Below are 72,089 nucleotides of genomic sequence, written 5' to 3'. Positions count from 1 at the left end.
ACCATCTCAGTATAGAAACACCGTGACTACTCTGAACGATCAGTCACAGCCCTAATCACCATCTGAGTACAGAAACACTGTGACCACTTGGAACCAACAGACACAAGCCTAATCACCATCTCAGTACAGAAACACCGTGACCACTCTGAACCAACCGTCACATCCCTAATCACCATCTCAGTATAGAAACACTGTGACCACTCTGAACGATCAGTCACAGCCCTAATCACCATCTGAGTACAGAAACACTGTGACCACTTGGAACCAACAGACACAACCCTAATCACCGTCTCAGTACAGAAACACTGTGACCACTCTGAACCAACAGACACAAGCCTAATCACCATCTCAGTATAGAAACACCGTGACCACTCTGAACGATCAGTCACAGCCCTAATCACCATCTGAGTACAGAAACACTGTGACCACTTGGAACCAACAGACACAACCCTAATCACCGTCTCAGTACAGAAACACTGTGACCACTCTGAACCAACCGTCACAACACTAATCAACAATTCAGCACAGAAACACCATGACAACTCTGAACCAACCGTCACAACCCTAATCACCAATTCAGCACAGAAACACCATGACCACTCTGAACCAACCGTTACAACCCTGATCACCATCTCAGTACAGAAACACTGTGACCACTCTGAACCAACAGACACAACCCTAATCACCATCTCAGTACAGAAACACCATGACCACTCTAAACCAACCGTCACAACCTTAATCACCATCTCAGTAGAAAAACACCGTGACCACTCAGAACCTACCGTCACAACCCTAATCACCATCTCAGTACAGAAACACCATGACCACTCTGAACCAACCGTCACAACCGTAATCACCAACTCAGTACAGAAACACTGTGACCACTCTGAACGATCAGACACAACCCTAATCACCATCTCAGTACAGAAACACTGTGACCACTCTGAACGATTAGACACAACCCTAATCACCAACTCAGTACAGAAACACTGTGACCACTCTGAACGATCAGACACAACCCTAATCACCATCTCAGTATAGAAACACTGTGACCACTCTGAAGCAACAGTCACAACCGTAATCACCATCTCAGTACAGAAACACCGTGACCAATCTGAACCAACCGTCACAACCCTAATCACCATGTCAGTACAGAAACACTGTGACCACTCTGAATCAACTGTCACAACACTAATCACCATCTCAGTACAGAAACACCGTGACCACTCTGAACCAACCGTCACAACCCTGATCACCATCTCAGTACAGAAACACCGTGACCACACTGAACCAACCGTCACAACCCTGATCACCATCTCAGTACAGAAACACTGTGACCACTCTGAACCAACCATCACAACCCTAATCAACATCTCAGGTACAGAAACACCATGACCACTCTGAACCAACCGTCACAACCCTAATCACAATCTCAGTAGAAAAACACCGTGACCACTCTGAACGATCAGTCACAGCCCTAATCACCATCTGAGTACAGAAACACTGTGACCACTTGGAACCAACAGACACAAGCCTAATCACCATCTCAGTACAGAAACACCGTGACCACTCTGAACGATCAGTCACAACCCTAATCACCATCTCAGTACAGAAACACTGTGACCACTCTGAAGCAACCATCACAACCCTAATCACCATCTCAGTACAGGAACACCATGACCACTCTGAACCAACAGTCACAACCCTAATCACCGTCTCAGTACAGAACCACTCTGAACCAACCGTCACAACCCTAATCACCATCTCAGTACAGAAACACCGTGACCACTCTAAACCAACCATCACAACCCTAATCAAAGTCTCAGTACAAAAACACCATGACCACTCTGAAACAACAGTCACAACACTAATCACCATCTCAGTACAGAAACACCGTGACCACTCTGAAGCAACAGTCACAACCGTAATCACCATCTCAGTACAGAAACACCGTGACCAATCTGAACCAACCGTCACAACCCTAATCACCATGTCAGTACAGAAACACTGTGACCACTCTGAATCAACTGTCACAACACTAATCACCATCTCAGTACAGAAACACCGTGACCACTCTGAACCAACCGTCACAACCCTGATCACCATCTCAGTACAGAAACACCGTGACCACACTGAACCAACCGTCACAACCCTGATCACCATCTCAGTACAGAAACACTGTGACCACTCTGAACCAACCATCACAACCCTAATCAACATCTCAGGTACAGAAACACCATGACCACTCTGAACCAACCGTCACAACCCTAATCACAATCTCAGTAGAAAAACACCGTGACCACTCTGAACGATCAGTCACAGCCCTAATCACCATCTGAGTACAGAAACACTGTGACCACTTGGAACCAACAGACACAAGCCTAATCACCATCTCAGTACAGAAACACCGTGACCACTCTGAACGATCAGTCACAACCCTAATCACCATCTCAGTACAGAAACACTGTGACCACTCTGAAGCAACCATCACAACCCTAATCACCATCTCAGTACAGGAACACCATGACCACTCTGAACCAACAGTCACAACCCTAATCACCGTCTCAGTACAGAACCACTCTGAACCAACCGTCACAACCCTAATCACCATCTCAGTACAGAAACACCGTGACCACTCTAAACCAACCATCACAACCCTAATCAAAGTCTCAGTACAAAAACACCATGACCACTCTGAAACAACAGTCACAACACTAATCACCATCTCAGTACAGAAACACCGTGACCACTCTGAACCAACCGTCACAGCCCTAATCACCATCTCAGTAGAAAAACACCGTGACCACTCTGAACCTACCGTCACAACCCTAATCACCAATTCAGCACAGAAACACCGTGACCACTCTGAACCTACTGTCACAACCCTGATCACCATCTCAGTACAGAAACACCATGACCACTCTGAACCAACCGTCACAACCCTAATCACAATCTCAGTACAGGAACACCGTGACCACTCTAAACATACCGTCACAAGCCTAATCACCATCTCAGTACAGGAACACCGTGACCACTCTGAACCCACCGTCACAACCCTAATCACCATCTCAGTACAGGAACACCATGACCACTCTAAACCAACCGTCACAACCTTAATCACCATCTCAGTAGAAAAACACCGTGACCACTCTGAACCTACCGTCACAACCCTAATCACCAATTCAGCACAGAAACACCGTGACCACTCTGAACCTACTGTCACAACCCTGATCACCATCTCAGTACAGAAACACCATGACCACTCTGAACCAACCGTCACAACCCTAATCACCATCTCAGTACAGGAACACCGTGACCACTCTAAACATACCGTCACAAGCCTAATCACCATCTCAGTACAGGAACACCGTGACCACTCTGAACCTACCGTCACAACCCTAATCACCATCTCAGTACAGAAACACCGTGACCACTCTGAACCAACCGTCACAACCCTGATCACCATCTCAGTACAGAAACACCGTGACCACACTTAACCAACCGTCACAACCCTGATCACCATCTCAGTACAGAAACACTGTGACCACTCTGAACCAACCATCACAACCCTAATCAACATCTCAGGTACAGAAACACCATGACCACTCTGAACCAACAGTCACAACCCTAATCACAATCTCAGTAGAAAAACACCGTGACCACTCTGAACGATCAGTCACAGCCCTAATCACCATCTGAGTACAGAAACACTGTGACCACTTGGAACCAACAGACACAAGCCTAATCACCATCTCAGTACAGAAACACCGTGACCACTCTGAACGATCAGTCACAACCCTAATCACCATCTCAGTACAGAAACACTGTGACCACTCTGAAGCAACCATCACAACCCTAATCACCATCTCAGTACAGGAACACCATGACCACTCTGAACCAACAGTCACAACCCTAATCACCGTCTCAGTACAGAACCACTCTGAACCAACCGTCACAACCCTAATCACCATCTCAGTACAGAAACACCGTGACCACTCTAAACCAACCATCACAACCCTAATCAAAGTCTCAGTACAAAAACACCATGACCACTCTGAAACAACAGTCACAACACTAATCACCATCTCAGTACAGAAACACCGTGACCACTCTGAACCAACCGTCACAGCCCTAATCACCATCTCAGTAGAAAAACACCGTGACCACTCTGAACCTACCGTCACAACCCTAATCACCAATTCAGCACAGAAACACCGTGACCACTCTGAACCTACTGTCACAACCCTGATCACCATCTCAGTACAGAAACACCATGACCACTCTGAACCAACCGTCACAACCCTAATCACCATCTCAGTACAGGAACACCGTGACCACTCTAAACATACCGTCACAAGCCTAATCACCATCTCAGTACAGGAACACCGTGACCACTCTGAACCCACCGTCACAACCCTAATCACCATCTCAGTACAGGAACACCATGACCACTCTGAACCAACAGTCACAACCCTAATCACCGTCTCAGTACAGAACCACTCTGAACCAACCGTCACAACCCTAATCACCATCTCAGTACAGAAACACCGTGACCACTCTAAACCAACCATCACAACCCTAATCAACGTCTCAGTACAAAAACACCATGACCACTCTGAAACAACAGTCACAACACTAATCACCATCTCAGTACAGAAACACCGTGACCACTCTGAACCAACCGTCACAGCCCTAATCAACATCTCAGTACAGAAACACCGTGACCACTCTGAACCAACCGTCACAACCCTAATCACCATCTCAGTACAGGAACACCGTGACCACTCTGAACCAACCATCACAACCCTAAGCACCATCTCAGTACAGAAACACCATGACCACTCTGAACCAACAGACACAACCCTAATCACCATCTCAGTACAGAAACACCATGACCACTCTGAACCAACAGTCACAACGCTAATCATCATCTCAGTACAGAAACACCATGACCACTCTGAACCAACACTCACAACTCTAATCACCATCTCAGTACAGAAACACTGTGACCACTCTGAACCAACCGTCACAACCCTAATCACCATCTCAGTACAGAAACACAAGTGACGACACTGAACCAACCATCACAACCCTAATCACCATCTCAGTACAGAAACACCATGACCACTCTGAACCAACTGTCAGAACCCTAATCAACATCTCAGTACAGAAACACGGTGACCACTCTGAACACACCGTCTCAACCCTGATCACCATCTCAGTACAGAAACACCATGACCACTCTGAACCAACCGTCACAACCCTGATCACCATCTCAGTACAGAAACACCGTGACCACACTGAACCAACCATCACAACCCTAATCACCATCTCAGTACAGAAACACTGTGACCACTCTGAACCAACAGACACAACCCTAATCACCATCTCAGTACAGAAACACCATGACCACTCTGAACCAACCGTCACAACCCTAATCACCATCTCAGTAGAAAAACACCGTGACCACTCTGAACCTACCGTCACAACCCTAATCACCATCTCAGTATAGAAACACCGTGATCACTCTGAACGATCAGTCACAGCCCTAATCACCATCTGAGTACAGAAACACTGTGACCACTTGGAACCAAATGTCACAACCCTAATCACCATCTCAGTACAGAAACACCATGACCACTCTGAACCAATGGTCACAACCCTAATCACCATCTCAGTACAGAAACACTGTGACCACTCTGAACCAACAGACACAACCCTAAACACCATCTCAGTACAGAAGCACTGTGACCACTCTGAACCAACCATCACAACCCTAATCACCATCTCAGTATAGAAACACCGTGACCACTCTGAACGATCAGTCACAGCCCTAATCACCATCTGAGTACAGAAACACTGTGACCACTTGGAACCAACAGACACAAGCCTAATCACCATCTCAGTACAGAAACACCGTGACCACTCTGAACCAACCGTCACAACCCTAATCACCATCTCAGTATAGAAACACTGTGACCACTCTGAACGATCAGTCACAGCCCTAATCACCATCTGAGTACAGAAACACTGTGACCACTTGGAACCAACAGACACAACCCTAATCACCGTCTCAGTACAGAAACACTGTGACCACTCTGAACCAACAGACACAAGCCTAATCACCATCTCAGTATAGAAACACCGTGACCACTCTGAACGATCAGTCACAACCCTAATCACCATCTGAGTACAGAAACACTGTGACCACTTGGAACCAACAGACACAACCCTAATCACCGTCTCAGTACAGAAACACTGTGACCACTCTGAACCAACCGTCACTATCCTAATCACCATCTCAGTAGAAAAGCACCGTGACCACTCTGAACCAACCATCACAACCCTAAGCACCATCTCAGTACAGAAACACCATGACCACTCTGAACCAACAGACACAACCCTAATCACCATCTCAGTACAGAAACACCATGACCACTCTGAACCAACAGTCACAACGCTAATCATCATCTCAGTACAGAAACACAAGTGACGACACTGAACCAACCATCACAACCCTAATCACCATCTCAGTACAGAAACACCGTGACCACTCTGAACCAACTGTCACAACCCTAATCAACCTCTCAGTACAGAAACACGGTGACCACTCTGAACACACCGTCTCAACCCTGATCACCATCTCAGTACAGAAACACCATGACCACTCTGAACCAACCGTCACAACCCTGATCACCATCTCAGTACAGAAACACCGTGACCACACTGAACCAACCATCACAACCCTAATCACCATCTCACTACAGAAACACTGTGACCACTCTGAACCAACAGACACAACCCTAATCAACATCTCAGTACAGAAACACCATGACCACTCTGAACCAACCGTCACAACCCTAATCACCATCTCAGTAGAAAAACACCGTGACCACTCTGAACCTACCGTCACAACCCTAATCACCATCTCAGTATAGAAACACCGTGATCACTCTGAACATCAGTCACAGCCCTAATCACCATCTCAGTACAGAAACACCGTGACCACACTGAACCAACCATCACAACCCTAATCACCATCTCAGTACAGAAACACCGTGACCACTCTGAACATCAGTCACAGCCCTAATCACCATCTCAGTACAGAAACACCGTGACCACACTGAACCAACCATCACAACCCTAATCACCATCTCAGTACAGAAACACCGTGACCACTCTGAACCAACAGACACAACCCTAATCACCATCTCAGTACAGAAACACCATGACCACTCTGAACCAACCGTCACAACCCTAATCACCATCTCAGTATAGAAACACCGTGATCACTCTGAACGATCAGTCACAGCCCTAATCACCATCTGAGTACAGAAACACTGTGACCACTTGGAACCAAATGTCACAACCCTAATCACCATCTCAGTACAGAAACACTGTGGCCACTCTGAACCAACAGACACAACCCTAAACACCATCTCAGTACAGAAGCACTGTGACCACTCTGAACCAACCATCACAACCCTAATCACCATCTCAGTATAGAAACACCGTGACCACTCTGAACGATCAGTCACAGCCCTAATCACCATCTGAGTACAGAAACACTGTGACCACTTGGAACCAACAGACACAAGCCTAATCACCATCTCAGTACAGAAACACCGTGACCACTCTGAACCAACCGTCACAACCCTAATCACCATCTCAGTATAGAAACACTGTGACCACTCTGAACGATCAGTCACAGCCCTAATCACCATCTGAGTACAGAAACACTGTGACCACTTGGAACCAACAGACACAACCCTAATCACCGTCTCAGTACAGAAACACTGTGACCACTCTGAACCAACAGACACAAGCCTAATCACCATCTCAGTATAGAAACACCGTGACCACTCTGAACGATCAGTCACAGCCCTAATCACCATCTGAGTACAGAAACACTGTGACCACTTGGAACCAACAGACACAACCCTAATCACCGTCTCAGTACAGAAACACTGTGACCACTCTGAACCAACCGTCACAACACTAATCAACAATTCAGCACAGAAACACCATGACAACTCTGAACCAACCGTCACAACCCTAATCACCAATTCAGCACAGAAACACCATGACCACTCTGAACCAACCGTTACAACCCTGATCACCATCTCAGTACAGAAACACTGTGACCACTCTGAACCAACAGACACAACCCTAATCACCATCTCAGTACAGAAACACCATGACCACTCTAAACCAACCATCACAACCTTAATCACAATCTCAGTAGAAAAACACCGTGACCACTCTGAACCTACCGTCACAACCCTAATCACCATCTCAGTACAGAAACACCATGACCACTCTGAACCAACCGTCACAACCGTAATCACCAACTCAGTACAGAAACACTGTGACCACTCTGAACGATCAGACACAACCCTAATCACCATCTCAGTACAGAAACACTGTGACCACTCTGAACGATTAGACACAACCCTAATCACCAACTCAGTACAGAAACACTGTGACCACTCTGAACGATCAGACACAACCCTAATCACCATCTCAGTATAGAAACACTGTGACCACTCTGAAGCAACAGTCACAACCGTAATCACCATCTCAGTACAGAAACACCGTGACCAATCTGAACCAACCGTCACAACCCTAATCACCATGTCAGTACAGAAACACTGTGACCACTCTGAATCAACTGTCACAACACTAATCACCATCTCAGTACAGAAACACAGTGACCACTCTGAACCAACCGTCACAACCCTGATCACCATCTCAGTACAGAAACACCGTGACCACACTGAACCAACCGTCACAACCCTGATCACCATCTCAGTACAGAAACACTGTGACCACTCTGAACCAACCATCACAACCCTAATCAACATCTCAGGTACAGAAACACCATGACCACTCTGAACCAACCGTCACAACCCTAATCACAATCTCAGTAGAAAAACACCGTGACCACTCTGAACGATCAGTCACAGCCCTAATCACCATCTGAGTACAGAAACACTGTGACCACTTGGAACCAACAGACACAAGCCTAATCACCATCTCAGTACAGAAACACCGTGACCACTCTGAACGATCAGTCACAACCCTAATCACCATCTCAGTACAGAAACACTGTGACCACTCTGAAGCAACCATCACAACCCTAATCACCATCTCAGTACAGGAACACCATGACCACTCTGAACCAACAGTCACAACCCTAATCACCGTCTCAGTACAGAACCACTCTGAACCAACCGTCACAACCCTAATCACCATCTCAGTACAGAAACACCGTGACCACTCTAAACCAACCATCACAACCCTAATCAAAGTCTCAGTACAAAAACACCATGACCACTCTGAAACAACAGTCACAACACTAATCACCATCTCAGTACAGAAACACCGTGACCACTCTGAACCAACCGTCACAGCCCTAATCACCATCTCAGTAGAAAAACACCGTGACCACTCTGAACCTACCGTCACAACCCTAATCACCAATTCAGCACAGAAACACCGTGACCACTCTGAACCTACTGTCACAACCCTGATCACCATCTCAGTACAGAAACACCATGACCACTCTGAACCAACCGTCACAACCCTAATCACAATCTCAGTACAGGAACACCGTGACCACTCTAAACATACCGTCACAAGCCTAATCACCATCTCAGTACAGGAACACCGTGACCACTCTGAACCCACCGTCACAACCCTAATCACCATCTCAGTACAGGAACACCATGACCACTCTAAACCAACCGTCACAACCTTAATCACCATCTCAGTAGAAAAACACCGTGACCACTCTGAACCTACCGGCACAACCCTAATCACCATCTCAGTTCAGAAACACTGTGACCACTCTGAACCAACCGTCACAACCCTAATCACCAATTCAGCACAGAAACACCGTGACCACTCTGAACCAACCGTCACAACCCTAATCACCAATTCAGCACAGAAACACCATGACCACTCTGAACCAACCGTTACAACCCTGATCACCATCTCAGTACAGAAACACTGTGACCACTCTGAACCAACAGACACAACCCTAATCACCATCTCAGTACAGAAACACCATGACCACTCTAAACCAACCGTCACAACCTTAATCACCATCTCAGTAGAAAAACACCGTGACCACTCTGAACCTACCGTCACAACCCTAATCACCATCTCAGTACAGAAACACCATGACCACTCTGAACCAACCGTCACAACCGTAATCACCAACTCAGTACCGAAACACTGTGACCACTCTGAACGATCAGACACAACCCTAATCACCATCTCAGTACAGAAACACTGTGACCACTCTGAACGATTAGACACAACCCTAATCACCAACTCAGTACAGAAACACTGTGACCACTCTGAACGATCAGACACAACCCTAATCACCATCTCAGTATAGAAACACTGTGACCACTCTGAAGCAACAGTCACAACCGTAATCACCATCTCAGTACAGAAACACCGTGACCAATCTGAACCAACCGTCACAACCCTAATCACCATGTCAGTACAGAAACACTGTGACCACTCTGAATCAACTGTCACAACACTAATCACCATCTCAGTACAGAAACACCGTGACCACTCTGAACCAACCGTCACAACCCTGATCACCATCTCAGTACAGAAACACCGTGACCACACTGAACCAACCGTCACAACCCTGATCACCATCTCAGTACAGAAACACTGTGACCACTCTGAACCAACCATCACAACCCTAATCAACATCTCAGGTACAGAAACACCATGACCACTCTGAACCAACCGTCACAACCCTAATCACAATCTCAGTAGAAAAACACCGTGACCACTCTGAACGATCAGTCACAGCCCTAATCACCATCTGAGTACAGAAACACTGTGACCACTTGGAACCAACAGACACAAGCCTAATCACCATCTCAGTACAGAAACACCGTGACCACTCTGAACGATCAGTCACAACCCTAATCACCATCTCAGTACAGAAACACTGTGACCACTCTGAAGCAACCATCACAACCCTAATCACCATCTCAGTACAGGAACACCATGACCACTCTGAACCAACAGTCACAACCCTAATCACCGTCTCAGTACAGAACCACTCTGAACCAACCGTCACAACCCTAATCACCATCTCAGTACAGAAACACCGTGACCACTCTAAACCAACCATCACAACCCTAATCAAAGTCTCAGTACAAAAACACCATGACCACTCTGAAACAACAGTCACAACACTAATCACCATCTCAGTACAGAAACACCGTGACCACTCTGAACCAACCGTCACAGCCCTAATCACCATCTCAGTAGAAAAACACCGTGACCACTCTGAACCTACCGTCACAACCCTAATCACCAATTCAGCACAGAAACACCGTGACCACTCTGAACCTACTGTCACAACCCTGATCACCATCTCAGTACAGAAACACCATGACCACTCTGAACCAACCGTCACAACCCTAATCACAATCTCAGTACAGGAACACCGTGACCACTCTAAACATACCGTCACAAGCCTAATCACCATCTCAGTACAGGAACACCGTGACCACTCTGAACCCACCGTCACAACCCTAATCACCATCTCAGTACAGGAACACCATGACCACTCTAAACCAACCGTCACAACCTTAATCACCATCTCAGTAGAAAAACACCGTGACCACTCTGAACCTACCGTCACAACCCTAATCACCAATTCAGCACAGAAACACCATGACCTCTCTGAACCTACTGTCACAACCCTGATCACCATCTCAGTACAGAAACACCATGACCACTCTGAACCAACCGTCACAACCCTAATCACCATCTCAGTACAGGAACACCGTGACCACTCTAAACATACCGTCACAAGCCTAATCACCATCTCAGTACAGGAACACCGTGACCACTCTGAACCTACCGTCACAACCCTAATCACCATCTCAGTACAGAAACACCGTGACCACTCTGAACCAACCGTCACAACCCTGATCACCATCTCAGTACAGAAACACCGTGACCACACTGAACCAACCGTCACAACCCTGATCACCATCTCAGTACAGAAACACTGTGACCACTCTGAACCAACCATCACAACCCTAATCAACATCTCAGGTACAGAAACACCATGACCACTCTGAACCAACAGTCACAACCCTAATCACAATCTCAGTAGAAAAACACCGTGACCACTCTGAACGATCAGTCACAGCCCTAATCACCATCTGAGTACAGAAACACTGTGACCACTTGGAACCAACAGACACAAGCCTAATCACCATCTCAGTACAGAAACACCGTGACCACTCTGAACGATCAGTCACAACCCTAATCACCATCTCAGTACAGAAACACTGTGACCACTCTGAAGCAACCATCACAACCCTAATCACCATCTCAGTACAGGAACACCATGACCACTCTGAACCAACAGTCACAACCCTAATCACCGTCTCAGTACAGAACCACTCTGAACCAACCGTCACAACCCTAATCACCATCTCAGTACAGAAACACCGTGACCACTCTAAACCAACCATCACAACCCTAATCAAAGTCTCAGTACAAAAACACCATGACCACTCTGAAACAACAGTCACAACACTAATCACCATCTCAGTACAGAAACACCGTGACCACTCTGAACCAACCGTCACAGCCCTAATCACCATCTCAGTAGAAAAACACCGTGACCACTCTGAACCTACCGTCACAACCCTAATCACCAATTCAGCACAGAAACACCGTGACCACTCTGAACCTACTGTCACAACCCTGATCACCATCTCAGTACAGAAACACCATGACCACTCTGAACCAACCGTCACAACCCTAATCACCATCTCAGTACAGGAACACCGTGACCACTCTAAACATACCGTCACAAGCCTAATCACCATCTCAGTACAGGAACACCGTGACCACTCTGAACCCACCGTCACAACCCTAATCACCATCTCAGTACAGGAACACCATGACCACTCTGAACCAACAGTCACAACCCTAATCACCGTCTCAGTACAGAACCACTCTGAACCAACCGTCACAACCCTAATCAACGTCTCAGTACAAAAACACCATGACCACTCTGAAACAACAGTCACAACACTAATCACCATCTCAGTACAGAAACACCGTGACCACTCTGAACCAACCGTCACAGCCCTAATCAACATCTCAGTACAGAAACACCGTGACCACTCTGAACCAACCGTCACAACCCTAATCACCATCTCAGTACAGGAACACCGTGACCACTCTGAACCAACCATCACAACCCTAAGCACCATCTCAGTACAGAAACACCATGACCACTCTGAACCAACAGACACAACCCTAATCACCATCTCAGTACAGAAACACCATGACCACTCTGAACCAACAGTCACAACGCTAATCATCATCTCAGTACAGAAACACCATGACCACTCTGAACCAACACTCACAACTCTAATCACCATCTCAGTACAGAAACACTGTGACCACTCTGAACCAACCGTCACAACCCTAATCACCATCTCAGTACAGAAACACAAGTGACGACACTGAACCAACCATCACAACCCTAATCACCATCTCAGTACAGAAACACCGTGACCACTCTGAACCAACTGTCAGAACCCTAATCAACATCTCAGTACAGAAACACGGTGACCACTCTGAACACACCGTCTCAACCCTGATCACCATCTCAGTACAGAAACACCATGACCACTCTGAACCAACCGTCACAACCCTGATCACCATCTCAGTACAGAAACACCGTGACCACACTGAACCAACCATCACAACCCTAATCACCATCTCAGTACAGAAACACTGTGACCACTCTGAACCAACAGACACAACCCTAATCACCATCTCAGTACAGAAACACCATGACCACTCTGAACCAACCGTCACAACACTAATCACCATCTCAGTAGAAAAACACCGTGACCACTCTGAACCTACCGTCACAACCCTAATCACCATCTCAGTATAGAAACACCGTGATCACTCTGAACGATCAGTCACAGCCCTAATCACCATCTGAGTACAGAAACACTGTGACCACTTGGAACCAAATGTCACAACCCTAATCACCATCTCAGTACAGAAACACCATGACCACTCTGAACCAATGGTCACAACCCTAATCACCATCTCAGTACAGAAACACTGTGACCACTCTGAACCAACAGACACAACCCTAAACACCATCTCAGTACAGAAGCACTGTGACCACTCTGAACCAACCATCACAACCCTAATCACCATCTCAGTATAGAAACACCGTGACCACTCTGAACGATCAGTCACAGCCCTAATCACCATCTGAGTACAGAAACACTGTGACCACTTGGAACCAACAGACACAAGCCTAATCACCATCTCAGTACAGAAACACCGTGACCACTCTGAACCAACCGTCACAACCCTAATCACCATCTCAGTATAGAAACACTGTGACCACTCTGAACGATCAGTCACAGCCCTAATCTCCATCTGAGTACAGAAACACTGTGACCACTTGGAACCAACAGACACAACCCTAATCACCGTCTCAGTACAGAAACACTGTGACCACTCTGAACCAACCGTCACTACCCTAATCACCATCTCAGTAGAAAAGCACCGTGACCACTCTGAACCAAACGTCACAACACTAATCAACAATTCAGCACAGAAACACCATGACAACTCTGAACCAACCGTCACAACCCTAATCACCAATTCAGCACAGAAACACCATGACCACTCTGAACCAACCGTCACAACCCTGATCACCATCTCAGTACAGAAACACTGTGACCACTCTGAACCAACAGACACAACCCTAATCACCATCTCAGTACAGAAACACCATGACCACTCTAAACCAACCGTCACAACCCTAATCACCATCTCAGTAGAAAAACACCGTGACCACTCTGAACCTACCGTCACAACCCTAATCAACATCTCAGTACAGAAACACCATGACCACTCTGAACCAACCGTCACAACCCTCATCACCATCTCAGTACAGAAACACCGTGACCACACTGAACCAACCGTCACAGCCCTAATCAACATCTCAGTACAGAAACACCGTGATCACTCTGAACCAACCGTCACAACCCTAATCACCATCTCAGTACAGGAACACCGTGACCACTCTGAACCAACCATCACAACCCTAAGCACCATCTCAGTACAGAAACACCATGACCACTCTGAACCAACAGACACAACCCTAATCACCATCTCAGTACAGAAACACCATGACCACTCTGAACCAACAGTCACAACGCTAATCATCATCTCAGTACAGAAACACCATGACCACTCTGAACCAACACTCACAACTCTAATCACCATCTCAGTACAGAAACACTGTGACCACTCTGAACCAACCGTCACAACCCTAATCACCATCTCAGTACAGAAACACAAGTGACGACACTGAACCAACCATCACAACCCTAATCACCATCTCAGTACAGAAACACTGTGACCACTCTGAACCAACCGTCACTACCCTAATCACCATCTCAGTAGAAAAGCACCGTGACCACTCTGAACCAACCATCACAACCCTAATCACCAATTCAGCACAGAAACACCATGACCACTCTGAACCAACCGTCACAACCCTGATCACCATCTCAGTACAGAAACACTGTGACCACTCTGAACCAACAGACACAACCCTAATCACCATCTCAGTACAGAAACACCATGACCACTCTAAACCAACCGTCACAACCCTAATCACCATCTCAGTAGAAAAACACCGTGACCACTCTGAACCTACCGTCACAACCCTAATCACCAATTCAGCACAGAAACACCGTGACCACTCTGAACCTACTGTCACAACCCTAATCACCATCTCAGTACAGAAACACTGTGACCACTCTGAACCAACCGTCACAACCCTGATCACCATCTCAGTACAGAAGCACCGTGAACACACTGAACCAACCATCACAACCCTAATCACCATCTCAGTACAGAAACACCGTGACCACTCTGAACCTACCGTCACAACCCTAATCACCATCTCAGTACAGAAACACGGTGACCACTCTGAACCCACCGTCACAACCCTAATCACCATCTCAGTACAGAAACACCATGACCACTCTGAACCAACCGTCACAACCCTCATCACCATCTCAGTACAGAAACACCGTGACCACACTGAACCAACCGTCACAGCCCTAATCAACATCTCAGTACAGAAACACCGTGATCACTCTGAACCAACCGTCACAACCCTAATCACCATCTCAGTACAGGAACACCGTGACCACTCTGAACCAACCATCACAACCCTAAGCACCATCTCAGTACAGAAACACCATGACCACTCTGAACCAACAGACACAACCCTAATCACCATCTCAGTACAGAAACACCATGACCACTCTGAACCAACCGTCACAACGCTAATCATCATCTCAGTACAGAAACACCATGACCACTCTGAACCAACACTCACAACTCTAATCACCATCTCAGTACAGAAACACTGTGACCACTCTGAACCAACCGTCACAACCCTAATCACCATCTCAGTACAGAAACACAAGTGACGACACTGAACCAACCATCACAACCCTAATCACCATCTCAGTACAGAAACACCGTGACCACTCTGAACCAACTGTCACAACCCTAATCAACCTCTCAGTACAGAAACACGGTGACCACTCTGAACACACCGTCTCAACCCTGATCACCATCTCAGTACAGAAACACCATGACCACTCTGAACCAACCGTCACAACCCTGATCACCATCTCAGTACAGAAACACAGTGACCACACTGAACCAACCATCACAACCCTAATCACCATCTCACTACAGAAACACTGTGACCACTCTGAACCAACAGACACAACCCTAATCAACATCTCAGTACAGAAACACCATGACCACTCTGAACCAACCGTCACAACCCTAATCACCATCTCAGTAGAAAAACACCGTGACCACTCTGAACCTACCGTCACAACCCTAATCACCATCTCAGTATAGAAACAGCGTGATCACTCTGAACATCAGTCACAGCCCTAATCACCATCTGAGTACAGAAACACTGTGACCACTTGGAACCAACTTTCACAACCCTAATCACCATCTCAGTACAGAAACACCATGACCACTCTGAACCAATGGTCACAACCCTAATCACCATCTCAGTACAGAAACACTGTGACCACTCTGAACCAACCATCACAACCCTAATCACCATCTCAGTATAGAAACACCGTGACCACTCTGAACGATCAGTCACAGCCCTAATCACCATCTGAGTACAGAAACACTGTGACCACTTGGAACCAACAGACACAAGCCTAATCACCATCTCAGTACAGAAACACCGTGACCACTCTGAACCAACCGTCACAACCCTAATCACCATCTCAGTATAGAAACACTGTGACCACTCTGAACGATCAGTCACAGCCCTAATCACCATCTGAGTACAGAAACACTGTGACCACTTGGAACCAACAGACACAACCCTAATCACCGTCTCAGTACAGAAACACTGTGACCACTCTGAACCAACAGACACAAGCCTAATCACCATCTCAGTATAGAAACACCGTGACCACTCTGAACGATCAGTCACAGCCCTAATCACCATCTGAGTACAGAAACACTGTGACCACTTGGAACCAACAGACACAACCCTAATCACCGTCTCAGTACAGAAACACTGTGACCACTCTGAACCAACCGTCACAACACTAATCAACAATTCAGCACAGAAACACCATGACAACTCTGAACCAACCGTCACAACCCTAATCACCAATTCAGCACAGAAACACCATGACCACTCTGAACCAACCGTTACAACCCTGATCACCATCTCAGTACAGAAACACTGTGACCACTCTGAACCAACAGACACAACCCTAATCACCATCTCAGTACAGAAACACCATGACCACTCTGAACCAACCGTCACAACCCTAATCACCATCTCAGTAGAAAAACACCGTGACCACTCTGAACCTACCGTCACAACCCTAATCACCAATTCAGCACAGAAACACCGTGACCACTCTGAACCTACTGTCACAACCCTGATCACCATCTCAGTACAGAAACACCATGACCACTCTGAACCAACCGTCACAAGCCTAATCACCATCTCAGTACAGGAACACCGTGACCACTCTGAACCTACCGTCACAACCCTAATCACCAGTTCAGCACAGAAACACCGTGACCACTCTGAACATACTGTCACAACCCTGATCACCATCTCAGTACAGAAACACCATGACCACTCTGAACCAACCGTCACAAACCTGATCACCATCTCAGTACAGAAACACCGTGACCACACTGAACCAACCGTCACAACCCTAATCACCATCTGTACAGAAACACTGTGACCACTCTGAACCAACCATCACAACCCTAATCAACATCTCAGGTACAGAAACACCATGACCACTCTGAACCAACCGTCACAACCCTAATCACAATCTCAGTAGAAAAACACCGTGACCTCTCTGAACCAACAGACACAACCCTAATCACTCATCTCAGTACAGAAACACCGTGACTACTCTGAACCAACATTCATAGCCCTAATCACCGTCTCTGTACAGAAACACTATGACCGCTCTGAACCAACAGACACAACCCTAATCACTATCTCAGTACAGAAACACCGTGACCACTCTGAACCAACTGTCACAACCCTAATCACCATCTCAGTAGAAAAACACCATGACCACTCTGAACCTACCGTCACAACCCTAATCACCAATTCAGCACAGAAACACCGTGACCACTCTGAACCTACTGTCACAACCCTGATCACCATCTCAGTACAGAAACACCGTGACTACTCTGAACCAACCGACACAACCCTAATCACCATCTCAGAACAGGAACACCGTGACCACTCTGAACCAACAGTCACAGCCCTAATCAGCATCTCAGTACAGTAACACCGTGACCACTCTGAACCAACCGTCACAACCCTAATCACCATCTCAGTAGAAAAACACCGTGAGCACTCTGAACCAACCATCACAAACCTAATCACCATCTCAGTACGGAAACACCGAGTCGACTCAGAACCAACCGTCACAACCCTAATCACCATCTCAGTACAGTAACACCGTGACCACCCTGAACCAAACGTCACAAGCCTAATCACCATCTCAGTACAGTAACACCGTGACCACTCTGAACCAACCGTCACAACACTGATCAACAATTCAGCACAGAAACACCATGACAACTCTGAACCAACCGTCACAACCCTAATCACCAATTCAGCACAGAAACACCATGACCACTCTGAACCAACCGTCACAACCCTGATCACCATCTCAGTACAGAAACACCGTGACCACACTGAACCAACCATCACAACCCTAATCACCATCTCAGTACAGAAACACTGTGACCACTCTGAACCAACAGACACAACCCTAATCACCATCTCAGTACAGAAACACCATGACCACTCTGAACCAACCGTCACAACCCTAATCACCATCTCAGTAGAAAAACACCGTGACCACTCTGAACCTACCGTCACAACCCTAATCACCATCTCAGTATAGAAACACCGTGATCACTCTGAACGATCAGTCACAGCCCTAATCACCATCTCAGTAGAAAAACACCATGACCACTCTGAACCTACCGTCACAAGCCTAATCACCAATTCAGCACAGAAACACCGTGACCACTCTGAACCTACTGTCACAACCCTGATCACCATCTCAGTACAGAAACACCGTGACCACACTGAACCAACCATCACAACCCTAATCACCATCTCAGTACAGGAACACCGTGACCACTCTAAACATACCGTCACAACCCTAATCACCATCTCAGTACAGGAACACCGTGACCACTCTGAACCTACCGTCACAACCGTAATCAACATCTCAGTACAGAAACACGGTGACCACTCTGAACCAACCGTCACAACCCTAATCACCATCTCAGTACAGAAAAACCGTGACCACTCTGAACCCACCGTCACAACCCTAATCACCATCTCAGTACAGAAACACCATGACCACTCTGAACCAATCGTCACAACCCTGATCACCATCTCAGTACAGAAACACTGTGACCATACTGAACCAACCGTCACAACCCTAATCACCATCTCAGTACAGAAACACCGTGACCACTCTGAACCAACAGACACAACCCTAATCACCATCTCAGTACAGAAACACCATGACCACTCTGAACCAACCGTCACAACCCTAATCACCATCTCAGTAGAAAAACACCGTGACCACTCTGAACCTACCGTCACAACCCTAATCACCATCTCAGTACAGAAACACCGTGACCACTCTGAACATACTGTCACAACCCTAATCACCATCTCAGTGCAGAAACACCATGACCACTCTGAACCAACCGTCACAACACTAATCACCATCTCAGTACAGGAACACCGTGACCACTCTGAACCAACAGTCACAGCCCTAATCACCATCTCAGTGCAGTAACACCATGCCCACTCTGAACCAACAGACACAACCATAATCACTCATATCAGTACAGAAACACCGTGACCACTCTGAACCAACATTCATAACCCTAATCACCATCTCAGTACAGAAACACCATGACCACTCTGAACCAACCGTCACAACCCTAATCACCATCTCAGTACAGAAACACCATGACCACTCTGAACCAACCGTCACAACCCTAATCACCATCTCAGTACAGACACACCGTTACCACTCTGAACCAACCGTCACAACCCTAATCACCATCTCAGTACAGAAACACCGTGACCACTCTGAACGATCAGTCACAGCCCTAATCACCATCTGAGTACAAAAACACTGTGACCACTCTGAACCAACCGCCACAGCCCTAATCACCATCTCAGTACAGAAACACCGTGACCACTCTGAACCAACCGTCACAACCCTAATCACCATCTCACTAGAAAAGCACCGTGACCACTCTGAACCAACCGTCACAACACTGATCAACAATTCAGCACAGAAACACCATGACAACTCTGAACCAACCGTCACAACCCTAATCACCAATTCAGCACAGAAACACCATGACCACTCTGAACCAACCGTCACAACCCTGATCACCATCTCAGTACAGAAACACCGTGACCACACTGAACCAACCATCACAACCCTAATCACCATCTCAGTACAGAAACACTGTGACCACTCTGAACCAACAGACACAACCCTAATCACCATCTCAGTACAGAAACACCATGACCACTCTGAACCAACCGTCACAACCCTAATCACCATCTCAGTAGAAAAACACCGTGACCACTCTGAACCTACCGTCACAACCCTAATCACCAATTCAGCACAGAAACACCGTGACCACTCTGAACCTACTGTCACAACCCTGATCACCATCTCAGTACAGGAACACCGTGACCACTCTAAACATACCGTCACAACCCTAATCACCATCTCAGTACAGGAACACCGTGACCACTCTGAACCTACCGTCACAACCGTAATCAACATCTCAGTACAGAAACACGGTGACCACTCTGAACCCACCGTCACAAGCCTAATCCCCATCTCAGTACAGAAACACCATGACCACTCTGAACCCACCGTCACAACCCTGATCACCATCTCAGTACAGAAACACTGTGACCATACTGAACCAACCGTCACAACCCTAATCACCATCTCAGTACAGAAACACCGTGACCACTCTGAACCAACAGACACAACCCTAATCACCATCTCAGTACAGAAACACCATGACCACTCTGAACCAACCGTCACAACCCTAATCACCATCTCAGTAGAAAAACACCGTGACCACTCTGAACCTACCGTCACAACCCTAATCACCAATTCAGCACAGAAACACCGTGACCACTCTGAACCTACTGTCACAACACTGATCACCATCTCAGTACAGAAACACCATGACCACTCTGAACCAACCGTCACAACACTAATCACCATCTCAGTACAGGAACACCGTGACCACTCTGAACCAACAGTCACAGCCCTAATCACCATCTCAGTGCAGTAACACCATGCCCACTCTGAACCAACAGACACAACCATAATCACTCATATCAGTACAGAAACACCGTGACCACTCTGAACCAACATTCATAACCCTAATCACCGTCTCTGTACAGAAACACTGTGACCGCTCTGAACCAGCAGACACAACCCTAATCACTACCTCAGTACAGAAACACCGTGACCACTCTGAACCAACCGTCACAACCCTAATCACCATCTCAGTAGAAAAACACCGTGACCACTCTGAACCTACCGTCACAACCCTAATCACCAATTCAGCACAGAAACACCGTGACCACTCTGAACCAACCGTCACAACCCTAATCACCATCTCAGTACAGAAACACCACGACCACTCTGAACCAACCGTCACAACCCTAATCACCATCTCAGTACAGACACACCGTTACCACTCTGAACCAACCGTCACAACACTGATCAACAATTCAGCACAGAAACACCATGACAACTCTGAACCAACCGTCACAACCCTAATCACCAATTCAGCACAGAAACACCATGACCACTCTGAACCAACCGTCACAACCCTGATCACCATCTCAGTACAGAAACACCGTGACCACACTGAACCAACCATCACAACCCTAATCACCATCTCAGTACAGAAACACTGTGACCACTCTGAACCAACAGACACAACCCTAATCACCATCTCAGTACAGAAACACCATGACCACTCTGAAACAACCGTCACAACCCTAATCACCATCTCAGTAGAAAAACACCATGACCACTCTGAACCTACTGTCACAACCCTAATCACCAATTCAGCACAGAAACACCGTGACCACTCTGAACCTACTGTCACAACCCTGATCACCATCTCAGTACAGAAACACCGTGACCACACTGAACCAACCATCACAACCCTAATCACCATCTCAGTACAGGAACACCGTGACCACTCTAAACATACCGTCACAACCCTAATCACCATCTCAGTACAGGAACACCGTGACCACTCTGAACCTACCGTCACAACCCTAATCAACATCTCAGTACAGAAACACGGTGACCACTCTGAACCCACCGTCACAAGCCTAATCACCATCTCAGTACAGAAAAACCGCGACCACTCTGAACCGACCGTCACAACCCTAATCACCATCTCAGTACAGAAACACCGTGACCACACTGAACCAACCATCACAACCCTAATCACCATCTCAGTACAGAAACACTGTGACCACTCTGAACCAACGGACACAACCCTAATCACCATCTCAGTACAGAAACACCATGACCACTCTGAACCAACCGTCACAACCCTAATCACCATCTCAGTAGAAAAACACCGTGACCACTCTGAACCAACCGTCACAACCCTGATCACCATCTCAGTACAGAAGCACCGTGAACACACTGAACCAACCATCACAACCCTAATCACCATCTCAGTACAGGAACACCGTGACCACACTAAACCTCCAGTCACAACCCTAATCAACATCTCAGTACAGAAACACCGTGACTACTCTGAACCAACCGTCACAACCCTAATCACCATATCAGTAGAAAAACACCGTGACCACTCTGAACCTACCGTCACAACCCTAATCACCAATTCAGCACAGAAACACCGTGACCACTCTGAACCTACTGTCGCAACCCTGATCACCATCTCAATACAGAAACACCGTGACCACACTGAACCAACCATCACAATCCTAATCACCATCTCAGTACAGGAACACCGTGACCACTCTAAACATACCGTCACAACCCTAATCACCATCTCAGTACAGGAACACCGTGACCACTCTGAACCTACCGTCACAACCCTAATCAACATCTCAGTACAGAAACACGGTGACCACTCTGAACCCACCGTCACAAGCCTAATCACCATCTCAGTACAGAAAAACCGCAACCACTCTGAACCGACCGTCACAACCCTAATCACCATCTCAGTACAGAAACACCGTGACCACACTGAACCAACCATCACAACCCTAATCACCATCTCAGTACAGAAACACTGTGACCACTCTGAACCAACAGACACAACCCTAATCACCATCTCAGTACAGAAACACCATGACCACTCTGAACCAACCGTCACAACCCTAATCACCATCTCAGTAGAAAAACACCGTGACCACTCTGAACCAACCGTCACAACCCTGATCACCATCTCAGTACAGAAGCACCGTGAACACACTGAACCAACCATCACAACCCTAATCACCATCTCAGTACAGAAACACCATGACCACTCTGAACCAATCGTCACAACCCTAATCAACATCTCAGTACAGAAACACCGTGACCACTCTGAACCCACCGTCACAACCCTAATCACCATCTCAGTACAGAAACAGCGTGACCACTCTGAACCAACCGTCACAACCCTAATCACCATCTCAGTACAGAAACACCGTGACCACTCTGAATCAACAGTCACAACCCTAATCACCATCTCAGTACAGAAACTCCATGACCAGTCTGAATCAACCATCACAACCCTAATCACCATCTCAGTACAGAAACACCGTGACCACTCTGAACCAACAGTCACAACCCTAATTACGATCTCAGTACAGAAACACCGTGACCACTCTGAACCAACTGTCACAACCCTAATCACCAGCTCAGTACAGAGGCACCGTGACCACTCAGAACGATCAGTCACAGCCCTAATCACCATCTCAGTGTAGAAAAACCGTGACCACTCTGAACCAACCGTCACAACCCTAATCACCATCCTAGTACAGAAACACCGTGACCACAGTGAACCAACCGTCACAACCCTAATCACCATCTCAGTTCAGAAACACTGTGACCACTCTGAACCAACCGTCACAACCCTAATCACCAATTCAGCACAGAAACACCGTGACCACTCTGAACCAACCGTCACAACCCTAATCACCATCTCAGTACAGAAACACCATGACCACTCTGAACCAACCGTCACAACCCTAATCACCATCTCAGTACAGAAACACCATGACCACTCTGAACCAACCGTCACAACCCTAATCACCATCTCAGTACAGAAACACCATGACCACTCTGAACCAACCGTCACAACCCTAATCACCATCTCAGTACAGAAACACCGTGACCACTCTGAACCAACCGTCACAACCCTAATCACCATCTCAGTATAGCAACACCGTGACAACTCTGAACGATCAGTCACAGCCCTAATCACCATCTGAGTACAGAAACACTGTGACCACTCTGAACCAACCGCCACAACCCTAATCACCATCTCAGTACAGAAACACCGTGACCACTCTGAACCAACCGTCACAACCCTAATCACCATCTCAGTACAGGAACACTGTGACCACTCTGAACCAACTGTCACAACCCTAATCACCATCTCACTAGAAAAGCACCGTGACCACTCTGAACCAACCGTCACTACACTGATCAACAAATCAGCACAGAAACACCATGACAACTCTGAACCAAACGTCACAACCCTAATCACCATCTCACTAGAAAAGCACCGTGACCACTCTGAACCAACCGTCACTACACTGATCAACAAATCAGCACAGAAACACCATGACAACTCTGAACCAACCGTCACAACCCTAATCACCATCTCAGTACAGAAACACCGTGACCACACTGAACCAACCATCACAACCCTAATCACCATCTCAGTACAGAAACACCATGACCACTCTGAACCAACCGTCACAACCCTAATCACCATCTCAGTAGAAAAACACCGTGACCACACTGAACCAACCGTCACAGCCCTAATCACCATCTCAGTACAGAAACACCATGACCACTCTGAACCTACCGTCACAAACCTAATCACCAATTCAGCACAGAAACACCGTGACCACTCTGAACCTACTGTCACAACCCTGATCACCATCTCAGTACAGAAACACCGTGACCACACTGAACCAACCATCACAACCCTAATCACCATCTCAGTACAGGAACACCGTGACCACTCTAAACATACCGTCACAACCCTAATCACCATCTCAGTACAGGAACACCGTGACCACTCTGAACCTACCGTCACAACCCTAATCAACATCTCAGTACAGAAACACGGTGACCTCTCTGAACCCACCGTCACAAGCCTAATCACCATCTCAGTACAGAAAAACCGCGACCACTCTGAACCGACCGTCACAACCCTAATCACCATCTCAGTACAGAAACACCGTGACCACACTGAACCAACCATCACAACCCTAATCACCATCTCAGTACAGAAACACTGTGACCACTCTGAACCAACAGACACAACCCTAATCACCATCTCAGTACAGAAACACCATGACCACTCTGAACCAACCGTCACAACCCTAATCACCATCTCAGTAGAAAAACACCGTGACCACTCTGAACCAACCGTCACAACCCTGATCACCATCTCAGTACAGAAGCACCATGAGCACACTGAACCAACCATCACAACCCTAATCACCATCTCAGTACAGGAACACCGTGACCACACTGAACCTACCGTCACAACCCTAATCAACATCTCAGTACAGAAATACCGTGACCACTCTGAACCCACCGTCACAACCCTAATCACCATCTCAGTACAGAAACAGCGTGACCACTCTGAACCGACCATCAAAACCATAATTACCATCTCAGTACAGAAACAGCGTGACCACTCTGAACCAACCGTCACAACCCTAATCACCATCTCAGTACAGAAACACCGTCACCACTCTGAATCAACAGTCTCAACCCTAATCACCATCTCAGTACAGAAACTCCATGACCAGTCTGAATCAACCGTCACAACCCTAATCACCATCTCAGTACAGAAACACTGTGACCACTCTGAACCAACAGTCACAACCCTAATCCCCATCTCAGTACAGAAACACCATGACCACTCTGAACCAACAGTCACAACCCTAATCCCCATCTCAGTACAGAAACACCATGACCACTCTGAACCAACAGTCACAACCCTAATCACCATCTCAGTACAGAAGCACTATGACCACTCTAAACCAACAGTCACAACCCTAAACACCATCTCAGTACAGAAGCACTGTTACCACTCTGAACGATCAATCAGAACCCTAATCACCATCTCAGTACAGAAACACCGTGAGCACTCTGAACCAACCGCCACAACCCTAATCACCATCTCAGTACAGGAACTCCATGACCAGTCTGAATCAACCGTCACAACCCTAATCACCATCTCAGTACAGAAACACCGTGACCACTCTGAACCAACAGTCACAACCCTAAACACCATCTCAGTACAGAAGCACTGTGACCACTCTGAACGATCAATCAGAACCCTAATCACCATCTCAGTACAGAAACACCGTGAGCACTCTGAACCAACCGCCACAACCCTAATCACCATCTCAGTACAGGAACACCGTGACCACTCTGAACCAACCATCACAACCCTAATCACCATCTCAGTATAGAAACACCGTGACCACTCTGAACGATCAGTCACAGCCCTAATCACCATCTGAGTACAGAAACACTGTGACCACTTGGAACCAACCGTCACAACACTAATCAACAATTCAGCACAGAAACACCATGACAACTCTGAACCAACCGTCACAACCCTAATCACCAATTCAGCACAGAAACACCATGACCACTCTGAACCAACCGTCACAACCCTGATCACCATCTCAGTACAGAAACACCATGACCACTCTGAACCAACCGTCACAACCCTAATCACCATCTCAGTAGAAAAACACCGTGACCACTCTGAACCAACCGTCACAACCCTGATCACCATCTCAGTACAGAAGCACCGTGAACACACTGAACCAACCATCACAACCCTAATCACCATCTCAGTACAGAAACACCATGACCACTCTGAACCAATCGTCACAACCCTAATCAACATCTCAGTACAGAAACACCGTGACCACTCTGAACCCACCGTCACAACCCTAATCACCATCTCAGTACAGAAACAGCGTGACCACTCTGAACCGACCATCAAAACCCTAATTACCATCTCAGTACAGAAACAGCGTGACCACTCTGAACCAACCGTCACAACCCTAATCACCATCTCAGTACAGAAACACCGTGACCACTCTGAATCAACAGTCACAACCCTAATCACCATCTCAGTACAGAAACTCCATGACCAGTCTGAATCAACCATCACAACCCTAATCACCATCTCAGTACAGAAACACCGTGACCACTCTGAACCAACAGTCACAACCCTAATCACGATCTCAGTACAGAAACACCGTGACCACTCTGAACCAACTGTCACAACCCTAATCACCAGCTCAGTACAGAGGCACCGTGACCACTCAGAACGATCAGTCACAGCCCTAATCACCATCTCAGTGTAGAAAAACCGTGACCACTCTGAACCAACCGTCACAACACTAATCACCATCCTAGTACAGAAACACCGTGACCACAGTGAACCAACCGTCACAACCCTAATCACCATCTCAGTTCAGAAACACTGTGACCACACTGAACCAACCGTCACAACCCTAATCACCAATTCAGCACAGAAACACCGTGACCACTCTGAACCAACCGTCACAACCCTAATCACCATCTCAGTACAGAAACACCATGACCACTCTGAACCAACCGTCACAACCCTAATCACCATCTCAGTACAGAAACACCATGACCACTCTGAACCAACCGTCACAACCCTAATCACCATCTCAGTACAGAAACACCATGACCACTCTGAACCAACCGTCACAACCCTAATCACCATCTCAGTACAGAAACACCGTGACCACTCTGAACCAACCGTCACAACCCTAATCACCATCTCAGTATAGCAACACCGTGACAACTCTGAACGATCAGTCACAGCCCTAATCAGCATCTGAGTACAGAAACACTGTGACCACTCTGAACCAACCGCCACAACCCTAATCACCATCTCAGTACAGAAACACCGTGACCACTCTGAACCAACCGTCACAACCCTAATCACCATCTCACTAGAAAAGCACCGTGACCACTCTGAACCAACCGTCACAACCCTAATCAACATCTCAGTACAGAAACACGGTGACCACTCTGAACCAACCGTCACAACCCTAATCACCATCTCAGTACAGGAACACCGTGACCACACTGAACCTACCGTCACAACCCTAATCAACATCTCAGTACAGAAACACCGTGACCACTCTGAACCCACCGTCACAACCCTAATCACCATCTCAGTACAGAAACAGCGTGACCACTCTGAACCGACCATCAAAACCATAATTACCATCTCAGTACAGAAACAGCGTGACCACTCTGAACCAACCGTCACAACCCTAATCACCATCTCAGTACAGAAACACCGTCACCACTCTGAATCAACAGTCTCAACACTAATCACCATCTCAGTACAGAAACTCCATGACCAGTCTGAATCAACCGTCACAACCCTAATCACCATCTCAGTACAGAAACACCGTGACCACTCTGAACCAACAGTCACAACCCTAATCCCCATCTCAGTACAGAAACACCATGACCACTCTGAACCAACAGTCACAACCCTAATCCCCATCTCAGTACAGAAACACCATGACCACTCTGAACCAACAGTCACAACCCTAATCACCATCTCAGTACAGAAGCACTATGACCACTCTAAACCAACAGTCACAACCCTAAACACCATCTCAGTACAGAAGCACTGTTACCACTCTGAACGATCAATCAGAACCCTAATCACCATCTCAGTACAGAAACACCGTGAGCACTCTGAACCAACCGCCACAACCCTAATCACCATCTCAGTACAGGAACTCCATGACCAGTCTGAATCAACCGTCACAACCCTAATCACCATCTCAGTACAGAAACACCGTGACCACTCTGAACCAACAGTCACAACCCTAAACACCATCTCAGTACAGAAGCACTGTGACCACTCTGAACGATCAATCAGAACCCTAATCACCATCTCAGTACAGAAACACCGTGAGCACTCTGAACCAACCGCCACAACCCTAATCACCATCTCAGTACAGGAACACCGTGACCACTCTGAACCAACCATCACAACCCTAATCACCATCTCAGTATAGAAACACCGTGACCACTCTGAACGATCAGTCACAGCCCTAATCACCATCTGAGTACAGAAACACTGTGACCACTTGGAACCAACTGTCACAACCCTAATCACCGTCTCAGTACAGAAACACTGTGACCACTCTGAACCAACAGACACAAGCCTAATCACCATCTCAGTACAGAAACACCGTGACCTCTCTGAACCAACCGTCACAACCCTAATCACCATCTCCGTAGAAAAGCACCGTGACCACTCTGAACCAACCGTCACAACACTAATCAACAATTCAGCACAGAAACACCATGACAACTCTGAACCAACCGTCACAACCCTAATCACCAATTCAGCACAGAAACACCATGACCACTCTGAACCAACCGTCACAACCCTGATCACCATCTCAGTACAGAAACACCATGACCACTCTGAACCAACCGTCACAACCCTAATCACCATCTCAGTAGAAAAACACTGTGACCACTCTGAACCAACCGTCACAACCCTGATCACCATCTCAGTACAGAAGCACCGTGAACACACTGAACCAACCATCACAACCCTAATCACCATCTCAGTACAGAAACACCATGACCACTCTGAACCAATCGTCACAACCCTAATCAACATCTCAGTACAGAAACACCGTGACCACTCTGAACCCACCGTCACAACCCTAATCACCATCTCAGTACAGAAACAGCGTGACCACTCTGAACCGACCATCAAAACCCTAATTACCATCTCAGTACAGAAACAGCGTGACCACTCTGAACCAACCGTCACAACCCTAATCACCATCTCAGTACAGAAACACCGTGACCACTCTGAATCAACAGTCACAACCCTAATCACCATCTCAGTACAGAAACTCCATGACCAGTCTGAATCAACCATCACAACCCTAATCACCATCTCAGTACAGAAACACCGTGACCACTCTGAACCAACAGTCACAACCCTAATCACGATCTCAGTACAGAAACACCGTGACCACTCTGAACCAACTGTCACAACCCTAATCACCAGCTCAGTACAGAGGCACCGTGACCACTCAGAACGATCAGTCACAGCCCTAATCACCATCTCAGTGTAGAAAAACCGTGACCACTCTGAACCAACCGTCACAACCCTAATCACCATCCTAGTACAGAAACACCGTGACCACAGTGAACCAACCGTCACAACCCTAATCACCATCTCAGTTCAGAAACACTGTGACCACACTGAACCAACCGTCACAACCCTAATCACCAATTCAGCACAGAAACACCGTGACCACTCTGAACCAACCGTCACAACCCTAATCACCATCTCAGTACAGAAACACCATGACCACTCTGAACCAACCGTCACAACCCTAATCACCATCTCAGTACAGAAACACCATGACCACTCTGAACCAACCGTCACAACCCTAATCACCATCTCAGTACAGAAACACCATGACCACTCTGAACCAACCGTCACAACCCTAATCACCATCTCAGTACAGAAACACCGTGACCACTCTGAACCAACCGTCACAACCCTAATCACCATCTCAGTATAGCAACACCGTGACAACTCTGAATGATCAGTCACAGCCCTAATCAGCATCTGAGTACAGAAACACTGTGACCACTCTGAACCAACCGCCACAACCCTAATCACCATCTCAGTACAGAAACACCGTGACCACTCTGAACCAACCGTCACAACCCTAATCACCATCTCACTAGAAAAGCACCGTGACCACTCTGAACCAACCGTCACAACCCTAATCAACATCTCAGTACAGAAACACGGTGACCACTCTGAACCAACCGTCACAACCCTAATCACCATCTCAGTACAGGAACACCGTGACCACACTGAACCTACCGTCACAACCCTAATCAACATCTCAGTACAGAAACACCGTGACCACTCTGAACCCACCGTCACAACCCTAATCACCATCTCAGTACAGAAACAGCGTGACCACTCTGAACCGACCATCAAAACCATAATTACCATCTCAGTACAGAAACAGCGTGACCACTCTGAACCAACCGTCACAACCCTAATCACCATCTCAGTACAGAAACACCGTCACCACTCTGAATCAACAGTCTCAACACTAATCACCATCTCAGTACAGAAACTCCATGACCAGTCTGAATCAACCGTCACAACCCTAATCACCATCTCAGTACAGAAACACCGTGACCACTCTGAACCAACAGTCACAACCCTAATCCCCATCTCAGTACAGAAACACCATGACCACTCTGAACCAACAGTCACAACCCTAATCCCCATCTCAGTACAGAAACACCATGACCACTCTGAACCAACAGTCACAACCCTAATCACCATCTCAGTACAGAAGCACTATGACCACTCTAAACCAACAGTCACAACCCTAAACACCATCTCAGTACAGAAGCACTGTGACCACTCTGAACGATCAATCAGAACCCTAATCACCATCTCAGTACAGAAACACCGTGAGCACTCTGAACCAACCGCCACAACCCTAATCACCATCTCAGTACAGGAACTCCATGACCAGTCTGAATCAACCGTCACAACCCTAATCACCATCTCAGTACAGAAACACCGTGACCACTCTGAACCAACAGTCACAACCCTAATCCCCATCTCAGTACAGAAACACCATGACCACTCTGAACCAACAGTCACAACCCTAATCCCCATCTCAGTACAGAAACACCATGACTACTCTGAACCAACAGTCACAACCTTAATCACCATCTCAGTACAGAAGCACTATGACCACTCTAAACCAACAGTCACAACCCTAAACACCATCTCAGTACAGAAGCACTGTGACCACTCTGAACGATCAATCAGAACCCTAATCACCATCTCAGTACAGAAACACCGTGAGCACTCTGAACCAACCGCCACAACCCTAATCACCATCTCAGTACAGGAACACCGTGACCACTCTGAACCAACCATCACAACCCTAATCACCATCTCAGTATAGAAACACCGTGACCACTCTGAACGATCAGTCACAGCCCTAATCACCATCTGAGTACAGAAACACTGTGACCACTTGGAACCAACTGTCACAACCCTAATCACCGTCTCAGTACAGAAACACTGTGTCCACTCTGAACCAACAGACACAAGCCTAATCACCATCTCAGTACAGAAACACCGTGACCTCTCTGAACCAACCGTCACAACCCTAATCACCATCTCCGTAGAAAAGCACCGTGACCAATCTGAACCAACCGTCACAACACTAATCAACAATTCAGCACAGAAACACCATGACAACTCTGAACCAACCGTCACAACCCTAATCACCAATTCAGCACAGAAACACCATGACCACTCTGAACCAACCGTCACAACCCTGATCACCATCTCAGTACAGAAACACCGTGACCACACTGAACCAACCATCACAACCCTAATCACCATCTCAGTACAGAAACACTGTGACCACTCTGAACCAACTGTCACAACACTAATCACCATCTCAGTACAAAAACACCGTGACCACTCTGAACCAACCGTCACAACCCTAATCAACATCTCAGTAGAAAAACACCATGACCACTCTGAACCAACTGTCACAACAGTAATCTCCATCTCAGTAGAAAAACACCATGACCACTCTGAACCAACCGTCACAACACTAATCACCATCTCAGTAGAAAAACACCATGACCACTCTGAACCAACTGTCACAACACTAATCACCATCTCAGTACAGAAACACCGTGACCACTCTGATCCAACCGTCACAACCCTAATCAACATCTCAGTACAGGAACACCGTGACCACTCTGAACCTACCGTCACAACCCTAATCACCAATTCAGCACAGAAACACCGTGACCACTCTGAACCTACTGTCACATCCCTGATCACCATCTCAGTACAGAAACACCGTGACCACACTGAACCAACCATCACAACCCTAATCACCATCTCAGTGCAGAAACACCGTGACCACTCTGAACCAACGGTCACAACCCTAATCACCATCTCAGTACAGGAACACCGTGACCACTCTAAACCAACCATCACAACCCTAATCAACATCTCAGTACAGAAACACGGTGACCACTCTGAACCCACCGTCACAACCCTAATCAGCATCTCAGTACAGAAAAACCGTGACCACTCTGAACCGACCGTCACAACCCTAATCACCATCTCAGTACTGAAGCACTGTGAACACACTGAACCAACCATCACAACCCTAATCACCATCTCAGTACAGGAACACCGTGAACACACTGAACCAACAGTCACAACCCTAATCACCATCTCTGTACAGAAGCACCGTGAACACACTGAACCAACCATCACAACCCTAATCACCATCTCAGTACAGAAACACCGTGACCACTCTGAACCAACCGTCACAACCCTGATCACCATCTCAGTACAGAAGCACCGTGAACACACTGAACCAAACATCACAACCCTAATCACCATCTCAGTACAGGAACACCGTGACCACACTGAACCTACCGTCACAACCCTAATTACCATCTCAGTACATCAACACCGTGACCACTCTGAACCAACCGTCACAACCCTAATCACCATCTCAGTACAGAAACACCATGACCACTCTGAACCAACAGTCACAACCCTAATCAACATCTCAGTACAGAAACACCGTGACCACTCTGAACCAACAGTCACAACCCTAATCCCCATCTCAGTACAGAAACACCATGACCACTCTGAATGATCAGTTACAATCCTAATCACCATCTCAGTTCAGAAACACCGTGACCACTCTGAACCAACAGTCACAACTCTAATCACCATCTCAGTACAGGAGCACCGTAACCACTCTGAACCAACCGTCACAAACCTAATCACCATCTCAGTGTAGAAACACCGTGACCACTCTGAACCAACCGTCACAACCCTAATCACCATCCTAGTACAGAAACACCGTGACCACAGTGAACCAACCGTCACAACCCTAATCAACATCTCAGTACAGAAACACTGTGACCACTCTGAACCAACAGTCACAACCCTAATCACCATCTCCATACAGAAACACCGTGACCACTCTGAACCAACCGTCACAACCCTAATCACCATCTCAGTGTAGAAACACTGTGACCACTCTGAACCAACAGTCACAACCCTAATCACCATCTCAGTACAGAAACACTGTGACCACTCTGAACCAACAGTCACAACCCTAATCCCCATCTCAGTACAGAAACACTGTGACCACTCTGAACCAACAGTCACAACCCTAATCCCCATCTCAGTACAGAAACACTGTGACCACTCTGAACGATCAATCAGAACCCTAATCACCATCTCAGTACAGAAACACCGTGAGCACTCTGAACCAACCGCCACAACCCTAATCACCATCTCAGTACAGGAACACCGTGACCACTCTGAACCAACCATCACAACCCTAATCACCATCTCAGTATAGAAACACCGTGACCAGTCTGAACGATCAGTCACAGCCCTAATCACCATCTGAGTACAGAAACACTGTGACCACTTGGAACCAACTGTCACAACCCTAATCACCGTCTCAGTACAGAAACACTGTGACCACTCTGAACCAACAGACACAAGCCTAATCACCATCTCAGTACAGAAACACCGTGACCTCTCTGAACCAACCGTCACAACCCTAATCACCATCTCCGTAGAAAAGCACCGTGACCACTCTGAACCAAACGTCACAACACTAATCAACAATTCAGCACAGAAACACCATGACAACTCTGAACCAACCGTCACAACCCTAATCACCAATTCAGCACAGAAACACCATGACCACTCTGAACCAACCGTCACAACCCTGATCACCATCTCAGTACAGAAACACCGTGACCACACTGAACCAACCATCACAACCCTAATCACCATCTCAGTACAGAAACACTGTGACCACTCTGAACCAACAGACACAACCCTAATCACCATCTCAGTACAGAAACACCATGACCACTCTGAACCAACTGTCACAACCCTAATCACCATCTCAGTACAGAAACACCGTGACCACTCTGAACCAACCGTCACAACCCTAATCTCCATCTCAGTAGAAAAACACCATGACCACTCTGAACCAACTGTCACAACACTAATCACCATCTCAGTACAGAAACACCGTGACCACTCTGATCCAACCGTCACAACCCTAATCAACATCTCAGTACAGGAACACCGTGACCACTCTGAACCTACCGTCACAACCCTAATCACCAATTCAGCACAGAAACACCGTGACCACTCTGAACCTACTGTCACATCCCTGATCACCATCTCAGTACAGAAACACCGTGACCACACTGAACCAACCATCACAACCCTAATCACCATCTCAGTGCAGAAACACCGTGACCACTCTGAACCAACGGTCACAACCCTAATCACCATCTCAGTACAGGAACACCGTGACCACTCTAAACCAACCATCACAACCCTAATCAACATCTCAGTACAGAATCACGGTGACCACTCTGAACCCACCGTCACAACCCTAATCACCATCTCAGTACAGAAGAACCGTGACCACTCTGAACCGACCGTCACAACCCTAATCACCATCTCAGTACTGAAGCACCGTGAACACACTGAACCAACCATCACAACCCTAATCACCATCTCAGTACAGGAACACCGTGAACACACTGAACCAACAGTCACAACCCTAATCACCCTCTCAGTACAGAAGCACCGTGAACACACTGAACCAACCATCACAACCCTAATCACCATCTCAGTACAGAAACACCGTGACCACTCTGAACCAACCGTCACAACCCTAATCACCATCTCAGTACAGAAACACCGTGACCACTCTGAACCCACCGTCACAACCCTGATCACCATCTCAGTACAGAAGCACCGTGAACACACTGAACCAACCATCACAACCCTAATCACCATCTCAGTACAGGAACACCGTGACCACACTGAACCTACCGTCACAACCCTAATTACCATCTCAGTACATCAACACCGTGACCACTCTGAACCAACTGTCACAACCCTAATCACCATTTCAGTACAGAAACACCATGACCACTCTGAACCAACAGTCACAACCCTAATCAACATCTCAGTACAGAAACACCGTGACCACTCTGAACCAACAGTCACAACCCTAATCCCCATCTCAGTACAGAAACACCATGACCACTCTGAATGATCAGTTACAATCCTAATCACCATCTCAGTACTGAAACACCGTGACCACTCTGAACCAACAGTCACAACTCTAATCACCATCTCAGTACAGGAGCACCGTGACCACTCTGAACCAACCGTCACAACCCTAATCAACATCTCAGTGTAGAAACACCGTGACCACTCTGAACCAACCGTCACAACCCTAATCACCATCCTAGTACAGAAACACCGTGACCACAGTGAACCAACCGTCACAACCCTAATCACCATCTCAGTACAGAAACACTGTGACCACTCTGAACCAACAGTCACAACCCTAATCACCATCTCCATACAGAAACACCGTGACCACTCTGAACCAACCGTCACAACCTTAATCACCATCTCAGTGTAGAAACACTGTGACCACTCTGAACCAACAGTCACAACCCTAATCACCATCTCAGTACAGATACACTGTGACCACTCTGAACCAACAGTCACAACCCTAATCCCCATCTCAGTACAGAAACACTGTGACCACTCTGAACCAACAGTCACAACCCTAATCCCCATCTCAGTACAGAAACACTGTGACCACTCTAAACCAACAGTCACAACTGTAATCACCATCTCAGTACAGAAACACCATGACCACTCTGAACCAACAGTCACAACCCTAATCCCCATCTCAGTACAGAAACACCATGACCACTCTGAACCAACAGTCACAACCCTAATCACCATCTCAGTACAGAAACACCGTGACCACTCTGAACCAACAGTCACAACCGTAATCAACATCTCAGTACAGAAACACCGTGACCACTCTGAACCAACAGTCACAACCCTAATCCCCATCTCTGTACAGAAACACCATGACCACTCTGAACCATCAGTCACAACCCTAATCCCCATCTCAGTACAGAAACACCATGACCTCTCTGAACCAACAGTCACAACCCTAATCAACATCTCAGTACAGAAACACCATGACCACTCTGAACCAACAGTCACAACCCTAATCCCCATCTCAGTACAGAAACACCATGACCACTCTGAATGATCAGTTACAATCCTAATCACCATCTCAGTACAGAAACACCGTGACCACTCTGAACCAACAGTCACAACCCTAATCACCATCTCAGTACAGGAGCACCGTGACCACTCTGAACCAACCGTCACAACCCTAATCACCATCTCAGTGTAGAAACACTGTGACCACTCTGAACCAACAGTCACAACCCTAATCAACATCTCAGTACAGAAACACTGTGACCACTCTGAACCAACCGTCACAACACTAATCCCCATCTCAGTAGAAAAACACCGTGACCACTCTGAACCTACCGTCACAACCCTAATCACCATCTCAGTATAGAAGCACCGTGAACACACTGAACCAACCATCACAACCCTAATCACCATCTCAGTACAGAAACACCATGACCACTCTGAACCAATCGTCACAACCCTAATCAACATCTCAGTACAGAAACACCGTGACCACTCTGAACCCACCGTCACAACCCTAATCACCATCTCAGTACAGAAACAGCGTGACCACTCTGAACCAACCGTCACAACCCTGATCACCATCTCAGTACAGAAGCACCGTGAACACACTGAACCAACCATCACAACCCTAATCACCATCTCAGTACAGGAACACCGTGACCACACTGAACCTACCGTCACAACCCTAATCACCATCTCAGTACAGAAACACCATGACCACTCTGAACCAACCGTCACAACCCTAATCACCATCTCAGTACAGAAACACTGTGACCACTCTGAACCAACAGACACAACCCTAATCACCATCTCAGTACAGAAACACCATGACCACTCTGAACCAACCGTCACAACCCTAATCACCATCTCAGTAGAAAAACACCGTGACCACTCTGAACCAACCGTCACAACCCTGATCACCATCTCAGTACAGAAGCACCGTGAACACACTGAACCAACCATCACAACCCTAATCACCATCTCAGTACAGAAACACCATGACCACTCTGAACCAATCGTCACAACCCTAATCAACATCTCAGTACAGAAACACCGTGACCACTCTGAACCAACAGTCACAACTCTAATCACCATCTCAGTACAGGAGCACCGTAACCACTCTGAACCAACCGTCACAAACCTAATCACCATCTCAGTGTAGAAACACCGTGACCACTCTGAACCAACCGTCACAACCCTAATCACATCCTAGTACAGAAACACCGTGACCACAGTGAACCAACCGTCACAACCCTAATCAACATCTCAGTACAGAAACACTGTGACCACTCTGAACCAACAGTCACAACCCTAATCACCATCTCCATACAGAAACACCGTGACCACTCTGAACCAACCGTCACAACCCTAATCACCATCTCAGTGTAGAAACACTGTGACCACTCTGAACCAACAGTCACAACCCTAATCACCATCTCAGTACAGAAACACTGTGACCACTCTGAACCAACAGTCACAACCCTAATCCCCATCTCAGTACAGAAACACTGTGACCACTCTGAACCAACAGTCACAACCCTAATCCCCATCTCAGTACAGAAACACTGTGACCACTCTGAACGATCAATCAGAACCCTAATCACCATCTCAGTACAGAAACACCGTGAGCACTCTGAACCAACCGCCACAACCCTAATCACCATCTCAGTACAGGAACACCGTGACCACTCTGAACCAACCATCACAACCCTAATCACCATCTCAGTATAGAAACACCGTGACCAGTCTGAACGATCAGTCACAGCCCTAATCACCATCTGAGTACAGAAACACTGTGACCACTTGGAACCAACTGTCACAACCCTAATCACCGTCTCAGTACAGAAACACTGTGACCACTCTGAACCAACAGACACAAGCCTAATCACCATCTCAGTACAGAAACACCGTGACCTCTCTGAACCAACCGTCACAACCCTAATCACCATCTCCGTAGAAAAGCACCGTGACCACTCTGAACCAACCGTCACAACACTAATCAACAATTCAGCACAGAAACACCATGACAACTCTGAACCAACCGTCACAACCCTAATCACCAATTCAGCACAGAAACACCATGACCACTCTGAACCAACCGTCACAACCCTGATCACCATCTCAGTACAGAAACACCGTGACCACACTGAACCAACCATCACAACCCTAATCACCATCTCAGTACAGAAACACTGTGACCACTCTGAACCAACAGACACAACCCTAATCACCATCTCAGTACAGAAACACCATGACCACTCTGAACCAACTGTCACAACCCTAATCACCATCTCAGTACAGAAACACCGTGACCACTCTGAACCAACCGTCACAACCCTAATCTCCATCTCAGTAGAAAAACACCATGACCACTCTGAACCAACTGTCACAACACTAATCACCATCTCAGTACAGAAACACCGTGACCACTCTGATCCAACCGTCACAACCCTAATCAACATCTCAGTACAGGAACACCGTGACCACTCTGAACCTACCGTCACAACCCTAATCACCAATTCAGCACAGAAACACCGTGACCACTCTGAACCTACTGTCACATCCCTGATCACCATCTCAGTACAGAAACACCGTGACCACACTGAACCAACCATCACAACCCTAATCACCATCTCAGTGCAGAAACACCGTGACCACTCTGAACCAACGGTCACAACCCTAATCACCATCTCAGTACAGGAACACCGTGACCACTCTAAACCAACCATCACAACCCTAATCAACATCTCAGTACAGAATCACGGTGACCACTCTGAACCCACCGTCACAACCCTAATCACCATCTCAGTACAGAAAAACCGTGACCACTCTGAACCGACCGTCACAACCCTAATCACCATCTCAGTACTGAAGCACCGTGAACACACTGAACCAACCATCACAACCCTAATCACCATCTCAGTACAGGAACACCGTGAACACACTGAACCAACAGTCACAACCCTAATCACCCTCTCAGTACAGAAGCACCGTGAACACACTGAACCAACCATCACAACCCTAATCACCATCTCAGTACAGAAACACCGTGACCACTCTGAACCAACCGTCACAACCCTAATCACCATCTCAGTACAGAAACACCGTGACCACTCTGAACCCACCGTCACAACCCTGATCACCATCTCAGTACAGAAGCACCGTGAACACACTGAACCAACCATCACAACCCTAATCACCATCTCAGTACAGGAACACCGTGACCACACTGAACCTACCGTCACAACCCTAATTACCATCTCAGTACATCAACACCGTGACCACTCTGAACCAACTGTCACAACCCTAATCACCATCTCAGTACAGAAACACCATGACCACTCTGAACCAACAGTCACAACCCTAATCAACATCTCAGTACAGAAACACCGTGACCACTCTGAACCAACAGTCACAACCCTAATCCCCATCTCAGTACAGAAACACCATGACCACTCTGAATGATCAGTTACAATCCTAATCACCATCTCAGTACTGAAACACCGTGACCACTCTGAACCAACAGTCACAACTCTAATCACCATCTCAGTACAGGAGCACCGTGACCACTCTGAACCAACCGTCACAACCCTAATCAACATCTCAGTGTAGAAACACCGTGACCACTCTGAACCAGCCGTCACAACCCTAATCACCATCCTAGTACAGAAACACCGTGACCACAGTGAACCAACCGTCACAACCCTAATCACCATCTCAGTACAGAAACACTGTGACCACTCTGAACCAACAGTCACAACCCTAATCACCATCTCCATACAGAAACACCGTGACCACTCTGAACCAACCGTCACAACCTTAATCACCATCTCAGTGTAGAAACACTGTGACCACTCTGAACCAACAGTCACAACCCTAATCACCATCTCAGTACAGATACACTGTGACCACTCTGAACCAACAGTCACAACCCTAATCCCCATCTCAGTACAGAAACACTGTGACCACTCTGAACCAACAGTCACAACCCTAATCCCCATCTCAGTACAGAAACACTGTGACCACTCTAAACCAACAGTCACAACTGTAATCACCATCTCAGTACAGAAACACCATGACCACTCTGAACCAACAGTCACAACCCTAATCCCCATCTCAGTACAGAAACACCATGACCACTCTGAACCAACAGTCACAACCCTAATCACCATCTCAGTACAGAAACACCGTGACCACTCTGAACCAACAGTCACAACCGTAATCAACATCTCAGTACAGAAACACCGTGACCACTCTGAACCAACAGTCACAACCCTAATCCCCATCTCTGTACAGAAACACCATGACCACTCTGAACCATCAGTCACAACCCTAATCCCCATCTCAGTACAGAAACACCATGACCTCTCTGAACCAACAGTCACAACCCTAATCAACATCTCAGTACAGAAACACCATGACCACTCTGAACCAACAGTCACAACCCTAATCCCCATCTCAGTACAGAAACACCATGACCACTCTGAATGATCAGTTACAATCCTAATCACCATCTCAGTACAGAAACACCGTGACCACTCTGAACCAACAGTCACAACCCTAATCACCATCTCAGTACAGGAGCACCGTGACCACTCTGAACCAACCGTCACAACCCTAATCACCATCTCAGTGTAGAAACACTGTGACCACTCTGAACCAACAGTCACAACCCTAATCAACATCTCAGTACAGAAACACTGTGACCACTCTGAACCAACCGTCACAACACTAATCCCCATCTCAGTAGAAAAACACCGTGACCACTCTGAACCTACCGTCACAACCCTAATCACCATCTCAGTATAGAAGCACCGTGAACACACTGAACCAACCATCACAACCCTAATCACCATCTCAGTACAGAAACACCATGACCACTCTGAACCAATCGTCACAACCCTAATCAACATCTCAGTACAGAAACACCGTGACCACTCTGAACCCACCGTCACAACCCTAATCACCATCTCAGTACAGAAACAGCGTGACCACTCTGAACCAACCGTCACAACCCTGATCACCATCTCAGTACAGAAGCACCGTGAACACACTGAACCAACCATCACAACCCTAATCACCATCTCAGTACAGGAACACCGTGACCACACTGAACCTACCGTCACAACCCTAATCACCATCTCAGTACAGAAACACCATGACCACTCTGAACCAACCGTCACAACCCTAATCACCATCTCAGTACAGAAACACTGTGACCACTCTGAACCAACAGACACAACCCTAATCACCATCTCAGTACAGAAACACCATGACCACTCTGAACCAACCGTCACAACCCTAATCACCATCTCAGTAGAAAAACACCGTGACCACTCTGAACCAACCGTCACAACCCTGATCACCATCTCAGTACAGAAGCACCGTGAACACACTGAACCAACCATCACAACCCTAATCACCATCTCAGTACAGAAACACCATGACCACTCTGAACCAATCGTCACAACCCTAATCAACATCTCAGTACAGAAACACCGTGACCACTCTGAACCCACCGTCACAACCCTAATCACCATCTCAGTACAGAAACAGCGTGACCACTCTGAACCGACCATCAAAACCCTAATTACCATCTCAGTACAGAAACAGCGTGACCACTCTGAACCAACCGTCACAACCCTAATCACCATCTCAGTACAGAAACACCGTGACCACTCTGAATCAACAGTCACAACCCTAATCACCATCTCAGTACAGAAACTCCATGACCAGTCTGAATCAACCATCACAACCCTAATCACCATCTCAGTACAGAAACACCGTGACCACTCTGAACCAACAGTCACAACCCTAATCACCATCTCAGTACAGAAACACCGTGACCACTCTGAACCAACCGTCACAACCCTAATCACCATCTCAGTATAGCAACACCGTGACAACTCTGAACGATCAGTCACAGCCCTAATCAGCATCTGAGTACAGAAACACTGTGACCACTCTGAACCAACCGCCACAACCCTAATCACCATCTCAGTACAGAAACACCGTGACCACTCTGAACCAACCGTCACAACCCTAATCACCATCTCACTAGAAAAGCACCGTGACCACTCTGAACCAACCGTCACAACCCTAATCACCATCTCAGTACAGAAACACTGTGACCACTCTGAACCAACAGACACAACCCTAATCACCATCTCAGTACAGAAACACCATGACCACTCTGAACCAACCGTCACAACCCTAATCACCATCTCAGTAGAAAAACACCGTGACCACTCTGAACCTACCGTCACAACCCTAATCACCATCTCAGTACAGAAACACCGTGACCACTCTGAACCAACAGACACAACCCTAATCACCATCTCAGTACAGAAACACCATGACCACTCTGAACCAACCGTCACAACCCTAATCACCATCTCACTAGAAAAGCACCGTGACCACTCTGAACCAACCGTCACAATACTGATCAACAATTCAGCACAGAAACACCATGACAACTCTGAACCAACCGTCACAACCCTAATCACCATCTCAGTACAGAAACACCGTGACCACACTGAACCAACCATCACAACCCTAATCACCATCTCAGTACAGAAACACCATGACCACTCTAAACCAACCGTCACAACCCTAATCACCATCTCAGTAGAAAAACACCGTGACCACTCTGAACCTACTGTCACAACCCTGATCACCATCTCAGTACAGAAACACCGTGACCACACTGAACCAACCATCACAGCCCTAATCACCATCTCAGTACAGGAACACCGTGACCACTCTAAACATACCGTCACAACCCTAATCACCATCTCAGTACAGGAACACCGTGTCCACTCTGAACCTACCGTCACAACCCTAATCAACATCTCAGTACAGAAACACGGTGACCTCTCTGAACCCACCGTCACAAGCCTAATCACCATCTCAGTACAGAAAAACCGCGACCACTCTGAACCGACCGTCACAACCCTAATCACCATCTCAGTACAGAAACACCGTGACCACACTGAACCAACCATCACAACCCTAATCACCATCTCAGTACAGAAACACTGTGACCACTCTGAACCAACAGACACAACCCTAATCACCATCTCAGTACAGAAACACCATGACCACTCTGAACCAACCGTCACAACCCTAATCACCAACTCAGTAGAAAAACACCGTGACCACTCTGAACCAACAGACACAACCCTAATCACCATCTCAGTACAGAAACACCGTGACCACTCTGAACCAACCGTCACAACTCTGATCACCATCTCAGTACAGAAGCACCGTGAGCACACTGAACCAACCATCACAACCCTAATCACCATCTCAGTACAGGAACACCGTGACCACACTGAACCTACCGTCACAACCCTAATCAACATCTCAGTACAGAAACACCGTGACCACTCTGAACCCACCGTCACAACCCTAATCACCATCTCAGTACAGAAACAGCGTGACCACTCTGAACCGACCATCAAAACCATAATTACCATCTCAGTACAGAAACAGCGTGACCACTCTGAACCAACCGTCACAACCCTAATCACCATCTCAGTACAGAAACACCGTCACCACTCTGAATCAACAGTCTCAACCCTAATCACCATCTCAGTACAGAAACTCCATGACCAGTCTGAATCAACCGTCACAACCCTAATCACCATCTCAGTACAGAAACACCGTGACCACTCTGAACCAACAGTCACAACCCTAATCCCCATCTCAGTACAGAAACACCATGACCACTCTGAACCAACAGTCACAACCCTAATCCCCATCTCAGTACAGAAACACCATGACCACTCTGAACCAACAGTCACAACCCTAATCACCATCTCAGTACAGAAGCACTATGACCACTCTAAACCAACAGTCACAACCCTAAACACCATCTCAGTACAGAAGCACTGTGACCACTCTGAACGATCAATCAGAACCCTAATCACCATCTCAGTACAGAAACACCGTGAGCACTCTGAACCAACCGCCACAACCCTAATCACCATCTCAGTACAGGAACTCCATGACCAGTCTGAATCAACCGTCACAACCCTAATCACCATCTCAGTACAGAAACACCGTGACCACTCTGAACCAACAGTCACAACCCTAATCCCCATCTCAGTACAGAAACACCATGACCACTCTGAACCAACAGTCACAACCCTAATCCCCATCTCAGTACAGAAACACCATGACTACTCTGAACCAACAGTCACAACCTTAATCACCATCTCAGTACAGAAGCACTATGACCACTCTAAACCAACAGTCACAACCCTAAACACCATCTCAGTACAGAAGCACTGTGACCACTCTGAACGATCAATCAGAACCCTAATCACCATCTCAGTACAGAAACACCGTGAGCACTCTGAACCAACCGCCACAACCCTAATCACCATCTCAGTACAGGAACACCGTGACCACTCTGAACCAACCATCACAACCCTAATCACCATCTCAGTATAGAAACACCGTGACCACTCTGAACGATCAGTCACAGCCCTAATCACCATCTGAGTACAGAAACACTGTGACCACTTGGAACCAACTGTCACAACCCTAATCACCGTCTCAGTACAGAAACACTGTGACCACTCTGAACCAACAGACACAAGCCTAATCACCATCTCAGTACAGAAACACCGTGACCTCTCTGAACCAACCGTCACAACCCTAATCACCATCTCCGTAGAAAAGCACCGTGACCACTCTGAACCAACCGTCACAACACTAATCAACAATTCAGCACAGAAACACCATGACAACTCTGAACCAACCGTCACAACCCTAATCACCATCTCAGTACAGAAACACCGTGACCACTCTGAACCAACCGTCACAACCCTGATCACCATCTCAGTACAGAAACACCGTGACAACTCTGAACCAACCGTCACAACCCTAATCACCAATTCAGCACAGAAACACCATGACCACTCTGAACCAACCGTCACAACCCTGATCACCATCTCAGTACAGAAACACCGTGACCACACTGAACCAACCATCACAACCCTAATCACCATCTCAGTACAGAAACACTGTGACCACTCTGAACCAACAGACACAACCCTAATCACCATCTCAGTACAGAAACACCATGACCACTCTGAACCAACTGTCACAACACTAATCACCATCTCAGTACAAAAACACCGTGACCACTCTGAACCAACCGTCACAACCCTAATCTCCATCTCAGTAGAAAAACACCATGACCACTCTGAACCAACTGTCACAACACTAATCACCATCTCAGTACAGAAACACCGTGACCACTCTGATCCAACCGTCACAACCCTAATCAACATCTCAGTACAGGAACACCGTGACCACTCTGAACCTACCGTCACAACCCTAATCACCAATTCAGCACAGAAACACCGTGACCACTCTGAACCTACTGTCACATTCCTGATCACCATCTCAGTACAGAAACACCGTGACCACACTGAACCAACCATCACAACCCTAATCACCATCTCAGTGCAGAAACACCGTGACCACTCTGAACCAACGGTCACAACCCTAATCACCATCTCAGTACAGGAACACCGTGACCACTCTAAACCAACCATCACAACCCTAATCAACATCTCAGTACAGAAACACGGTGACCACTCTGAACCCACCGTCACAACCCTAATCAGCATCTCAGTACAGAAAAACCGTGACCACTCTGAACCGACCGTCACAACACTAATCACCATCTCAGTACTGAAGCACCGTGAACACACTGAACCAACCATCACAACCCTAATCACCATCTCAGTACAGGAACACCGTGAACACACTGAACCAACAGTCACAACCCTAATCACCATCTCTGTACAGAAGCACCGTGAACACACTGAACCAACCATCACAACCCTAATCACCATCTCAGTACAGAAACACCGTGACCACTCTGAACCAACCGTCACAACCCTGATCACCATCTCAGTACAGAAGCACCGTGAACACACTGAACCAACCATCACAACCCTAATCACCATCTCAGTACAGGAACACCGTGACCACACTGAACCTACCGTCACAACCCTAATTACCATCTCAGTACATCAACACCGTGACCACTCTGAACCAACCGTCACAACCCTAATCACCATCTCAGTACAGAAACACCATGACCACTCTGAACCAACAGTCACAACCCTAATCAACATCTCAGTACAGAAACACCGTGACCACTCTGAACCAACAGTCACAACCCTAATCCCCATCTCAGTACAGAAACACCATGACCACTCTGAATGATCAGTTACAATCCTAATCACCATCTCAGTTCAGAAACACCGTGACCACTCTGAACCAACAGTCACAACTCTAATCACCATCTCAGTACAGGAGCACCGTGACCACTCTGAACCAACCGTCACAACCCTAATCACCATCTCAGTGTAGAAACACCGTGACCACTCTGAACCAACCGTCACAACCCTAATCACCATCCTAGTACAGAAACACCGTGACCACAGTGAACCAACCGTCACAACCCTAATCACCATCTCAGTACAGAAACACTGTGACCACTCTGAACCAACAGTCACAACCCTAATCACCATCTCCATACAGAAACACCGTGACCACTCTGAACCAACCGTCACAACCCTAATCACCATCTCAGTGTAGAAACACTGTGACCACTCTGAACCAACAGTCACAACCCTAATCACCATCTCAGTACAGAAACACTGTGACCACTCTGAACCAACAGTCACAACCCTAATCCCCATCTCAGTACAGAAACACTGTGACCACTCTGAACCAACAGTCACAACCCTAATCCCCATCTCAGTACAGAAACACTGTGACCACTCTGAACGATCAATCAGAACCCTAATCACCATCTCAGTACAGAAACACCGTGAGCACTCTGAACCAACCGCCACAACCCTAATCACCATCTGAGTACAGAAACACTGTGACCACTTGGAACCAACTGTCACAACCCTAATCACCGTCTCAGTACAGAAACACTGTGACCACTCTGAACCAACAGACACAAGCCTAATCACCATCTCAGTACAGAAACACCGTGACCTCTCTGAACCAACCGTCACAACCCTAATCACCATCTCCGTAGAAAAGCACCGTGACCACTCTGAACCAACCGTCACAACACTAATCAACAATTCAGCACAGAAACACCATGACAACTCTGAACCAACCGTCACAACCCTAATCACCAATTCAGCACAGAAACACCATGACCACTCTGAACCAACCGTCACAACCCTGATCACCATCTCAGTACAGAAACACCGTGACCACACTGAACCAACCATCACAACCCTAATCACCATCTCAGTACAGAAACACTGTGACCACTCTGAACCAACAGACACAACCCTAATCACCATCTCAGTACAGAAACACCATGACCACTCTGAACCAACTGTCACAACACTAATCACCATCTCAGTACAGAAACACCGTGACCACTCTGAACCAACCGTCACAACCCTAATCTCTATCTCAGTAGAAAAACACCATGACCACTCTGAACCAACTGTCACAACACTAATCACCATCTCAGTACAGAAACACCGTGACCACTCTGATCCAACCGTCACAACCCTAATCAACATCTCAGTACAGGAACACCGTGACCACTCTGAACCTACCGTCACAACCCTAATCACCAATTCAGCACAGAAACACCGTGACCACTCTGAACCTACTGTCACATCCCTGATCACCATCTCAGTACAGAAACACCGTGACCACACTGAACCAACCATCACAACCCTAATCACCATCTCAGTGCAGAAACACCGTGACCACTCTGAACCAACGGTCACAACCCTAATCACCATCTCAGTACAGGAACACCGTGACCACTCTAAACCAACCATCACAACCCTAATCAACATCTCAGTACAGAATCACGGTGACCACTCTGAACCCACCGTCACAACCCTAATCACCATCTCAGTACAGAAAAACCGTGACCACTCTGAACCGACCGTCACAACCCTAATCACCATCTCAGTACTGAAGCACCGTGAACACACTGAACCAACCATCACAACCCTAATCACCATCTCAGTACAGGAACACCGTGAACACACTGAACCAACAGTCACAACCCTAATCACCCTCTCAGTACAGAAGCACCGTGAACACACTGAACCAACCATCACAACCCTAATCACCATCTCAGTACAGAAACACCGTGACCACTCTGAACCAACCGTCACAACCCTAATCACCATCTCAGTACAGAAACACCGTGACCACTCTGAACCCACCGTCACAACCCTGATCACCATCTCAGTACAGAAGCACCGTGAACACACTGAACCAACCATTACAACCCTAATCACCATCTCAGTACAGGAACACCGTGACCACACTGAACCTACCGTCACAACCCTAATTACCATCTCAGTACATCAACACCGTGACCACTCTGAACCAACTGTCACAACCCTAATCACCATCTCAGTACAGAAACACCATGACCACTCTGAACCAACAGTCACAACCCTAATCAACATCTCAGTACAGAAACACCGTGACCACTCTGAACCAACAGTCACAACCCTAATCCCCATCTCAGTACAGAAACACCATGACCACTCTGAATGATCAGTTACAATCCTAATCACCATCTCAGTACTGAAACACCGTGACCACTCTGAACCAACAGTCACAACTCTAATCACCATCTCAGTACAGGAGCACCGTGACCACTCTGAACCAACCGTCACAACCCTAATCACCATCTCAGTGTAGAAACACCGTGACCACTCTGAACCAACCGTCACAACCCTAATCACCATCCTAGTACAGAAACACCGTGACCACAGTGAACCAACCGTCACAACCCTAATCACCATCTCAGTACAGAAACACTGTGACCACTCTGAACCAACAGTCACAACCCTAATCACCATCTCCATACAGAAACACCGTGACCACTCTGAACCAACCGTCACAACCTTAATCACCATCTCAGTGTAGAAACACTGTGACCACTCTGAACCAACAGTCACAACCCTAATCACCATCTCAGTACAGATACACTGTGACCACTCTGAACCAACAGTCACAACCCTAATCACCATCTCCATACAGAAACACCGTGACCACTCTGAACCAACCGTCACAACCTTAATCACCATCTCAGTGTAGAAACACTGTGACCACTCTGAACCAACAGTCACAACCCTAATCCCCATCTCAGTACAGAAACACTGTGACCACTCTGAACCAACAGTCACAACCCTAATCCCCATCTCAGTACAGAAACACTGTGACCACTCTAAACCAACAGTCACAACTGTAATCACCATCTCAGTACAGAAACACCATGACCACTCTGAACCAACAGTCACAACCCTAATCCCCATCTCAGTACAGAAACACCATGACCACTCTGAACCAACAGTCACAACCCTAATCACCATCTCAGTACAGAAACACCGTGACCACTCTGAACCAACAGTCACAACCGTAATCAACATCTCAGTACAGAAACACCGTGACCACTCTGAACCAACAGTCACAACCCTAATCCCCATCTCAGTACAGAAACACCATGACCACTCTGAACCATCAGTCACAACCCTAATCCCCATCTCAGTACAGAAACACCATGACCTCTCTGAACCAACAGTCACAACCCTAATCAACATCTCAGTACAGAAACACCATGACCACTCTGAACCAACAGTCACAACCCTAATCCCCATCTCAGTACAGAAACACCATGACCACTCTGAATGATCAGTTACAATCCTAATCACCATCTCAGTACAGAAACACCGTGACCACTCTGAACCAACAGTCACAACCCTAATCACCATCTCAGTACAGGAGCACCGTGACCACTCTGAACCAACCGTCACAACCCTAATCACCATCTCAGTGTAGAAACACTGTGACCACTCTGAACCAACAGTCACAACCCTAATCAACATCTCAGTACAGAAACACTGTGACCACTCTGAACCAACCGTCACAACACTAATCCCCATCTCAGTACAGAAATACTGTGACCACTCTGATCACTTGGTAATAAATCTTGTAGTTCCTTGAAATGGTTTTGTGTAATTCATGTTTATTTTATGCTGCTATTCTGATGCTCGGCCTTTACTCCTGTGCACTTGTTGACTTGTTTTTCTGACGATAAACTTGACTTTGTCATCGACTTCTATATCAGTGGTTGTGTGAGATTGAATGTTGTGGGTTCAGCTTCCTTTCCAGAACGTGGTTTTTGGGCACCGTGCAGCACTGAGGGTATGCTGCATCATCCTTGTGTTGTTTTAAAGTAAGGTTTCTTTCTGCCCTGAGCTCTGTATAATTTTCCCCGATATCAACTCCAATGTTTGTCCCTTGGTCAAAAGTGATTAACTGATTCACGATTCAATGCTATTTCATGTCATTTCCTGTACATAAGTACATACATAGTTGTAACTGTGGTTTGTGCAGTTTCCATGCGATGCCACAGTGTAGCTTGTCACGATTCTCGCTACTGCGCATCTGTAGAAAAATAGGAGTACGTATAGATATGCAAAGTCCAGCTCGTTTCAGCCTCCTCAGAAAGGCGAGGTATTGCTGAGCTTTCCTGACATCTGGTCATTTCTCCCACTGCTCCCTGTGGGATCTTTTTGTGCTCAAGTCTTAACATTACAGCTGTTTTTCCATGTCTCAAAATTGATCATAAATTGTTTGTAACATTTCGATAGGGTAGAGAAATACAAATAAAATGTTTTCTTTCTAAAGGCACACTCAAAATGCTGAAGGAACTCAGCATGTCAGGCAGCATTTATAGAAATGAAGTAGAAGATACCCATTTGGGCTGAGATCCTCCTTCCCTTCTCCCCACGCTCTTATTCTGGCAACTTCCTCTTTCGTTTCCAGTGTCCCAATGCAAAATGTTGATTTTTTTTTCCCTTCCATTGATGCTGCCTGGCTTGCAGAGTTCCTCCAGCATGTTGTGTGTGTTGCTCTGGATTCCTTGCATCTGCAGAATCACTTGTGTTCTTTATAATAAGGTGGGTTTCCAAGAAGAATTCATCTCTAGTGACTGGCTGGGGATTCTCTAGTTCTGGGGTTGGCGTATTGGCAGTGAGGCTGAGAATATTTAATCAGCTCCAGCAGAAAGCTCCCTGCTCTCTGACAACCAGCTTCTATTATTTTATAGGTTTGCACATGAAAAAGGAAGGGTTTATATCTGCAACAAATGGGAACCTTTTTCTGTTGTTTCCTACTGGGACTCCTCCAAAATAATAATCTGTTGTGAGGTAGATCCATTTGCAGGAATATAATTCATTTGTTGTACTATGCCATGAGTTTTGTAGCCCTGTATTGGTGCTTTTAATAAAAAATAATGGACATTTCCACTTCAAGTTTCTCAGTTATAAGAAAATTTATTATCAAAGTACATATATGTAACCCTTACCCAACAGGCTGGTATATGTCTAGGGGAAAAAGGAGATCCAGCCACTCTCCAACCCACCTCCCGTACATGCAGGTGCTGTGAGAATCGAGTTAATGCCTCGCGCCCGCCAACAGTATCAAACCCACAACAAATACCATTATGAAATACACTTTAAAGAGTTTACTAAAATTAAAAAAAGTAGTAGGCAATACAAAATATATATATATATATACACATATACAAGGAAAAAAACAAAAGGCGCCAACTCATCAAAGTTCAGTCTGTTTAGTGCACTCGTTGGAGCTCAATCAACGAACCAATCGACCCATCCGGCCGTCGCACCTGGGACCACCCCGGTGGTCTTACGAGCAGTCCAGCACACGTCCACCTTCCTCAGCGTCTTCCTCGGCCTCTCCCTTCCACCAAAAAAACCCGCGGAAAAAACCCCTCCCCCAAATTCCCAGCATCACAAGACACAATAACATTCCCCATTGATTAACAAATGAATACAATTACCATATCAGCCATTCTAAAGTGAAACAACGGTGAGAGAAACACTTATCCGATAAAGAAGCATTCCTACTTGTAACAAACCAAAGAGGCCATTCTGAGTAACATACACAGGACATTGTACATTCTCTCCCCACCAGCAAATGTCATGCCCTCATGGCATTACTAGAGTTCCCCAAAGCTTCTTGCAACACACAAAACCCAACCCAGGTGCAGAACGCAGTGACATAACTACCCAGAGCAGTAGAAATCACACTCGGTTCTCCCGGCACCACATATGTCAACCTCTCCGGGGGGCACCTAATCCTCTGAGATCTCCATACCCCTTCTGCCCCACTGGGCTCCCTCGTCACCTGCGAACCCACTGTCTCGGACACCCCAGGTCTACCTGACAGACCCGCTTCCCCTTCCTCACAGGGGTCCTCCCTCACCTGAGATCTCTCCGGCTCACGCTCGGGTTCCACCCTCTCTCCCACCAATGTAGGCTGCCTCTCCATCTGACCCTCAAGACTTTCCCTCCTCTCACCCAATTCAGTATGGGAAGGGCCAGGAGCCTCCTCTCCTGGTACTGGAGCACCAGCGAATGGGAACAAGGCCCACTCATCTGAGTCGTCCTCTTCTGAATCGGTAGCCATTTCCGGGTGAGGGATCCGTCCCCGCTCTTCAGCAGCGGGCTCTTCCCATTCTCCGCGCCCTCGCAGAGTCCTTGTACTAGGCATAACCTCCCACTCGGGCTCCTTATCCACCTGCACCGCTTGACCCAGTGGCAGCAGGTGATTCCTATGGAGAACCTTGATAGGCCCTTTTCCATCCTCGGGTTTCACCCGGTAAACTGGCAGGTTCGGCATCTGGCTCTCTATTACATAGGGGCTGGCCGCCCATCGATCTGCCAACTTGTGCTTACCAGGGAATCCCAAATTCCGTAAAAGGACCCGGTCGCCCAGTAATAATTGTACAAACTTCACCTTTCGATCATACCGCATCTTATTCCTCTGATTTTGTTTGGTAGCCGCCGCCTCGGCCAACTCGTACGCCCGCTGTAACTCCCTCTTCATGTCGGACACATACTTTAGATGGGACTTCCCGGGAAATTCACCCACTCCACCTCCAAAACACACGTCAATGGGCAACCTCGCTTCCCGCCCGAACATCGGATAATAGGGCGAATACCCGGTAGCATCATTGCGAGTACAATTGTAACAGTGAACCAATTGTCCAATATGATGACTCCACCTGCTTTTCTGCCCAATCTCCAGCGTCCCGAGCATATCCAACAGGGTCCTGTTGAATCTCTCTGGCTGAGGATCTCCCTGTGGGTGGTAAGGGGTAGTCCTGGATTTCTCAACCCCAAGCATAGTCAGTAATTCCTGGATAAGGCGGCTCTCAAAGTCCCGCCCCTGATCACTATGGATTCGCCTGGGAAGGCCGTAATGCACAAAATACTTCTCCCATAACACCTTCGCCACTGTCGTCGCCTTCTGATCCTTGGTGGGAAATGCCTGAGCATAGCGAGTGTAATGATGGGTGATGACTAAGACATTCGCGGTGTTGCTGGTGTCAGGCTCAATCGACAGGAAATCCATACATACCAGGTCCAGAGGTCCCGCACTCTGCAAGTGCGACAGTGGAGCCGCCAACGCTGGCAGGGTCTTCCTCTGGATGCAACGACGGCATCCCCTACAGTATTCTTCGTCTTCCCCCCTCATCCGGGGCCAGTAGAACTGGTCTTTGAGTAATCCATATGTCTTTTCCACCCCCAAGTGTCCAGAATCATCATGTAAGGCCTGGAGTACAGTCTGGCGATACTTCTCCGGCAGGACCAGTTGCCAACAGCGGGGTTGGTCCGGAGGCGTCGTTACCTGGTACAAGATTTTGTTCTTTAACTTCAACCGAGACCACTCCTTCAACAACAGAGGCACACATGGGTGTTTCGCCTGCTCAGCCAACGCCGCATCCCCCTTCTCGACCGCTCTCCACACTGTGCCAATGCCCGGGTCATTTTGCTGAGCAGTTGCCACTTCCCCCGGACTCAGTTCCGGCAACTGTTTAGTCCCCAGTGCGGTCAGGTCACAGTAAACTAGGGGTATGGCGTCGTCAAAAACCCCCAAATGGTCCACGGCTCGTTCCAGCCTCCCTCTTCCCTCGGCCTTCACAGTGATAGCAAACTGACACATCGCCTTCACTCCAGGGGCAGGGACATTCTCCCACTCCTCATCCCTCTCCTCCTCCCCCGGCTCCCGACGAGACAATGCATCCGCATCGACATTCTTGCTTCCGGGGCGGTACCTCAGGCTGAAATCATATACCGACAATGCCGCCAGCCACCGATGTCCTGTGGCATCCAGCTTCGCCGGTCAAAATATAAGTGAGAGGATTGTTATCCGTTCTCACCTCAAACTTGGCTCCGTACAGGTAATCGCCTAGCTTGTCCACCACCGCCCACTTCAGCGCCAGGAACTCCAACTTGTGAGTGGGATAGTTTCTCTCCGATGACGACAAGCTTCGGCTGACAAAGGCTACCGGTCTCAATGCTTTGCCATGCTCCTGGTACAGAACAGCCCCGAGACCCTCTCGGCTGGCATCCGTGTGCAGCACATATGGCTTCTGGGGATCGGCAAAAGCCAACACCGGGGCCTGGGTCAGTGCCCTTTTCAAAGATCGGAACGCCTCTTCACATTGATCATCCCATCTCGAGCCAAAAGGTTCCGCCGGGTTCCAGTATCCTCCAGCATCCTGCCTCTGGTTCCCCATCCTCTCCTTCCCCACCGTTAAAGCACACACTGCCGGCTGCCCCTCCTCTCCCAGGACGGCTCCTGCTCCCAATCCACTGCACTGATCGCCCCTGAGAGTAGGTACCTCCCCTGTCCCTCCCCTCCAAAGGGGGTTCCCTACTCCCCGGGGGATTGTCATTCCTCCACCCAGCCACCACTTCCTGTATCGCTGAGGATCGCTACCATAGGCCCGTGCCCCTTTTCCACCCCAACGCTCTCTCTTCCTCTCGCACCTCTCTAATCAGTTGCCCGAAGGATGGAGGGGGACCTTTCCTATAAGCCTGCCGGATAGTCCACGCCACCTTGTCCTCCTCCAGAGAGCCACTGAATATCTGACTCATCCTCACGCTAGCCACGTCAGTCGCCTTCACTACCCCCCGGCGCCGCAGCCCCGAGAGCATCCCCTCCATCCTAAATATGTACTCGGAGAGCTTTTCCCCTCTCCATTGTTCCAGGCATTGGAACTCTGCTAAAAGCAGCCAGGGTTCCCCTGACAACCCAAACGCTCCCTCCAAAACTTCTAGGCATTCCTCCACTGAGGCCCCAGGCTTCTCAGCTTTCAACTCCCGGACGGATTTGGCTGCTAAATCCCTCAAACTTCCCACCAATCGCTGCCTCTTCTCCTCCTCTGAGCCTGGCCACTCCTCTAACATCAAAGACGTATGCTCGATCCAGGTCTCATAGTCCACCTCCCCGTCCGGAGTAGGCTTGGCTCCGGAGAACACCCCCAGCTTCAGCCGTGGCCTCTCGGCCACCCCCACCAGGGAATTAAGTGCGGCTGCCAGCTCCGAGGCTTCCACCCTACCTGGGGAGAGGGGCTTAGTCACGACTCCCTCCTCCCACCTCCCTTTACTAGTGCTGGGCACCTCTCTGGGGTTCACCTCTAGCTCTAACTCCTCCTCCGATGTCTCCTCAGCCTCATCCTTGTAGGAGTGGAGCCCCCACGGCCCCTCCTCCCCCGGTACACTGACCGTCGCCGGCAGTTCCACCGTCCTGACGTCAGCACTCGTACGAACCAACACCCAGCTAGACTCTACCTCTTTACCACACCGTCTAGCTACCAATTCTACCTGCCCAATACCCTTCACCGAACTTAAACCCCGCACTATCGCGTCTCCCGAAACTCGAACATCCACTCCGCTCACTACGCATGCGTACTGTACTGGTACATCTTCAAACTGGCACCAACAAACAAACTTATCTCTGTCCATCTCCGCTCTGCTGCCTGCGCGATTCCAGAGCCCCTGACAATCCAATCCGGGACGAGCACCCCACAAATGTAACCCTTACCCACAGGCTGGTATATGTCTAGGGGAAAAAGGAGATCCAGCCACTCTCCAACCCACCTCCCGTACACGCAGGTGCTGTGAGAATCGAGTTTATGCCTTGCGCCCGCCAACAGTATCAAACCCACAACAAATACCGTTATGAAATACACTTTAAAGAGTTTACTAAAATTAAAAAAAGTAGTAGGCAATACAAAATATATATATATGTACAAGAAAAAAAAACAAAAGGCGCCAACTTATCAAAGTTCAGTCTGTTTAGTGCACTCGTTGGAGCTCAATCAACGAACCAATCGACCCATCCGGCCGTCGCACCTGGGACCACCCCGGTGGTCTTACAAGCAGTCCAGCACACGTCCACCTTCCTCAGCGTCTTCCTCGGCCTCTCCCTTCCACCAAAAAAACCCGCGGAAAAAAACCCCTCCCCCAAATTCCCAGCATCACAAGACACAATAACATTCCCCATTGATTAACAAATGAATACAATTACCATATCAGCCATTCTAAAGTGAAACAACGGTGAGAGAAACACTTATCCGACAAAGAAGCATTCCTACTTGTAACAAACCAAAGAGGCCATTCTGAGTAACATACACAGGACATTGTACATATATGTCACCTGTAGTAACCTGAGATTCATTTTCTTATGGGCATTCACAGTAAGTATGTGGAAACAGAATAGAATCAATGTAAAACTGCACACAAAGACAGACAAACAACCAGTATGAAAAAGACAACCGATATTGTGTAAATACAAATCAATAATATTAATAAAAAAGAAGTAATAAATAATACTGAGAGCATGAGTTGTAGAATCCTTGATCGTGAGATTGTAAGTTGAGTGACCTGTTCAGTGTTGAGGCGAATGAAGTTATCCAATCTGATGGAATTCTGTGCTAATTCCTCAATAACTTCAGTAAGCCAGGTGACTGAGGGATGTCTCCATCCCAGCATCCAAGCTCCTGCTCCTCCTTTTCCTTCCATGGATGCTGCCCGACACATTGAGTTGCTCCTGGGCCTTGGTGTGTTGCTTGAGATTTCCTTTGTCTGCAGTCTCTCAGGTGTTTCAGTCAGCCACTTCCAGCAACTTCTCCACCTCTCTTTCCAGTGTTCCCGACAAATCTAACTCACGCCTTGATGAGATCAATAACTTTGTGCCTCAAAACAAGTTTTCGTAACTTCCACACATCTCCCTGGTGCCTCTGAACCTATCTATCTTGAATCACTGATCCATGAGGTCTACTTCTTGTCTTTTCATAACTTTAATGATTTCTATCAAGTCTTATTGTCAGCGTACGAAGGATGGTCTCTAAAGCTACCCAGGTAATAAGGGATCTACAGAATATAGAGAATAGCCTCAATCCTCAGCATATAAGCTAGTTACTCAGATTGTGTGTTGGCGTGTGGCCTAGAGGGCAAGGCATCAGATTAGTAACCTGTAGGTCACTGGTTCGAGCCTCAGCTGAGGCAGCGTGTTTGTGTCCCTGAGCAAGGCACTTAACAACACATTGCTCTGTAACGTCACCGGTGCCAAGCTGCTTGAGTCCTAGTGCCCTTCCCTTGGACAACATCGGTGGCGTGGAGAGGGGAAGGCCTGCAGCTTGGGCAACTGCCAGTCTCCCATACAACCCTGCCCAGGCCTGCGCCCTGGAAACTCCAGGCGCAGATCCATGGTCTCTCGAGACCGACGGATGCCACCAGTCAGATTGTAAATATGGCAGGTGATCTAATCCATATAGAGTTGTAAGGAAGCAGGTGGATCTCTGCATTTGAAATGGAACATACTATGTCACAATATTTACCAGCAGCTCATCACCATCTACCAACTTACTCTCCAATTATTCTTGTTGAGATTAACCTCTCTTTTCAAGTAAAGATTAAAGAATAAATTACGGTAGCTTTATTAGCCACACTACATTAAAACATGAAATATACAGTGAAATGCATTGTTTGCATCAAACCAAATCAGCAAAGGTTTTGCTGGGCAGCCCCCAAGGATCATTACGCTTCTGGTGCCAACAGAGCACACCCATGACCCAGTAAACTCTAGCTGTATGTCTCTGGATTGTGAGAGAAAACTAGAGCATATGGAAGAGAGCAACAGTCACAGGGAGGATGTACGGACTCCTTACAGACAGCAGTGGGCCTTGAACCCTAGCATGCTGTGAGCTGTAAAGCTGTGCTTTCATACCGGACCGGGGTTCGTGTGGCACTGTCTCTCCTGGCTCACACTCTGTTCTACCAAGCTAATCCAGGGCTGTGTGATTGTTGCTCCAAATCCTTTTGCTCCTCGTCCCCTGTAAAGAGATATGTGGCCTCCTAACCAAATGAAATATATTCAAATGTCATTGCTATTTCTAGCTCCTGTTTGCAAGCTTGTTCCAATGTTCAGATTCTCGAACAGTCCTCTTGTACAGTAAAGGTGATCTTCATCTCTGAATCTACCTCAAAGTTCAAAGTACATTTATTTTCAAAGTACATATAAGTCACCATATACTACTCTGAGATTCATCTTCTCAGGGGGTTAACAGTTGATACAAAGAAACACGGTAGAATTATTGTAAAACTGCACACAACAGAGATGGACATACAACCAATCAGCAAAAGACAATGATTTTTTTAAAAAGGAAAAAGAAATCAAAATAATGATAGATAAATAAATAAACAATAACTTTCAAGAAAATGAGCTGTAGAGTGTTTGAAATTGAGTCATAGAAGCATAGAAAACCCTCAGCACAATACAGGCCCTTTGGCCCATAAAGTTGTGCTGAACATGTCCCTACCTTAGAAATTACTAGGCTTACCTATAGCCCTCTATTTTTCTAAGCTCCATGTACCTATCCAAAAGTCTCTTAAAAGACCCTACCCCTGATATTTCCTCCGTATCTACCCCCCAGCACCTTAAACCTGTGTCCTCTTGTGGCAACCACTTCAGCCCTGGGAAAAAGCCTCTAACTATCCACACAATCAATGCCTCTCATCATCTTATACACCTCTAGCAGGTCACCTCTCATCCTCCGTCGCTCCAAGGAGAAAAGGCCAAGTTCACTCAACCTATTCTCATAAGGCCTGCTCCCCAATCCAGTCAACACCTTTGTAAATCTCCTCTGCACCCTTTCTATAGTTTCCACATCCTGCAGTGAAGCGACCAGAACTGAGCACGGTATTCCAAGTGGGGTCTGACCAGGGTCCTGTATAGCTGCAACATTACCTCTCGGCTCTTGAACTCAATCCCACGGTTGATGAAGGCCAATGCACCGTATGCCTCCTTAATCACACAGTGAACCTGCATAGCAGCTTTGAGTGTCCTATGGACTCAAACCCCAAGATCCCTCTGATCCTCCACGCTGCCAAGAATCTTACCATTAATACTATATTCTGCCATCATATTTGACCTACCAAAATAAACCACTTCACACTTATCTGGGTTGAACTCCATCTGCCACTTCTCAGCCCAGTTTTGCATCATATTGATGTTTTGCTGTAACCTCTGACAGCCCTCCACACTATCCACAACACCACGACGAGGTAATGAGGAGATGTTAGAGGTACGTTTTTTACTCAGAGAGTGGTGAGTGCCTGGAATGGGCTGCCGGCAACGGTGGTGGAGGTGGATATGCTAGGGTCTTTTAAGGGAGTTTTGGATAGGTACATGGAGCTTAAAAAAATAGAGGGCTATAGGTAAGCCTAGTAATTTCTAAGGTAGGGACATGTTCGGCACAACTTTGTGGGCTGAAAGGCCTGTATTGTATTGTAGGTTGTCTATGTTTCTACCTCCAACCTTTGTGTCATCAGCAAACTTACTAACCCATCCCTCCATTTCCTCATCCAGGTCATTTATAAAAATCACAAAGAGTAAGGGTCCCAGAACAGATCCCTGAGGCACTCCACTGGTCACTAACCTCCATGCAGAATATGACCCATCTACAACCACTCTTTGCCTTCTGTGGGCAAGCCAGTTCTGAATCCACAAAGCAATGTCCCCTTGGATCCCATGCCTCCTTACTTTCTCAAAAAACCTTGCATGGGGTACCTTGTCAAATGTCTTGCTGAAATCCATATACTGCTCTTCCTTCATCAATGTGTTTAGTCACATCAGCAAAAAATTCACTCAGGCTCATAAGGCATGACCTGCCTTTGACAAAACCATGTTGACTATACCTAATCATATTATACCTCTCCAAATATTCATAGATCCTGCCTGTTAGGATTTTCTCCATCAATTTACCAACCACTGAAGTAAGACTCACTGGTCTATAATTTACCGGACTATCTCTACTCCCTTCCATAGCTTGTGGAATCAGGTCAGAGTTGAGGTAGTGATGGGGTGAGTGAAGTTATTCCACTTCAAGAGCCTGATGGTTGAGGGGTAATAACTGTTCCTGAGCCTGGTGGTGTAAGTCTTGCGGCTCCTGGACTTCTTTGTGATGGCAGCTGCAAGAAGAGAACATGTACTGTGTGGTGGGGCTCTCTGATGATGGATTTTGTTTTCCTGTGACAGAGATTCAAGTAGATGTGCTCAGTGGTAGGGAGGGCTTTACCCACGATGGACTGGACCTTATCCTTTACTTTTTGTAGGATTTTCCGTTCAAAGCCATTGGTGTTTCATATCAGGCTGTGATACATACCAGACCTTTTCATGACATTGCACCTTATTGTCAGCTGCATGCACTTTCTGTCTGTGACACTTTATTCTACTTTATTCTGTTATTGCTTCTTCTGTACTCACTCCATCTGCTTATTAATAGAGTGATCTGTAAGGATGGTGCAAGCAGAGCTTTTGCCTGTTCATCAGTACGTGTTACCAGTTCCTGTCTCCCATTTCAGTGTTGATAGCAAACTCAGCAATTTGATCTTTCTGCTATATTTATGTATGGTTTCAATGATAACTAAACTTGATTTGATGTTGATTTGAATTTTACTTCTGATTTCAAAACTAGAAATCAAAAGTCAAATGGGGTATTCAGGTGACCCTCCTTAGGGAGGAATAGTAATGGAATAGCCACCATCGAGCAAATATACGGGTGTATTTATATCATTCTAGGAAGGATGTGGAAGTTTTAGAGATGGCGCAGAGGAGATTTACCAGGATGCTGAATGGATTAGAGAGCATGCCTTATGAGGATAGGTTGAGTGAGCAAGGGCTTTTCTCCGTGGAGTGAAGGAGGATGCGAGGTGATTTGATAGAGGTGTACAAGATGATGAGACATAGATTGAGTGGATAGTCAAGGTGGAAATGGCTAATACAAGGAGCATAATTTTAAGGTAATTGGACAAAGGTATAGGAGGATGTCAGAGATAGGTTTTTTACACAGAGAGTGGTGGGTGCATGGAACGCACTGCCAAGGTGTTTATTATTAGGGATATTATTATTATAATGTTCAATATTAGGGATATTGAAGAGACTTTTAGATAGGCACATGGATGATAGAAAAATGGAGGGTTATATGGGAGGGGAGAGTTCCCACTATTCAGGACATTTACGGAGACAGGTGTGTAAAAAGGGCCCGAAGGATCATTGGGGACCCGAGTCACCCCAACCACAATCTATTCCAGCTGCTACCATCCGGGAAACGGAACCACAGCATAAAAGCCAGGACCAACAGGCTCTGGGACAGCTTCTTCCACCAGGCCATCAGACTGATTAATTCATGCTGACACAACTGTATTTCTATGTTATATTGACTGTCCTGTTGTACATACTATTTATTATAAATTACTATAAATTGCACATTGCACATTTTGATGGAGACGTAACGTAAAGATTTTTACTCCTCATTTATATGAAGGATGTAAGTAATAGTCAATTCAATTCAATACCCATTGAACTCTCCATCCCCTTCCTAACCATACACTTACCCCAACTTATCTTAAATGCTGAAATCAAACCAGCATTCACCACTTCGGCTGGCAGCTTGTTCCACACTCACCACCCTCTGAGTGAAGAAATTCCCCCTCAGTTTACCCAGAAATATTTCATCATTCACCCTTAACCCATGACCTCTAGTTGTAGTCTCCCCCAAACTCAGTGGAGAAAGCCTGATTGTATTTACCCTATCTATGCCCCTCGTTATTTTGTATATCAATCCTGTGAAAGAGGTTCTAACTTTCTGTCCCAGTTGCTCCCAAACTTTTTTGGTGTCATTCCCTTGGCTCCCAGACTACATCTCCAGTGCCTCCTCTCCCTTACCAGCCATTATAGACAATAGACAATAGACAATAGGTGCAGAAGTAGACCATTCGGCCCCTCGAGTCTGCACCGCCATTCTGAGATCATGGCTGATCATTCACTATCAATAACTAGTCCCTGCCTTGTCCCCATATCCCTTGATTCCCCTATCCATCAGATATCTATCTAGCTCCTTCTTGAAAGCATCCAGAGAATTGGCCTCCACCGTCTTCCGAGGCAGTGCATTCCACACCCCACAACTCTCTGGGAGAAGAAGCTCTTCCTCAACTCTGTTTTAAATAACTGACCTCTTATTCTCAATCCATGCCCTCTGGTACTGGACTCTCCCAACATCTGGAACATATTTCCTGCCTCAATCCTATCAAATCCTTTAATTGTCTTAAACGTTTCAATCAGATCCCCTCTCAATCTCCTCAATTCCAGCATGTACAAGCCCAATCTCTCCAATCTCTCTGTGTAAAACAGCCCTGCCATCCCAGGAATCAACCTAGTGAATCTACGCTGCACTTCCTCAATTGCCAGAATGTCTTTCCTTAAACCTGGAGACCAAAACTGTACACAATATTCCAGGTTTGGTCTCAGCAGGGCCCTGTACAAATGCAAAAGGACATCCTTGCTCTTGTACTCAATTCCCCTTGTAACAAAGGCCAACATTCCATTTGCCCTCTTCACTGCCTGTTGCATTTGCTCATTCACCTTCATTGACTGGTGAACTAGGACTCCTAGGTCTCTTTGCATTTCTCCCTTACCTAACTCTACATTGTTCAGACAATACTCTGCCCTAGAATTTTCATTTATGATGCACAGTGAAAGAAAACTTGAGCGTCAAGTTCAAAGCAGTGAAAATAATAACACAATTATTCTAATTTTTAAGGCTATAAATAAAATTATTTTTTATTTAATTACACCAAAAACAATTGCATCAACAATTTTAGAGTGTACTTTAGTCGTCCAACCATTCACTACTTCATTGCTTTTTCACCTTTCAGTGTGATGGATGGGCTTGGTGCAGTGATATCAGCCTCTCAACATCAGGAGTCTCAGATCCCCACTTTCAGTCAGATGTGTCTCTTTCGCTGCTTTGAACAGTTAAGTGAGTGCATTGAAACCGCGCTCCACTAAATATGATGTTAGACGTTGATCATGTGGATAGTCAGAGACCTTTTCCCAGGGCTGAAATAGCTAATACGAAAGCGTATAGTTTTAAGGTGCTTGGAAGAAGGTCAGAGAAGATGCCAGAAGGTGGTTTTTACGCAGAGAGTGGTAAATGCGTGGAATGGGCTGCCAGTGATGGTGGTGGAGGCAGATACGATAGGGTCTTTTAAGAGACTCCTGGATGGGTACATGGAGCTTAGAAAAACAGGGTAAGCCTAGGTAATTTCTTAGGTAAGGACATGTTTGGCACAGCATTGTGGGCCGAAGGGCCTTTATTGGGTTGTAGGTTTTCTATGTTTCTAAAGGTGATATCGTGACCTTTTTCCACAGTGCAGCAGAGCATTTTGAGATTTCTTTCTGCAACCAGAATTCTTGATGGGATTTTTTGAACCTTGGCTTCAGCTCGAAGTTAATTTGTAGCAAGTACATTCTCCATCCTTCCTGTTAATTCCTTATTACAAGTGTTCAGGAATGAATATATTACCCAATCAGGAATTTGGATTAAGAGAAGATCCTGAATTCTCTCTGATATGTCTTAATGCAGCTCACTCAGGTGGGCACAGTATAAGAGAAGATCAGCACCTGGCATTCTTTCTCTCTTCCAACTCAGAGAGGTTTGGAAATTGGAGAGTGTCACGATGGCCAAGGTTGCACTTAAATAGGGTTAACTTGGACAGAAACATAGAGACAACTGACTTGACTTCGATAACATTCACATTCATTTCCTTGCAATTGAAGACTGATTTCATTGAACTTGAATAATTCTGATAAATAAGTTGAAAGTAAATTTATTATCAAAGTGCAGATATATCACCATATACAACCCTGAGATTCATTCTCTTACAGGCATTCACAGTTAGTACAACAAACACAATGAAAGACAATGTCAAAATGACAAGAAACAGCCAATTGCACAAATACAGAAAGAGAAAAGCAAAATAATAATAATAATAATAATAATAATAATAATAGAACAATAAATATTAAGAACATGAGATGAAGAGTCCTTGAAAGTGAGTCCACAGGTTGTGGGGACAGTTCAATGATGGGGCGATTGAAGCTGAGTGAAGTTTATTCCCTTAGGTTCAAGAGCCTGATGGTTGAGGGATAATAACCGTTCCTTAAACTAGTGGTGTGGGTCCTGAAGCTCCTGCACCTTCTTCCTGATGGGAGCAGTGAGAAGAGTGCATAGCCTAGGTGATGGGGGTCCCAGTTGATGGATACTGCTTTCCTGTAATTGTGCTCTGTATAGATTTGCTCAATCGTGGAGAGGACTTTATTCATTGTAGACTGGGCCGTATCAGCTACTCTTTGTAGGATTTTCTATATCAGAGCATTGTGTTTCCATATCAGTCAACATACTCTCCACTCCTCTTAATAAACTTCACTATAGAGGTTTGTCAGTTTTAGTGAAATGCTAAATCTTTGAAACTTATATGAAAGTAGAAGCACTGCCATGCTGGATCCAGGATAGATCCTCTGAAATTATAGCACTGAGGAATTTAAAGTTGTTGACCGTTTCCACCTCCGAATCCCTGATAAATACTGGCTCATGTACCTCTGGTTTCAACAATCAGCTGCTTGGTCTTGCTGACATTGACTAAGAGGTTGTTGCTGTGGCACCACTCAACCAGGTTTTCAATTTCCCTCCTGTAGGCTGTTACATCACTACCTTTGATCCAGCTATGACAGTGGCATTGTCAGCAAACTTAAATCTGAGATTGGAGCTGTGCTTAGCCGTACAGTCATAAGTCTAAAGTGAGTAGAGCAGAGTGGCAAAGCACACAGCTTGTGGTGCACCTGTGCTGATGGAGATTGTGGAGAAGCTGTTGACTGCAAGAGAGGAAAACGAGGAAATATTGAAGCCTTGAACGAAGCTTAATAATGATGTAACACCTGTGTAGCACTGGCCCTGTCTCGTGTGACTGGTCGCTGCACTTTTTATGAGAAAAATCAAATTATGTAGTACTACACTAGGAGCAAGTCGGTCATCAGAAGCTCTAGGTATCTGAAGGAGGCAGTGAATAGGGAACACCCACTTGTGGTGGTTTATTAAAAAAATAGCAAGATATACAAAATATTTACATGAGTAGGAGCAATTCAAAATTTCAGCATTCTGTTTAGGTTCCAAATACCAGATTTCAACAAAAACCAGATCCTTGTTTAGTTAGAATCAGTGAGATTCATTAGAATAACCTTTATTGCTTCAATTTCTCTAACTTATCAAATCTAGTGTTATTCCTTATCTAAAGGTTTACAAACTAACCTTCCCTTTTTATTTATCCCGAGTTAGTTAGAAAACTATTTGATTTCCTTTTCTTATGGTTAACTTCAGTCAGTATGTCTACAAATTCAAATTCAAATATTATAAATATGCAATTTAACTCCTTTCACAACTCCAACATCACAACTTTTAAACAAAGTAAATCTCTTCCAATAACTTATCAAAGTCTTTGCAAAAATAATCAATTCTTGCAAAAAATCAAATTCGGAACCTTTGAATGAAAATAAACTTATACATCTGACTGTATTAAATCCTCTACATTAGTGGTCGCCAACCCGTTGATCGTGATTGACTGGTCGATCTTTGAGATCCCAGTAGATCATGAAAAACAGAGAAAAACAAATACACAAATACCGTTGGGAGATTGTTTCTGGGTTGCGGAGTTTTAGTTCTGTTCTTACTGCCCAGTGCGCATGCGTATAGCTCCCCCGCACTACACAGTGTAATTCAGTGGCCCCCAACCACCGGGCCACGAAGAAGCAATATGAGTCAGCTGCACCTTTCCTCATTCCCTGTCATGCCACCATTGAACTTGAACCCACGCAGGGTCATCAGTTGCCTAAACGCAGTGATACCCGCGCGCCAGCGATCACTGGTCCACCTCGTGTGGCTGGAGGGAAGTGCCGATGTTACTGGCCTGGAGCACGGACAGATTGGTGCCGCCTCTAAACCTGTTTAGCACACCGAATGTTCGTGGGGAACCCGGTGCTAAAATATTCACAGATGACCTCAGGGTTTGGTAAGTATCAGAGTAGCTACCTCGCTGCGATCTACTGAAACAAACTTTTGTCAGCCGATAGATCCTACAAGGGGGCGGACGCACACCCTGTCGCACTCGTCGCTCGGTCGGTCACTCTTTCCGGACTGCAATTGCCGCGGCCCCAGTACGAGGGGCACCGGCCCTGACCTTGTCCTCTCACCCCGCCCACAACCAGCCGCACCTGGCCAAAGCGTCTGGCGGTGGGCTGTCTCATGAGGCAATGAAGCCCTCAAAACTGCTTCAGCACCTTAAGTCCAAGCACCCTGCACTTAAAGACAAATGTGTTGAGTTTCTTGAGCAGAAAAAACGTGAGCAAGCGGGATAAAAGCGAAGTGCCGAGAGCCACGAAAACTAAATTGTGGAATAGACTGGACATAAGGAACCTACTTCGAGTATGGCTGTATTCCGGTCATGATTAACACCACTGCCCCCCCACCCCCCCACCGTCGGCCGGTCCGCAAGAATATTGTCAATATTAAATTGGTTCGCAGTGCAAAAAAGGGTGGGTACCCCTGGTGTTAGTACATTATTTCTACTTCCGGGTTGTGGGGTTTTACTTCCAGTCTTTTCTGCCCTGGTGCGCTTGTGTGTAACTAATTGATCTGGGGTCAATCTCGCCTTTTACTAAGGCTGAGGTAGGGGATCTTGGCCTTAAAAGGTTGGTTACCACTACTCTACATCATTACACATTTTGTTCCCCTGCTAGATCTTCATCAGGGTGGCTGGCTATCTTGTTTCTTGGTTCATTGGATGGAATAGTTGGTCATCCACAGAAAGTCTCTTCACAATACTTAACACAAAACAAAACGACCAAATCACTTGGTGTGATTTAGCTGAACTAGTTCCCGGTCTTATAGTAGAGATCTTGGACATTGGTCTCTGCCAGTATTGTCTCGTTACAGCTGCTGCTTGTTATAGCTGTAGCTTCAATCGATATTTTATCACTATCGTCTCTCCTTCAGGGCTTTCACCCTGAGGTTTTCAAATAAGGTAGAGATACTTACTACTAACTCCACTTTTAATAGTTTATATCTTTAGTTCCTCTATAGGTGGAGCTTTGGGTTTAATTAATTCGTATTGGGGTCATGATAGTATTAAATGCCAAGTTGTTGTCAATGAAGTGCATTGTGCTTGTAAGTTCCTTCCCGTTTGTACCTTGATTTGTTCTGAGTGCTCTGCTTCCATTCCACAGTCCGGAGGTGTACCAGTTACTAGCTTAGTTGGTCTTTGTAATTTGTTCTGATTAAGCTAGGGTTAAATGGGCAGTGCGTCTCGTTGGGCCGTAAAGGCCTGTATCACACTGTGTCTCTCAAAATAAAGTAAAATTTTTAAAAAAACTTCTGTGCTGTACCTTCTGAGCTGAACTCAACTAATTGCTATTTTTGTTCTCTAATCTACATTCTTAGCACAGCTGAGTTCTCTCATTTCCAGATCAGTGGCTGAAATGGAATTTGGCTGATTTCATTTCCAAGTTGGAATGGGTAAAATGCTGGTGATACTTCACCTTATTACCTGCTCTGTCACCAAAGGACCCTGGCTGAGAGCGTTGCAGAATACAGATCCTGTCAAAATTATTCTTTATTACACCCTTCAGTTAGTGATGAGTCCGGGCGGATGTACCACGAGTTAAAGGGAGTTAAGTTGTGAGCAATGAGTTGGTGAGGGAGGGAGTAACTGGGGCTGAAGAATGGCTTCTTTGAAAGTTTTCATTATTGTTTGAAAGATAAATCTACAATAGGAAGTGACAAAAGGCATTTTAAACACAGAACTTGGCCTGTGCTTAATGAGTGTTCAAGGCCTGAGGAAAGATCCCTTTGTTGTTTGAAGTGTTGCCTTGAATTTGGGACTGTTGTTCCACATAAAATATCCTCCCAATTGCTCACTTAAAAAAATAGCTATATTGTAGGAAACGTGGAATAGATTTTAAATTGATCTTTTGCAGTAACTCAGTGCATTAAGTGTAAACATAGAGTCAGTTCAGGAGCAGGTCTTGCTCTCCATCATCTGAGCCATCCACTGACACAAATCCTCATGTCTTTCCAACAACTCCCCTCGGATTCCACAGACCGGTCCCAACCTCTGTCAACACAAAGAAACCCCCAGAGATGTGCTGGAACATTAATGTCCCCATATTATTGGAAGTATTTGTTGAGCACCTCCACACCATCCGCCAAAGGTAGAACCTCCCGGTGGTCAAATATTTTCATTCCGATTCCCATTCTGTTCTAAAATGTCAGTCCATGGCTACCTCTCGTGCCAAGATGAGATCATCTTATATTCCATCTGGCTCGCCTCCAACATGGTGGCTTGAATACTGATTTCTCCTTCCAGTAAAAAAAGGATTGATTTCTCCCTCTCCCTCCCCTCATCATCTATTCCTCACTCTGGCCTCTTACCTCTTCTGAGCTGCCTATCACCTCCCCCTAGATGCCCTCCTCCTTCCACTTCTCCTATGGTCCGCTCCCCTCTCCTGTCAGATTCCTTCCTCTCCAGTCCTTTACCTTTCCCACCTGGCTTCAGCTAGCCTCCTTCCCCTCCCCCACCTTTTTATTCTGGTATCTTCCTTTCCAGTCCTGATGAAGTGTTTCAGCCTGAATCAGTGACTGTTTATTCATTTCCATAGATGCTGCCTGACTTGTTAAATTCCTCCAGTATTTTGTATGTGTGTTACTTTGGTTTTCCAGCATTCGCAAAATTTCTCATATTTACTCTTATTTATCATTTTTAAAGATTAGTTTTATTTGTCACATGTACATTGAAACACCAGAACATACAGTGAAATGTGTCATGCGTCAACTGCCAACCTAGTCTGAGGATGTGCGGAGGGCAGCCCACAAGTGCCCCCTGTTTCCAGCATCAGTATAGCATGCCCACAGCTCACTAACCCTTTGGACTGGGGGAGGAAACCGGAGCACCCAGAGGAAACTCACATGAGGAGAATATACAAATTCCTTGCAGACAGCAGTGGGAATTGAACCCTGATCACTGCCACTAAACACCATTATGCTAACTACTACAGTACTGTGGTGTCACCCAGGGTGCTTTGAAGGACAGTTGATCAGTATTTACATAAAGCTCCCCAGGGTTGATCAATACACAGAATGGACCTCTTTCTCTTGTCACTTTTTGGATGTTAAGAGGATCAGTAGTGTTGGTGCTCAGATAACAGGTAAGCCTTGATCTCATGGAATAGTAGACAGGACGTGAGGGGTTGAATGACCTCCAGCTTCTGCTCTTCTGTTTGGATGTTCTACCAGGCACAGGACCACCTGCCACTCAGGCAGGAGTTGATATGTCTGTGACCAACCTCTCAAAACAGTTCATCACAGTGCATATAAGTTCTATTGGATGATAGTCATTGAGGCAGGTTGCCACGTTCTTCTTGGTCCACACCTATAGATTCACTTTCTATAGTTCATGTTCTCAGTATTACTTTTTATTTATTTGTTTGCTTCTTTATTTCTTATTATTGTTCTTTTCTGTATTTGCAGTTTGTCTTCTTTTGCACATTGGTTGTTCATCTTTATGTGTAGTTTTTTGTTGATTCCATGTTATTTATTTATATCTATAGTG

The sequence above is a fragment of the Hypanus sabinus genome, chromosome 4 (assembly GCF_030144855.1).
Source record: "Hypanus sabinus isolate sHypSab1 chromosome 4, sHypSab1.hap1, whole genome shotgun sequence".
Taxonomy (NCBI): domain Eukaryota; kingdom Metazoa; phylum Chordata; class Chondrichthyes; order Myliobatiformes; family Dasyatidae; genus Hypanus; species Hypanus sabinus.
Note: the sequence above shows the minus strand (reverse complement) of the source record.